Below are 72,089 nucleotides of genomic sequence, written 5' to 3'. Positions count from 1 at the left end.
CAAAGTTACTACGTTTATTTACTGCTGTAAATTGTACGTCAACTCTATTCCTTTGATCTGCCTTTCTATTTTGTAGCCAGTGCCAGATAATTTTGATAATTGCTGCCTTATAATATAGTTAAAATCTGGTACTGCTAAACTTCCTTCCTTTACATATTTTTTTCATTAGTTCCTTTGATATTCTTGAGTTTTTGGTCTACCAAACGAATTTTAATAATTTTTCTAATTCAGTTAAAACATTTTGGTAATTTGATTGAGATGGCATTGAATATCTAAATTCGTTATGTAAAATTGTCATTTTTATTATTTTGCCCCTGCCTACCCATGATCAATTAATATTTCTCCAATTATTTAAATCTAATTTTATTTGTAGAAAAAGGTTTATTTTAAATTTTGTTTATATATTTTTGGAGGTTTGTTTTGGCAGGTATACTCCTAGGTATTTTATCTCTTACTATCTTTTCTTGAAGGGTTGTATATAAGAATGCTGAAGATTTATGTGGATTTGCTTTATATTCTGCTACTTTGATACAATTAGGAATTGTTTCCACTAACTTTACATTTGAGTCTTTGAGACTACCCAATTGTATCATCATAATGTCTGCAAAAAGAGTAAACCTGAAAGTATAAATATAAACTACTATTAAGGGGAAATCTGATATGAAAAACCAAATATTCCAGTTAAGTGACATATTCACTCATATAGCACAAATTTATCTTACTTGGCATAGACTTTCAATTGGTTCATCATCCCACCTTTCCTTCTCACAGAATCATGCATCCAAGATTTTTGAAGAGGCATTAGAAGTCATCAATTTTAATTTATGTTTAGCCAAGAATATGCTCTATAATACAGTTAATATATAACCATTTCACCTCTGCCTAAATATCTGCAGAGAATGAAAACCTACTATTATCTGAGTCATACCATTTCTCTTTAGTACTGCTTTAATTGTTAGAAAGTTTTCCCTTACCTAAATTTAGCCCATTTTTCTGGTTTCTTGAGATCCTTTTGGATTTTGACTCTGTCATATAATGTTAGCAATCTTTCCCATATCTATATTATCTACAAATGTGACAAGTGATTATTCCAATTCATCAATAAAAATGTCAAAAAAGAGGGTCAATGATGGCTTCCTAGGGAGCACCAAAATACTTCTCTTGAGTAGGCATTAATCCACTAATTACTCGTTTTTGAATCTGGTCATTAAAGTAGTTCCTGAGTCTATCTAACTATACTATCTAGCCCACTTTTCTCCATCCTACCTACAAAGATATCATAAAGTAATTTCCTACCTGTTTTATTAAAATCTCATGATGCTTTAACCAGATTATAAAATCTCACACCATTAAAAAGTCATGTACATTTTATAACTATAGTTAGGGAAAATTCTTAACCAAACAAAAGGTAGAGGGGATTGCAAAGGATAACGTAGAGTTTTTTTTAACATGAAACTGCAAATTTATTGTTTTCAACTTGCTATTCCTTTTAAATGTATAAAAATATACAATTATATAAATATACAAAATAAATTAAAGAGCTTTTGCACGAGAAAATCAATGCAACTAGGATAACGGAAAAGTGTCTATTAAGAAACATCTCTGTAGCAAGTATATCAAATAAGGGGCTATTATTCAAGATAAGTTGGAAATTAAAACAAATATATAACACCAGGAGGCACTCCCTATTGAATGTAGTCAAAGGACATGTGCAAATGGTTCTCAAAAGATGAATGGAAAACTACTAATGTTATATTCCATTACCTCTCTATATCTATAATCCTATGATCACACGAAAGATTGGCATTTCTTTCAAAATCCTAGGGTATTGTTTGTCTAGACCAGTTACTTTAACCTATTTGTGTCGAAATCATATCTTATTCTCATCCCCTGACCCTCCCAAGTTAGTACAGTAAGTTTATAAGTAACTAGTATAAATTAATAACAGGAAGTAAGAGTGCAAAGGAAAACCTAGAAGTCACTTAAAACTGTCCTACTAATTAAGAGATCATAACATTAGCTTGAAAACTGTCTTATAAATTATAGGAGTATAAGAACCAGTGGGAACCATCCCATAAATTAAGGCCATAGCCTAATTGTTGTTGTTCAGTCATTTCAGTCCTGTCCAACTCTTTGTGACCATCTCTTGCGGTTTCCTTGGCAAAGATGCTGGAGTGGTTTGCCATTTCCTTCTCCAAGGTCACATAGGAAGGCAAACAGGGTTAAATGACTTGCCCAGGGTCACACAGCTAGAAAGTGTTTGATGTCGTATTTGAACTCAGGTCTTCCTGACTTCAGACTTCCGGAAGCCAGTTAGGCTGTAATGGAATGACCTTTTAGTCTTGCTAACTGCTCTTGATCTATAAACCTCAGATAGGTGCCAAGCATCTGCAGTACACCAGCAAAACATTTTCCTAATGAATTACCCTAAGATGTAACTGATAACTTTGAGAAGATGTGGATATGTTAACAAACTAAGCTTAAAGAGCTATTAATAAGAGTTACTCTGTCCCCCCAAAAAACCTATAAAAATTGACCTTAAAATCCTGCCCCAACCCCTCCCTCCCAGCACTCTTTCCCTACTATAGGTTCATGTTGCCCATGTGATCCCACTCAGATCCTCAGTAATATGTGACTCTCTATGTCCTTCCCCTTCGCCATTCCATTCCCCACCACTACCTCTGACCTTCCACCACACCATTTCCCATCCCCATGCTGTCTGCCTCTGTTTCTCCTCATACATTCCATTTACCTCTGTACTCAAGACCCCATTAAAGTGTTATTAAAACAGTGCTACCTGCTTACAGCTATTGTGCTATTTCCTAGTAAATACTGGGGAAAACAAAACAAACAATTGGATGCATTTGTCCCCCTTTCACCCAAAGTGATCCCTTAGCATTCCCATTCCCTTAGTCACAAACTGGGAGAACCAGTTACTCATAGCCACCTCTACCTCTGAATGAGGAGGTCACAATTAATTCATATGTAGAAATTGAGGGTGGGTAGTCAAACCTTGTGTCCCTTCCCAGGAGAATTTACTTTATTTGGATATCAAATCATTCAAATTGATTAGTTATAGAATTAATAATTCCATAAATTAGTTGGCAATTCATATTTATAGAAGCTAAGTATGTCTTAGTCTCCTCACTTATCTATCATTGTGTGATATGAGTTTTATATACATCTGTTTTCAACTTCCTATGTGACCGTGGATATATCATATATGTTCCTCATTTTCTATACCTATGAAATTATAGTCTTGGATGAAATATAATGATCCCTTCCTATTGTCCCCCCCAAAATGCTGCTATAAATATTTTGGTGCATATGAGACTTTCTTTTTGTCAATAATCTCCTTGGGTTATAAGACTAGTATTTGAATCTCTGTGTCAAAGCTTACGGACATTTTATTTACTTTATTTGAATAATTCCAACTTGCTTTTCAAAATTGTCATAACTGACCCAAAGTTCCATCATCAATGCACTAATGTGCCTATTTTCCTCACAGCTCTTCCAACACTATTCCCATTCTTTGTCATTTTTGCCAATTTGCACGTATAGAGGTGAAACTTTTCAGTTGTTTGGATTTGAATTTCTATTATTAGTGATTAGATCATTCTTTCATATTGCTGTTAATAGTTTTCAATTCTTCTTTTGAGAACTGTTTCTTCTAAGATCTTGCTTTGAGTTTATGATTCATTTCTCCCTCACCAGAAGGAAGAGGCTAATTAAAATAGAAATGAGCTATAATATTAAAAAAGGAAAAAAACAGGTATTAGAAGAAGGAGCATTATTCATGCTAAATTTTGCACATGTATGACTGTTCATGACTTAAAATTCCTGAAGTTATTAGGACCAAATTGGATGATCTATTTTGACAAAACAATAATTTGTTATACACATATAAAGTGAAAATAATAACCCTCAATATACCTTCTGTTTACCATACATAGCTAACCCTGTGTTTAATCATAGATCCAAGTCCCTATGCCATATGTGAGTGGGGAGAGCTGTTTTCTGAAAGGCCCAGACCATAGACATCTTTCTATAGAGAAGCATGAAAACTCGTACTTTTATAGCTCCTTAGGCTACAGCTATCAACACTAGCTAAGTAATATTAGATATACTTACTTTCTCTTGCTACTACTTTCCTTTTTTTCGTCTAACCCTGGAAATCATCTCCCGATTCCAGTTTCTCAAAGTGTTTTTTCTCTGTTTCCTTACTTTGTTTCTGTAGTCTTTTGAGGATAGACTGATAACCAATGGACTAGCCCAAAATAAGGTACTGGCCTTACCTCACAACCCAACAAATGAAAAGTAATCTTTTGTCCCAGTTCTGCCTTGGAAGAGTATGGTAAATGAGCAAGTCTCTGTCTCTTAGGAGCTATGAATAGACTGAGACAGGCAGGATTAGAAAATATTTGATCCTTATCTAACACCTTCTGACATTTTCCCACAAATTAACTGGGGCAAAGCACATCACCTTTCTTAATCTGTTACTCATAAAAAAAGGTTAGCCTGTCTTGTCTCTTTATTTGATTTCTTAGATTGGCTTCTTTATTAAGGAACAAGGAACAGCATCTAAGGTGGAAAATTTTCCTTGAATGGAGTAGAGGATCAGAGTTTTTGATAGCCCATCCTGTAACTTTCCTTTCTCTCATTATCCATGGGCAGTGCCTCTGACCACAGTGTGGTATCAGTTGGAGGCTTCCATCTCTAGCATCTCAGTGGATGCCATAGTGGAGACTACCACCCACAGCGTGTTGGGGAAAACCTTATAACTACTACTTCCTAGAGATTTCTACAGTGCCTGGCACATAGTAGGTACTTAATAAATGTTTATTGAAATCAACTCCTTTTGCCACCACCTGGATTAAGGGCAATATACTCAGTTACTTCAGGATTCCTTGAGGACTTTTTCGGGGAGGGGGCAGTTGGGGTAAGGTGGTATGGTGGAAAGAACAACAGACCTGGAATCAGGAAATCCTGAGTTCCGATCTGGTCTTAGGCACTTAGTAGCTGTGTCACCCTGGAGAAGTCACTTAACTTTTCTTAATCTGAGTTTCCACATCTGTAAAATGATGATGGTAATACCAAAACCTGTATCTCATAGTTAATGTAAGGATCAAATGACATAATAGTTGTAAAGCTCTTAGCACAATGCTTGGCACCTAGTAAGTGCTATATAAATGTTAAGCTATTATTCTTATCATCATCATCATCATTTTTTATTAAAGTCATGGTCACTTTATTGAATCATAGCTCTAGAGCTGAAAGAGAAGTTAGTGTTCATCTAGTCCAAACCTTGTCTTTGGAGTAAAAGAGAGCAAGGCTCAATTCATTATCTGCCCAAATACACATGGATAAAAAGGGGCAGCTTCAGAATTTGACCTCAGATCCCCTACCTACCAGTTAATTGTTCTGTCCACTACATCAGGACCTTCTCAGATGTTCAAACTAAAGGTATATTTTTGAAGAGAGAAGTTATATTCACTTAGTAAAGTGCGGTTAGTAATCATAGAGCAAGGAATTACAAGGAATGAACTATATAAGCAAGCCATGCTTGAATGGTTTAATTAATGAATTAACCAATTAATTAATTAATTGATGTCTTAGTTTAAATTACTTAATCTTACCCACAGGGTATATTTAAAATCCTAGAAATCACACTGCTAACTTCTTCTGGAAGTTTGAGATATAGGATAAGGACAAAATTAGAGCTCTAGGAGTGTAGATTGAAATGGGAGGATGAACTTAATTAGATACGATATGTTAAGCTGCAGGGAACTTTAACCAATAGTCCTGCTTTACTCCAAGGCCTTGGGCTTTTGGAGCTGAGGCTTTGCATATCAATAAAGTTCTGCCTTCTCCTCATTTTCACTGGGACCATTTATGAAGGATGAAGATAGCTAGATAAAAGAAAATAACAAAACCACTTTCTGGAGTGCAACTAGTGGTGACAAAGTCCAAGACACTTAAGGCTAGAGAGCCTTGGGGGAAACAGAGGCATGCCACTTCAATAATCACAATACTTTCAAGAATATTATGTTTACCTAGAGATCCTACTTCAAGAGTTTTGTGTTGTTGTTATTCTCTAATCCTTGGTATGCTCATGACTCGGAAAATGGGCTGACGTTTCTTTTCCTATTTCCTCAACTGTAAAGTACAGGAGCCAAGGAAAAAGGATTATTTGGAAGTATTAGAACACAGAGATGCATGCCCTAACTATCCTTGACTGCTCTTATATGCAGTGGGCTAAGGAAATAGCCTTGAAATGAAAATCAAATTTTAAGCTCATCCCTCAAGATAAGTAAGAGCAAAGAAAGAAAGATTACCACAGCCTTATGATTCATGTAAGTGAGTGGATGCCTTGGCCCAGGAGGCAGCAAAAAACATTTGATCCCTGAGGAATTTTTCTGACAGGTGCTTCTCATTCTCCAGTATTAGCAGCATCCTTCCTTATCATTACCTTCTCTAATATGTAGAATTCTACTGCTAAGGAATTCAATATATTTTATGAACCCTGAAGAAAATTTAATGTACATACTTATTAATTTACTTAAATCAAGAATAAAATATGAAATTTTGTCCTATATGTGGATTCATATTTTACTGTCTTGATTTTGACTTCAAAACAGAACAGAGTAGCACTTGTAAGTCTTTTTTATCTTAAGAAGTTGACTAATGACTTGCCTTAAAAAGTCAAACATAATTATTAATTTTCACTTAATTTGCAGGAAGAAAAATTATACAAATCTTCCTAAATGATTCACATGATGCTAATTCAGGTGAAGAAGGGACTGGGAGGATGGTAAAGGTTTCATGGAATCAACCACTATAGGCTGGTGTCTCTATAATGAAATGAAAGAACTTTTTTAAACATTTCTAACAAAACAATATCACTCTCATCATGAAAAACACTTACATAGTAAATGTGGCTAATTTATCTAATTGCATTACTTTTAGGGAGAAAAATCCTTTTGTTTAAAAATCTCTCTAGGAGGCTTTATTGTAAGGTTCTTTTCAAGACACTACAGTAATGCCATTCAAATTGTGTGCAATAATGAAAAGAAACACAAAATAGCTCACGTTAAAAAAAATAAAGAAGCAGAAATGTACCTCAGAGAGGTGAAGACAGATTTTCTTATTATTCTTTGTATTTCTTATAAAGGTGGTTCTCACCATTACGAAATCCTGTGGAAGAAATTGTTAAAGAGGAGGAAAAAAGGAAGAAAAAGAAGACTAGATGGGAAGCATGCATGTTGCAAGACAGCACTGTTATGTCTTAAAGGGTTTTACGTGTATTTCCTAAGGGAATGTGAATGTGAGTTTAATTTTTAGCTTAAAAATCATATCTAATAGATTCCCTTCATACATTTTAACATGCTTGGCAACTTACTAGAAGCTCACTGAAGCTTTATGTATACTTTAAACAATAAACATTGCCAAACAGTAATATGTCAAGATAATCAGTGACTTGATGACATCTTAAATATCAGTTTCTATTGGTGATGTTTTGTTCAATTAAATGGATATTAATTAGAAAGAAACAATTTTTTAAACTGAATTTTAACAAAAGCAAGGCCAATTTCTTCTTTGACCCAAAATCTCAGATTCCTTCACTTTTGCCTCCTTTCTTAGGAAATTCAAAGCTATCCACATGATCTGATGATATTCAAATCTTATCTTCATTTTCAATAAACTCAAATTATTATCTAAATTAAGCACTCATATATAATTTTTATTGCTTCAGTGAGTAGCAAAAGCAAATTTTAGCACAGAGGTTTTTACTTACCAGTAAACCAAGTCCTCTTTAAAGAAGCATCTAACCACCTGAATGATAGCTTCCCTCCTCTAAAAGGTATATTCTTGAAGAGATGAGCTGCAGGAAGTTGTTTGTGCTATTGATTTCCGTTTTTAAATTAGCCTGCTTGTGTTACTCAGAAATTAAGGCTGATAAAACATGTCAAAGCTGAATGAGACTGCTATCACAAGAAGAAAAAATACAGACTATTAGAACTGGAAGTGACCTTAGAACTCAGCTAGTTCAGTCTTCTTATCTTACAGATGGGGAAAATGATATTTTAGTTGACGTGCAAAACTAAGACTAGAGCTGAGAGGCCTAGAACTCTTTATTCTACTTCAGTACTCTTTAAACTAGTTCTACCAGCAATGCCAAAGTTCAATCTACTGACTAAGAAATTTATAATACATAATAAAATGGGATAGGAACAAGACCTCTGATTTTCTTTATATATAAGGAACTGTCAGGTCAGGAAACTTTCTCTACCAACACAGATCGTCATTTTCTCTGTAACTTATAGTCTTAGAAACTTGCCTAGAAAACTAAAGGGTTAAGTGACTAGCCCAGGGTATATCATACATATGTGTGTGTGTGTGTGTGTGTGTATATATATATATATATATATATATATATATATATATACACACACACACACACACACACATACATATATATATGTACACACACATATATACATATATATATACATGTGTATATATATATGTGTATGTATATGTAGTATATATCATGATATATACTATCCAGTATATATCAGAGATAAGCTATGAACCCAGGTCTTCTCAGCTTTGAGGCTAGCTCTTTATCAGCTACACCAGTCTCCTTCTAGAATTCCTTGGCTTCATTTAGTTGCTATTTTTATTTCAGTGATGCTAATGGCCTCTGGTTGGTTGCTATCATCTAGCTGCTACTAACAAAATATTGTTAATTCAAGACTAATTAAATAGATAATAATTCTTAATTCCACTACTTAATAGTGAAATATCCAAAGATTCTGATGGCAGATATTTCCCATAGATGACAGATGAGGTAGCATCAGCAGAATCTTTGCATCAGCACGGACCAAACTTTAATACAGCTCAATAAGCATTCATTAAGGGAAGGGGAAGGGAAAGGAATAAGCATTTGTATTGTACCTAGCATGTGCTAAGAGCTTTTACCAATATTATTTTATTTAGTCCTTAGAACAACCCTGCAAGGTAAGTGCTATTATATCCCCATTTTATAGTTGAAGAAACTGAGGAAATCAGAGTTTAAAAGAGTTGTTCTCCATGTTAAAGGAACAAGGGGCTTGGGATATGATATTTTGAAAGGCGATGTAGCTAGGAATACAACCAAGAATAACCTACTTACCAAAACTGAGTATGATTCTTCAGGGGGGGAAAGCATTTAATGAAATAGGGGGCTTTCAAGAATTGCTGATGAAAAGATAAAAGATGAATAGAAAATTCAACATGCAAACAAAAGACTCAATAAAAAGCATTAAAAGATAAACATGAAAGAGACATCATAAGGAATTCAATATGTTTAAACTTTGTATTCCTATATGGGAAGGTGAGACTTGTAACTCCTAAAAATTTAATCATTATTAGGATCAGCATAGATGGAGGGCACACACGTAAGTTGATTATGTTGGAATGATCTCCACCTAAAAAAAAACCAAGAGAGAGCAAGAAAGAGGAGTGTACTGGAAGAAAGGGGAGGGAAAGGGTAGAATGGGGAAACTTTTCTCACATAAAAGAAAAATGTAAGGAAGATCTTTTACAGTGAGGGTAAAATGTGGGGCTGCTGGTGATGGAGGCAGGACATGCTTGAACCTCACTTTCTTTGGAACTGCAAAGACAGAAGAATATATAGAACACTCGATTTGGTATATACATCTGCCTGACTCATGAAATAGAAGGAGAAAGTGATAAGAGATGGGCACAGGAATGATAAAAGGGAGTGCAGATTAAGGGAAGCAAGAGTCAGAAACAAAACAGACTTTTGAGGAAAGGTAGGATAAAAAGAGAGAAGGATAATCATTAAGAAAATAGAATGGAGGGAAATACACATTAATCACAACTGTGAATGTGAATGGGATAAGCTCACCAATAAAATGAAAGCAGAATCCAAGCAGTATGTTTTCTTTACAATAGACACATATGAAACAGAAAGACAAATGCATAATTCAAATAGAGAGCTAAAGGTGAATTTATCATTTTTCACCTGAAGTAAAAAAGGCAGCAGTAGTAATCATGATCTCAGACAAAGCGAAAGCAAAAATAGACCTAATTAAAAGAGATAATCAGGGAAGCTACAGTTTTTCCAAAATGAATGTAAGTATGAAATGAAATGAAGTAATATCAAAATGTTTTACATTAAGTTTCTCTGATAAAAACCTCATTTTTAAATATATAGGGAACTGAGTCAAATTTATAAAAATGAGTCATTCACCAATTGATAAGTAGTCTAAAGCTAAGCAGTTTTCAAAGAAGAAATCAAAGTTATCTCTGGTCATATGAAAAAAAGATTCTAAATCATTATTGAATAGAGAAATGCAAATTGACACATCTCTGAGGTACCACCTCACACTTATCAGACTGGCTAATATAACAGAAAAGAAAAATGACAAATGTTGCAGGGGATGTGGGAAAACTGGGACACTAATGTATGCTTGGTGGAGCTGTAAACTGACTCTGGAGAACCATTTTGGAGAGCAATTTGGAATTATGCCTAAACGGCTATAACACTATGCTTACCCTTCGACAAGGCAATACCTCTACTAGGTATGTATCCTGAAGAGATTTTTTTAAAAAGGCAAAGGACATATATGTACAAAAATATATTTAGCAACTTTGTGGTCATAAAGAATTGGAAACTGAGGGGATCCTCATCAGTTTGGGAATAGCTGAATGCTGTTGTCACATATAATTGTGATGGAGTACTATTGCACTATAAGAAATGATTAGGGGAATAGTTTCAGAAAAATTACGGGAAGACCTATAGGAACTGATGCAAAGGGGAGTGTGAAGAACCAGGGTATCATGGGACACAGTAACAGCAGTTAAAGGCTTGGCTATACTGATCAATACAATGATCCATGGCAATTCCAAAGGACTCATGATGAAAAAATGCTATCCAACTCCAGAAAGAGAACTGATGAACTCTGAGTACAAATTGAAGTATAACTTTATTTCTTTATTTTTTATCACTTTTTTGGCAATATGGCTAATACAAAAAATATGTTTTGCATGATTTTGCATGTAAAACTAATAAAATAAATAACTTGTCCAAAGTTGCAGGGCTAGTAAGTGAGGTCAGATTTGAGCACAAGTCTTCCTCATGTAGGTCCGGAACTCTATCCATTGTGCCACCATCTACCTTGTTTCAACAAGCATTTATTAAGCAGCTCTTATGTGTAAGCAATGCTGAACAGACCAAGAGAGAGAAGGGGAAGAAATAGTCTGACAGTTCTTTCCCTCAAGGAACTTATATTTTACTGCAAGGAATGCAAGATAAATACCCAGGTCTGGCAAGTTCTTAATTTGTGCTGTTCACTGGGAGCTTGTCTACATCTTATTAAAATCCTTTGCTCTAGCCAAATTAGTTTACTCACAGGCCCCAGCATAAATCTTGCATTTTCCTGGCTCCTTCCATTTCAGGAAATCATTTCATTTATCTGTAGTAGCAGCAATAGCTTCTGACCCTAACCCTTCTTCTCAACTTATTCAAATCCTACATATCTTTCAAAAATCACTTCATATCTTAGTTTTCTCCAAAAAAAGTTTTCCCTGATCATATGACTCTGAAGGATTCTCTTCTCTGAATCTTTTCTTGTATGGTTTGACAATTAATTATGCGGTAATATGTAACATCTGTTCCCTTATCTCAAAGTAGTCTTTAATTCTAGTGTTATTTAATGTGTATATGTTCTTTGAGGGAAGAGGTAGTCTTAGACTTTTGTCTTTCAACACCAATGCCTAGTAGAGTGCCTTACATGTAAGAGAGGCATAATAAATTTTATACACACACACACACACACACACACACACACACACACAATCTCAAATATCTTTTAATTCACACAATAACCTTTTGTGTAGGTAGATAATTATCCCTCTTTTATATACAAAGAAACTGAGTCTTAGAGAAGCTGTGTGACTTGCCCTTAACACATAGCTAATAAAATGTCTGAGGTAGAATTTGGATTCTGATCCTCCTGACACTAAGACCAGAACTCCATAAACTACAGGACTTGTGCCTTCCCTGTATAAGGATAACCTAACAGAAAAACTAACGCCTGGTGTCAGCTAGTGACCTGGATTTTTAGCTGAATATAACTGTTTCAATTCTTATTATCTTTAATACTTAGATCTCAAACATTAAATACATAAACTTAATATGTCAATTTGCATCAAACTTGCTAAATGACCATATATTTTCAGTATAGCTGAGCCAACACAACATGAAATACAACTATTAATTGTGTTCAAGATGATGGGAAGGGGAGAAAAAAACACATAGTTTTATATCCTGTGAGAAATACTTCAAATTTCCTGGAATGAGTACAGGAGCTGTAGTATCAGTTCCACATTAAGTTATTTTTGCAGTGTGCTGAACAGAGCACTAAATTTCTGTCTGAATTTTCAAGAAGAAATATAAAGTATTTCTTAAGATGAAAGACTGCAATGACTAATACTACTTAACTGGAAAAGAGGAAGAGGTATAAAGGAAATATAAAAATGACATTACTTCATATTTGAATGAAATCTTCAAGCCACTTTTCCAGATATTGACAAAAAATATCATGTGTCTTCATAAAATAGGTAGGGGGGAAATTACACGATTCACAAAAGCCACATAATGAGTGATTTGAGGAACACAACTCAGGACTTCCATTTCCTTTAATTTCACTTCAAAATTACAGACAGCCATTTTTTGAGTAATGGCTAAAAAAAACCCTGGTTTATGTTTAAGAGGAAGATGTGCATTAGGCAACATAGACATTGGTTAAATAAACCATTCTATTTAGAATTTGAGTATGCTATAATTCATCCATGTAGACAGAACCTCAGTGTTCAATTCTAACTTACTTGCCTGAACACCTATTATACACAGGTTTTCTTTCATGCTCATTGCCAGGAGGGGTTGGTAGGATCATAGATTTAGATTTGGAAGAGACATCAGAGATCCTCTAATCTACTTTTCCTCTTTTTGTTGATAACAACACAAAGGCTTTTGTCCAAAGTCAGCTAGGTGGTGGCAGGGCTTAGATTTGAAAACTAAATCCTTTAATTCAAAATCCAGTCCTTTTTTCCCTGCAGTCTCTTATTTGTTCTCTGATTTATTGTGTACATCTTAATGATGAACTAACTGCCTTGCCTGCTTACAGGTAAATTGTCAGGAATGGAACATGTTGCCAAATGGACACACCTCTCTGATTCTCAAACAGTCAAAATTTCCAGACAAATAAATAGCTTTTGTTTTCCAATTTTTCTTATTCCAGGTTTTCCATATATGTGATCTGTCTTTGTAGAGTAACTCCTAGTATGAAAACTTCCACCATGGATGCAGACCGGCAAGATTAAAATCTGTGACTCACCCAAGGCAATATAGCTAATGTGTGTCAGAGACAAGATCTCAAGTCAAATTCCTCTTAACTCCAAGTTTGGCCTTCTGTGCCATCTATCCTGTTAGTCTGCCTCTCTATTTGAGTTATGTATTTGAGCTTAAATTTCTTGGCAAGAAAAGAGTCCTGTCATTAAAGACCCTGGGCTCTCTGTTGACTCAATATAAATGTAATGATATTGAAGAAAATAAAACAAAAAATGGCCAATTTTTCAGAAATATATAGAGTTCCAAATAATTTAATTTTCCTCTTAATATATATTTTAAACCATGTCGGGGGTTTTGTTGGTTGGTTTGTTTGTTTTTAAGCTGAAATAGTTCAACCGACATAGTTAACAAAACGCCTCCACATAATTTGTACTTTTACAATAGGGGGAGCTGTGAGCCTAGAAAAGAACTATAAAGATTGGTTCCACATAAGGGATGAAAGACTAAATAAATGACTGCTCAAAAACCTTATTTTAACTGTACAAAATGCTTAATTATATGATTAAGCTAAGTGACACAGAACATAAGATACTAGACTTGGAATTTAAAAGAACTGAGATGGAAGCCTGCTTCAGACCTTATTATGACCCTGGACAAGTAGTTTAACATCTCTCAATGTTAGTTTTCTCATCTGTAAAATGTAATAATAGCACTAAATTCACAAGTTCATTATGGGAATCAAAAGAGATAATATATTTAAAGATACACCTAAATTTTGTTATTAAATACAGTTTTCCATGTAAAAGTTATAAAGGCCTTCCAGTAAAAATTATGAAAACTATGTAAGGCAGTTTGTGAGATAAATCCATTGATAAGGCAAAGTTCCATTGTTAAGGGATTTCAGTGCACCTGGGAACTGAATTAATTCTACCTAGAGCAGTTACAAGTGGATAAAAATGAAATATTTAGGAGGAAGGTGAACGCATTCACTTTGAAAAAGGGTAAGGTGACCAAGACCTCTGTTAAGTTCAGAAGAGATTTTTCGGTAGAAGACCTATTAAATGCAGAAGTATAGGTCCAATGGGAGCAGACCTTCAAAGCTGCCATGACCAGATAACTCACCTCTGTGAACTGACTCTAGTCTTATGCCTACATAACTTTAGCCTTTGAATATTGACTGATTATGTCTCTCTAATTCTAACTTTAGATGCACTGATAATGTGTCTGTCTCTGATTCTGATCTCATATGTTCTGAGTAATGCTTCTAAGTTTTTACAAATAACTCAAACTCCTTCCTTTCTAATTTGCCCTGCTTTGCTCAGCTGAAATACAGAATATTATAGTTGTAAGGTATTACAGAGTCATCTTAAATCAGCCAGTCCTTGAACAACATCCTTCTTCAACATCCCCTGCCTCCCATTCAATTGAGCAAAACTTCAACTAGCATTTATTAAGTACTTGCTATGTGCAAAGATAAGGGCATGACAGCTTACTTGTCTGGGGAATAAATCTGTTCAGAGTGTTAAAATAAAGTTACTCTAATTCCTAAGACAATCATTGCTCATTTTGAATGTAAAAAGCTATAGTATTACTTGAGCGATATGGATTCCAGAACTGTTTTATGATTTTGGGACAAAAGTAAATTATGTGATTATAGATCAAAGATGAGAATGTGGTTACCAACCAACCACAACACAAGTTGAGGTCCCTAAGGAGAGGACCTAGAATCTGAATCCTGAAAAATTAGATAGGAGAAGAGAAAGAGAGAGAGTGGGGGAGGGAAGAAGGTGTGGGGGGGGGGAGAGAGACAGAGACAGAGACAGAGAGAGAGAGAGACAGAGAAAGAGACAGAGACAGAGAGAGTGAGACAGAGAGAGAGGCAGAGAGACAGAGAAAGAGAGACAGAGAGAGCCAGAGACAGAGAGAGACAGAGACAGAGACTGAGACACAGAGAGTGACAGAGAGACAGATTTTAAAACCAAATAAGCTAGGCTTGAATCTGGAAATTATGGATCCTACAGTTGCTGTTAAAGAGTAAATTCAACTGAGCAGAGGAGCCATATGAAAGCAGACAATCAGAGAAGTCACTCAGAATGAGAGGTTCAGCTGAGATGTGTTATTCAAACACAGTGTGGATCACCTCAGCTTATCAGTGGAAATAATTGTTCAACGTGGAAAGTTCCTGAGAAATAGTAATGACACAAATATTTACAATTCCAACTTTGTGAATTACCCCAAGATATTTATTTTCCTTACTTACATGCCACTTTGAAAGGTTTCTATAAGTGTATTACAATTCTTACCAAAAGCTACTGAGCAAAATGCTGAAAGAGTGTGGCCCTGCTCTATGTGTAGATCGTGGTATATTTGTTTTAGGTGAATTTGCTTTCATATATGAATATCTGTGATATTTTTATTTCTATTTTCTTTTCTTGTTGTTAGGTAAATGATTATTTAAGAGCTAAAAGTAACATTATTGTGATTGGATGATTTCGTATAAACAAAGGCACAACGGTAGAGATTCAAGAACTAATGTAGTAAGTATATATCCCTTTTAACTGAGTTATTCCTTAGGACGTGAAGCACTTTAAGTGGAAACTTAGGGTGGTTATCCTACTCTGGGAAACCATATTTGTGTAAAAGCAGATTTGACTGGGCAAGCCAACTCAGAGAGTTAGTAAATGTCCACATGCCCTAAGTGGGAAGTGAGGCCCTACAGTCTGAGTGGCCACTGGATAAATACACAAAACACTGTGATGGATGTTATGGGTACAGAGTGAAAAAAAAGTTGTTGCTTTTTTTAATAGGCCCTGACCTCAAGGAATTCATATTTTATTGGGAGATATAACAATCACACAAAGAACAGAAGAGCCAGTTCTGCTATAACGTATGTTTTGAAAAAAGTGATTAATACATTAGGGAACATTTTGAGCATAACTTGAATTTCAGGTTTGCATTATGCATGATTTCTTCCATGAGAAACAGTGCAAATGCAGACAACTAAATCATTTCACAGTAGCTCAAAAGCTGCAAGCCTTCCAAGCAAATGTCAGGTCTTTGTCAAGGTAAAGTGTCATATTTATTGTATACCTTCTGGGGCAGTAGGAGCTATGAACAGTGATGAATCTGTCCTCACCATTGACATTCCTTTTCAACAAGGCCTGTGCCCCAGCAACTACCCATATTTCTTGCCTATTTAACATGCATAAAACTGTGCTACCATTTTTATCTAATTTCTATTTTACACATATGTAGACATATAAACATATATTAATGTTTATATGTGTATACACGTATACATATACATTATACATTCATGTGTATGTATGCACACATATATGTTGTTGTTAATGTTTCTGAGTATTGTTCCCCCAACATTGTTTTCCCCACAAGCTCTGGGATTTTTATTGCACTAGGTTTGCATAGCCTGGTACTTTGGGGGATGCCTACCTGTCTCTACAAGATTATTTGAGGATAAAGAGAACACTAAGTTATTTAGAAAGTTAAGGTATTCATAACTAAGCTATTATGGAAGGGCTTCTTTGGAGATAGCATTTGAGTTGAGCCATTACTCTCAAAATCAAATATAAAATGCCCTTTTCTACATTAAAAGCCTTTCACTTGGCCCCTTACATTTCCAGGCTTCTAAACTTTACTTCTATCTTCATCCCCTACAATCCAATGATTTCCTTGTACTTAACTTTGTCTTCTCACTGGCTGTCTCCTATGCTCAGAAGACTTTCTTTCCTCAGCTCTGTCTTCTGGCTTCCTTGACCTCTTTCAAGATCAAGGTCAAATATCCACTTTGTTAGTGGCCTTATCTGATTTCCCCTATTCCTACCACCTTCCTTCTGTGAGTTCCTCCAATTTATACTATTTATATCTTTAATATAAATTTTTTCTTCTTGTCTCCCTAATGTGAATTCCTTGAAGGCAGGGCTTTTTTTTTTATTTTTACCCAACGTTGCCTGATGCGTAACAAGTACGTAATAAAATCTTCTTGACTGATTGAGGACTGAAAAGTTTTGAGCAGAAAAGTGACATAGACTATGAAGCAAAAGATTATTCATTCCTTAAATATTTGATATGATTCACATGTAAATCCATCTGGATGAGGAATTATTTTCCCCTCATTTGAATTTCATTTATGGTTTACTCATTTTTTCTGAACTTTATATTTAAATTTTTATATTTTATACTTCTAATTTTTGATTCTGATTTACTCATCAATTTCATTTAAATTTTTCAGTTTTGTTGGCATATAACTGGGTATCACAGCTTCTGACAATTTTGTTTTCCATGTCTTTCTTTTGCTCTTTATTTCTAACACAGGCAATTTTCTTGAAAACTATTTTGGAATATGGCTTTCACCTTTATTTCAACAATTTTTGGGGGAGGGAGGTAGACAATAATTATTTTATCTAATGAAATATATCAATTACTTTGATTTGTAGAAACTTCAAATATTCTTTTGATCTACCTGTCTTGAATTTTTGCTATTGTTTTCCTTTTCTCTTTATTACAGTCTTCGCTATTTTGTTTAGACATTCCACAGTCTTTTCAAATTTGTTATGTTCTTATTTGCCTCCTTAAATTTTGCTTTAAAAGCTAAAGTTTCCTTCCCTATACCTTCTTTAATTATTTTTTTTTTAATTCTCCATCACTTTGAAGGTGATTGCATCATTCTAATTTCTAGGTCTTGAGTTTTTGCTGTTTTGTATTGTTCATTTCTCTAGAAGTTTTTCTCTTCAATTTTCTTTTATCTCACAGTATGTATTCATTACATTGGGGTATCTATTTTATTTCCTCATTTCTTCTTTTCTGCTGGTAGCAGTTTATTTGGAAGTTTTTTTATTGTAAAAATTACTTAATTACATTCTTTCCCCCACTCTTTTTTGTTTTGTTTTGTTTTTCAGCTTTGAGGTGATGAAGAAGAGCTGAGATTGGATATGACAACTAACAATATTGCTGAAGTCCTAGAAGTTAGCATTTTTTCTTAACATAAATCGTTGTTTAGCTATATCTATCCTATCTTGTTAGAGAATGGGAGAGGAGACAAAGAAACAGAGACAGAAAAAAGGAGGTAAGGGAGGAAGATGGACACATAGAAACTTTAGGCATCTTACACTAGTAGAAGAATATAGAAATGGTGGTGTTGACTTGTGATAATCATAAAACTTTGGCATAAGGCACAACCCTTCTTATTTTTCCAATCTATTATTTGGGCTGGCGTTGGAAAAGAGTACATCGAAATCACAATACTAGGTATCTTCTTACCCAAATAATTAGACAGTAAAGAGATTTTATTCACTTATGACAATTATGTCCATAGTGAAATGCAATGCAGCCTACTAACAGGCCTCAGACTGCATGTAAGAAATGAAAGAGAGTAAGACATCTATCAGGACTGACTTTGAGATTTCATTTTTGGGGGATAAAGGATGAAAGGTACTTTCAACTTAGGTGGGAAATTGAAGAAGGGAAGCCTATTGAAGCAAACACAAATACTTTTCCATGTTCTTTAGGAGACAAATATTGAAATAGATTTGTCTGCATTGTAATTAAAACACTCATGTGAAGCACATTTAATGCAACTATTTTAATGTTTGTCTGATAAAGCCCTATGTAAAAGCAATTATAATGAATCTATTTATAATTAAAAAATAAAATGTACTATTTAAGTTCTATCTCTTTTCATAAATTAAATTATATTGACTCTTTCTAAAATGCCCATAACAAACCTTAATAATATATTTTGTGTATATCTGCAGAGTAATACTAAGAATAAGAAAGTAATTATGCCATTAAACTTCAACTATATTGAATTAATTTCAAAATACTTTTTTAAACTTTAAAAATGCATCAAAATTTAAGTCTTATGCAAAAAAGTACATAAAACCCGCTTAAGGGTCCTGTCAATCATGGCGAAGTTCTCATGAAAATGATTGCAGTTGGGTTTGAAGAAAGCAAATGTGAATACCTAGCCATCTATCAATATTTGAAATTATAAACAATTTATTACTAATGACAAGCAATTACTATGTCATTTGGGACCTGAAATCTTAAAATGGAGATGGATGTCATTTTCTAATTAAAACAATATGCACACTCTTTCAACTTTACCTTAGAAATGGATCCACTACTTATTAGCCTTGATTTCCTCTTACTTTTCATTTCTCATACATTATTATATTGATTTATAATTCAATTGGATGTTCTTTCAAAACAGAAAAAAATAGGAAAATACTGATTGTATCTCATAAATTGTGTGTGTATCTTTATCATGGTATATTCTATCTGAGTACATGATTAGAAAATTTATTCATCATGGTATAATTGACTAAATGAGACGAGTATACTGGCAGTCAGAAGTCTTGGTGGCTAGTCTTATCTCAATGCATTCCCCTTTGCAGAAGAGAGTTTTCTAAGAGAAAAAAAAAAAAACTACTAGTGTGTCCTTGGACCTTAGTCATGTAACTTTTCTAAGTCATTAGTTCTCTCACTGATAAAATGAGAATAATCAATCAATTAATCAGTAAATAAACAATTTTTAAGTATATACTCTGTGCCAGCCACTGTGCCAAGCCCTTAGTATATAAAGAAAGATAAAAGAGAGTAACTACTCTCAAGAAGCTTAACCTAATGGGGAAAACAACGTCCAAATAACTATGAACAAATGGGCTATATTGAGGGTAAATTGAAACTAATCAACATAAAGAATGCACTTGAATTAAGGGGGATAGGAAAAGGCTTCAGTAGAAGGAATTTTAGTGAGGACTTGAAGGAAATGAGAGAGGCTAGGAGGCAAAGATGAAGAGAGACATTTCCAGCAGAGGAACCCCCAGCAAGATGCCCAGAGTCTAGAGATGGAGTGTCTCTTGGGAGAATCAGCAATGTCACTAGACTTCAGGATGTGTAGAGGGCATAAGGCATAAGAAGACCAAGAAAGTGACAGAATATGAAAGACTTTGAACCCCAAAATATGTATTATATTTGAACCTGGAGAAAATAAGGAGCTACTGGATTTTATTGAGTAAAGGGTCCTATGAGCATATCTGTGGTTTAGGAGGATCACTGGGAAGAGACTTGTGACAGAGAGACCAATCAATAGCCTTTTGAAATAATCTAAACATAAGGTGGTAAGAGACTGTACCAAAATAGTTGCAGTCTCAAAGGAAAGAAGGGAGCCTCTGAAAGAGATGTTACAACATCCCTTCGATTGGCAATAGATTGTATATGGAGAGTAAAAAAGAATAATCCAGGATGACAACTAGGTTGTGAGCCTGGATGACTTCCTATTCTGTATTACCATAGGGCAGTTAGGAAGAGGTTTCTGGGGAGGGAAAGAAAATGAGTTAACTTTTGGGTCTGTTGAGTTTAAGATACTATCTGATATCCATTTCCAGATATAAACAACAGGAACTTGGAAATGTGCCAGTAGAAAGATTAGGGCCAGATAAGTAGATGTGAAACTCATCAGCATAGACATCCTAATTGAATCTACAAGAGCATGGAAGGAGAAGAGAAGTAAGTCTAGGACAGAGTCCCAGGACATCCATGTGTAGCAAGGGTGACCTGGATGAAGATCCATCAAAGGAAGCTGAGAAGAAGGGGTCAGATGGATTGGTAGAGAACCAAAAAAATGGGTTAAAGAGTCAAGAGGAAGATTGTGATCAAAAGTATCAACTGCTGTTAAGAAATAAAAGGATGAGAATTGAGAAAAGGATAATAATAATTCCCTTACCTAACTCACACAGTTGTTATAAGGATCAAATTATTTTATATCAAAATGCTTTGAAAATTATGCTATATTTATGAATTTGAGGTGATGGGTTCCTGGTTTGAATAGAGGATTTGTATTTGTAGTAAATCCTGCCATTCTTTGCATTAGTATTCTGCAAACTCTCTCCCAGTTGAAACCATAAATTATTTCTATGATTTAATTATTTTAAAATTAGTAACCTCTAGCAGAAAACATCTTTTAGGATGCAAATTATGACTTTGCCCAGCTACCAAAAGCTATATTCCAGCTAAATCAAGAATGAAATCATGATTTTTGAAGAGATAAAAGCAAGTAGTGAAAAAAATGCCAAAGTCAATGGAGAAAGAAATCTGTGAATGTAGGCTTCTACAATAAGGGGGAAAATTAGAATCTCAAAAGAGAACTGCATACAGTATATTAGACAAAAATACACAACAGCATGATCCTGATCTACCCCCTTGGTCACTGAGGGCATGATTTCTTGCCTGGTGGGGAAAGCACGAGTTTCATTAAAGAGCTATTTGAGAATGCAGGGAAAACACCAATGATATGAGTCAGTAAAAATTCATCCTTTCCCCAACCTCCAAAGTCAGGAAAAAAAAATGATGCTAAAAGTAACCATTGCTCTTTGAGTTGCTAAAGACAACAAATGCCCCTAAAAGGGATTTTGAATTGAATTATGCATTGTGATAGCACTCCTAAGTGCCACTTTTTTTTCCTCTTCAGAGTCTTTGTTATTGGTAAATGTGCCCCATAGGTAAGGCACTTCACCAGCTAATTACTACTCCACCCTATTGTAGTTAAACACCTTTGGAAAAACAGACTGAAGGTTAAAAACAGTCAGTTGAGAGGATCAACTCCCCACTAAGGCTAGAGATGACAGAAATTTAAATCCTTTTGCATCCTGGTAATCCATATTAAAGCCAGTCACTAAACCAGAAAATCTCAACAAACTTGATTTGGGGGAAATATCCCTTCTTATCCAAGGTGTGCAGTTAGTTAGAAGCTAACCACCTACAACCTGTTACAGAGAAAAGGACATTTCTTTAGGGTCAAATGACCTGGGTTCAAGACCTAATTTCTTTATGCTTACTCTCTCTGTGACCTTGGGCAAGGTAAGTGCATGGTCTTCCTGGCTCAAAATTTCCACTTACGAAAAATGAGGAAGTTGGGCTACATGTCTTCAGTGGTCAATTATAATTCCAGAGCTAAAATCCTGGAAAATGTATCTAAAACAATTAACTTAAAAATGGAAATACATTTGTATCTATAACTCAAGGCAATCATTGAAGGAATTATTTTCTCATTAGGCACTCTAGTAATGTAAATTTATGTATGGTCACCTCAATTTTGAAATGAAATATATTTCCCTAAGGTAATGTCAACAAATTTTTGGGCCCAGAAAGGGCTTGGACTGGAAATTTGAACTTCATGTCGGATCAAACTAAATAGCAAAAATGTCAATGGAATGACATTATGGCCATCACAGACCAATCATATGCAGAAAACACTTTGTTGCATATGTTATATACTTTATTTGCATAATTATATAAAGTATAACATTCACCCAGAAGCTATTTTTTTTAAATCGTGTTTAAAAAAAAGACAGTTATAGCTATAGGTGTAAAGGACAGGGAACTGAAGGAACAGGCAGGGAACAGTCAGTTTGTGCCTGCTGGCATAGCTCCCTCCCGCGGGAGAATAGAAACAGTGTGAAGTTGGCTTAGTGCCTGGGCCATTGGGAAGTAATAATTGAGACAGAGCCATAGGTTAAAGATTCATAGAACTTCAGATCTGGAAGGGGTTGTAGCCTGTCTAACCCTGCTCTGGGGCTTTGAGTAAAGTTCAGGAGTCAGGGGCTTGGCACTCAGTTCTTACCAACATACTAACTCATTCTGTGACCTTGAGGAACTCATTTAACTTCTCTGCAGCTCAGTATTTTGAAAATAATACTTGTTAGCAAAGCATTTCAAAGTTCTTTATTGAAAACTGATATATAAATGCAAATAGTATTTTACGAGAATTATTACTATATTGGAATGAATAGAAGGCTAGGGTTCTTTTTTTCATTTTTGCACACGCTGAAAAAGCAATTCCTCATTTTCTGAGCTAAAAATTTATATTCATGGAAAATCTCTAGTAAATCATTTTATCCTTATGCCACTCTGAACCTTCTAAGGTCACAGGAAGTTGCTCCAAGACAGTTTATTGCATATGATTTTTTTTTTAAATTAAATGAATGCAATGCTTCTGATCACTCATCTTAGACAATGTCAGTATCACTAGATATCTAAGTCACAAAGTTTTTACTTAGTGGAACACCAGTGGATTGTCTCCCAGGTTATTTTCCCTGTATCCTGGGTTTAGAGAAATAGCAAGTAGAATCAGATAATCTACTGGATTTACAGTCAGAAAAACTATCACCCCTGGCTCTGACTTGCAGGGTACATATTGGCTAATCACATAACTATTCTAAACCTGCCTCAAAAAGTTGTGGTGAGGCTAAAATGGCTTATCTCTATAAAGCAGAAAAAGTCTTATTAAATAAGTTATTATTATGAAATTTGTTTTCTAGTTCATTAATATTTTTAAATCCTTTGTTTATTGCAGAAGAACAAATAGTTTCATTCAACCAACATGTTAAGCATGGAAACAAACTTTTAAATCTGTCAAAAAGCTTCTGTGTAGTCTGTCAAGTCAATCAACAAACATTTACTAAGTACTAACTAAGTGCCATACATTGTGCTAAGTTCTAGGGATACAAAGAATGATAAATAAATTGCTAGTGATTTCAGGCACTAATAAAATTTTAAATATCTACATTTTTAATGGCTGAGAAACATAAATTCTTTCCTCAAGCCAAACTATAATTACTTTCTTGGGATTTTTTCCAACATAGACTTTTCAGGATTTTTCTCGAGCGTATGAGTCAAGCCCAGGTCTTTCTTGCTCTCAGAAGAGGTCTTTATCCACTATTGCATGCGGCCTCTAACTCATATCAGTTACACATGTGTACAAAAAATGGAAAATTTTTTGTGCATTTAGATGAATAAATAAATCCACCAAATAAGATTGCTATAATACCAGGTAGATTGTAATGATTATATAAGGGGGGTACAAAGTACTAGGACAGTTCAGAAATTTAAAAAAAAATTCTTCTACAGGGAAACAGAAGCCACATAAGGGAAGGGACAATTTCAGCCAGACCTTGAAGGATACATTTTAGTAAAACGTGTGAAGGGAGAATACGAAGGATGGATTGGAAGACCGACTGGAGAAAGAGATCCAAAGAGAAGTCTAGAGTAAGGCTTTCTTCCCCTCCTTATCAACCAAAGCACTTATGCAATCATTTAGCATTTTTGAGTGCAGCTTTAAGGAGGACAACTAAGTGATTCATTTGGTAGAGTGTCAGGTCTGGAGTCAGGAAGACCTGAGTTCAAATCCTGTTTCAGACACTCACTAGCTTGTGACCCTGGCAAGTGTAATGGCAAGCAAAGTGGGATTTTTCACTGTTTTTTCTATTGGAGTGCTTCTTAGAACTAAGGCAACCAATTGCCTTTTTATTGAGCCTTGCCTTTGTTTGTAGGAAGGCCCACACACTTTTGCTAATCAGGTCACTGTATCAGTAATTAAGGTGGGACCTTTTTTACTGCTTTCTCTTTTGGAGCACTTATTTAATCAAGTGCCCTTGATGAGTCCGGCCTTTGTTTCTTTGATTAAATCAGGAGTCTTTAATGACCTGCTTGCCTCAAAGGAAAGCCTAGTTTACACGAGTTTGAGTCACATGTTTGTGACACCAGAAGCTTTTAGGTCACGTGGGTTTGAGTTGCATATTGTGATGCCCTTTGACCCTCAACAAGGTATATAAACTCAGAGGTTGGCATTTTTCCTTTGGGGCTTACTCATGGAAGGAGTGTTGGGACTCTGGGCAAACTACTGTAATTGCCCCGGCTTTGCTAACCCAGACCCATTGGTTCTTCTCTGGTAGCTGAATTGTGATTTGGTCTGTTTATATTGTCTTTGTTTGTAATTTGTTTGTATTTGTTCTGAAGTTCTAGGTACTGGCTTTTTCCCCTGAACTAAGTGAATAATATATGTATGTGTGATTAAAATGAGATTGTTAATCCCTTACAGTTACTTTCCTTTGTAAAGCAGATCAAAGAACCTGTGCTGGCAGCTCTTGTTGCTGGTCTTGTTGGGTCTTGTACCCAACAGTTGCTGCTGGCCCAATTGTTGCTATAAAATGGCATAGTTGGCAGGACCTGCAGATTAAAAGGAAAGTATGGAGTTTGGGGGTACTGAGATAGTGGTCGGATATGTCCCATTTATTAGGAAGAAGGAAGGAGATATTGTCTCCCAGAGCTCCTGGGAAACTGCTGCCATCACTGCCACCAACCTGTTTTCCCTCAGGCCTCTGGGACTCCACAGAACCATAGCCACCACAAGTACAAAGAGCAGCCCAATAAGAACAGCACAGGTTCTTTGATCTGCTTTTCTAAGGAAAGCAACTTTAAGGAGGTTAACAATCTCAGTTTAATACATACACACACACACACACACACACACACACACACACACACACACACACACATATAATACACATATCATTCACTTAATTCAGGGGAAAATACCAGCCCCCTGAACTTCAGCGCAAATAAAAACAGAAATTGCAAACATCAACAGACAAACTTTGTCTGATCAAATCACAATACATAGCTACCAGAGAAGAACCAATGGGTCTGGGTTAACAAAGCTGGGGGGCAATTACGATGGCTTGCCCAGAATCTCCACACTCCTTCCATGAGTGAGCTGCAAAAGTCAAACACCAACTTTGGATCTTATATAAGGGTCTTAGGGCCCTGGGACATTTGACTACCTCAGTGCTGAGAAGCATTCAAACAAAGAACAGTGAAAAATCCCATTTTGCTGGCCATTACATTTGAAAGGCAAGACTCATCAAAAATACTTAACTATCTCAGCATTCCAAAGGAGAAGACAACAAGAAGTCCTGCCCTGATTACCATTACATTGTCTTAGTGCTGAGAAAGTCCAAGACAAAAAGGTCCCATTTTACCTGCCCCACTCAAACAAAGGCCAGAATCATTAAAGGCACTTAAGAGAAGAACATCAATAAGTACCACCCTGATTACCACTACAGTAACAGAGTTATGAACTCCTCAAGAGGTGTTAAGCCCTCAGCCCTGAAAAAGTGTATATATACTCTGAGGGTTGCCATTAAGCTAGAACTCTCAGAACTGTGGGAGGAGAGGTTTTACTTTGGGGGCTCATTCATTGGAAGACTGTTCCTGTGATTTGGCCAGATGAGACTCTGGGTAGCTGTCAAGGAGCCCCCCAGCTTTGAAAACCCAGATGTTGGTGCTCTTCTCCCTGGTAACTATATATTGCTATAGTCAGACAGTTAGAAGCCTGTCTGTTGATTTGTGTTAGTTTTTCTGTTTGTAATTTCTGTTTGTATTTGCTGAAGCTCAGGGTGCTGACTTTTCCCCCTGAACTAAATGGATGATATATGCATATTTAATTAAAGAAAGATTGTTGACCCCTGAAACAGTTCTCTTTCCTTAGTAAAGCAGATAAAAAAAACCAAAAAAACAAAACCTGTGCTAGCCATCCTCCTGTGTGCTGGTGTTGCTGGTCTTGTTGTTTGTCTTACACTACCACAGCAGCTGCTAGCAGCATTATTGTTACAGCAAGTCATTGTTTGCCTCAGTTTCCTTAACTGTAAAATGAGGATAATAATAGCACATAACTCTCAAAGTTGTGAGGATCAAATGAGAAAATAATTGTAAAGTACTTATTCCAGAGCCTGGCACATAGGAAGTACTATATAAGTATTAGTTAATTATTATTAGTAGTAATAGCATTATCATTATAGTTATTATTATTATTTATTATACCAGGAATTCAACATATATGTTTCTTTCAAGGAACATAAAGTTTAAACACAGACAAGAAAGCAGGATAATAATTATACATATATGTACATATATACATATATACACATATGTATCTTTTGCAAAGTACTTTACATGTGTTATTTCACACTCAGAGCAAAGCTGTGAGAGAGGTGCTATCTCTATTTTACAAATGAGGAAACTAAGTCTGAGAAAGATTGCCACAATACAAATCTGTGATGGAGAAAAACTGAGGCACAAAATACCAAGTGTGATCATTTATTAGTAAGGCTAACAGTTGCCAAGAAGTGAGATCCCAAAGCCCCTCAGTGGCCAGGGATATACCTGACAGAGGTGCTTTTTATAGAATTGGTTACATAAGGTCTAGCGAGGCAAATCAAACTAAGACTATGACTGTTCTACGTCAGAAGTAAAAGTGAGCTTAGATTTGACATAATCATGCTGACTTGCAAAAAGTGGGAGTTCCAAAGTCCATGGTAAGAGGAAAACACAGAATTGGTCAACATCCTCTGGGAAGTCTGAAAAGGCCCTTGTCTGAGACCCCCATACCAGAGTGATAGGATATGAGGTTTATGTATGAACAGGCAAAATATCTTATGACTAAGTCTACTCATCCTCTTTCCTCTTTTCTGGGGTAAGATGGATTGAGTCCAGACAAATGGGGAAGTAAAACTCTTAGAAAGAAGTCAAACTATTTTATAGACTCTAATGTTAAGTCAAACTGTCCTTTTAAATCAAGCTAATTCCTAAGTACCAATCTAGTGATTAGATAAAATTCTCAAACAACAATTAATAAATAATACAGAATAAAGTGGGGTTTCAATTTTGAATTTCACATTCTCCTCTCTGATTTTATGGAGCCATGTCTCCACTGAATCACCTTCCATAGTCCAAGTCAATATAATTAGGCATGATCAGCATTCATTGGAATTAAACTAGTAATCAGGCTATGGGAAGCAATATCTATAAGGTTTAACATTTTATACAAGGCCAGGCAAGAGAGGTTTGATTATTACTTGTGCTAGTTCATTGTTACAAATGATCCAGAAAAAGGCCAAAATTCTCGGGGCAGCTAGGTGGTGCAGTCAGCAGAGCACCAGCCCTGGAGTCAGCAGCACCTGAGTTCAAATCCGGCCTCAGACACTTGACACATTTATTAGTTGTGAGACCTTGGGCAAGTCACTTAACCCCAATTGCCCTGCCTTCCCCCCTTGAAAAAAAAAGGTCAAAATTCTCTCATGCTTTGTGATAACTGAACAGATGGGAGTAGATTCCCATACTTGAGAGTGATTTGGTGCTACAGACTAAAGCCTTGCTACCTATGGTTGGTGCATTGATAAAACCCTCTGGGGGCAGGCTCCTTTGGTAAAATAGCCTTTCAGAGAAAATAGTACACGAAGGAGGTGGAATTTACATATATTCCAGGTAATACTGGGTGTTTGTAAAGTCTGTAATCCGTAGGCAAAAATGCATATTTTCAAGAAATGAAATGAATGAAATTTTCAACAACATTTCATTTAATTGGAATATTAACAAATAACATCTTCAATATGATTTCCATTATCCATGATGCAAAGGTTGATCAGCTTTGCAAGATTCACATGAACTAGATGCAATAACACCACATTGTGGTCAATTTTAGTACATTCACTCTTTATGAGTTCAATCAAGTGTGTTGCATCTGTGATTTTCATTGAGTACACCTTCTCCTTTAGCATACCCCGGAAAAGGAAGTCAAGGGGGCTAAGGTCTGTTAATTTTCCAATTAAATAAATAAAGTGTTGTTGAAAATTTTTCCTATGTGTCCAGACTTTAGGGACACCCTGGGCAATGATTGAGTGTCTTTGTACCCTAACAGCCCACTCCCAATGTCCATTTAATCTCCAGTTGAGTTTCTGATGTCTCAGGTGTTCATGTGATCTCTGGAAACAACTCCAAATGGTCTCATTCTGGAGTAGGTCACAGTTTATGGCAGCTCTGAAGGTAGGTCTTTATAGAAGGCTTATAGAAGGTCACTTACCTTGGTGTTTGTGCTGTAAATATTTACAAAAAAGATCTTAATACAATTTAATAACTTCTTGGTGTGGTGAACTACAGAACATCAAATTAGGAATCCACACCTGAAATTGCAGAGAATTTAAGTCCTATATATATATCTCTGACTATTTTTTATATTTATTAATCCTAAAAGAAATGTATGAGGGCCTGACTTGTAAAATGTGTCCTTCATATATTTCAGTCTTTATTTCAGAATTAAAACTCATGAAAGGAAAAACAAAATAAGCCTTTTAAACCCAGAAAATATGCCAACAGGGCACTCTATATTCCATGAAGGTAATTTGTATTAAAGAGCCAATGGCATCCATATACATATCTTGCTTTAATTTCAAACAAAAAGTTACATTAATCTTTACTGTATCTTTATATCCATTCCCCTTCAGGAGGATAGTATTTTCATGTTAACATAACAAAAGGATATTATAGTATAGATATCCTACAAACTAAGTTGTTTGTTAAGTCCTCATGATCTCCATTATTTATAATTGAAATGACAATTTAGAATGATTCCTCATTATACTAGCATATATTATTCAATATCAAGTCAGTAATAGGGTTTATCTCCTATGTTTAATACAACAAAAAAAATGAGGCATCGTTATACATTTGCCTTTACCAATGGAATCTTCCATGTGAGGGAAAAGTAAGGAGCATGGCAGTATCAACAGCATTCCTTAGTTATGTTTGATTTCTGGTAGGTATGAGTCATAGTCAACAGCCAGTCATACAGAAAGGTTCATCATGAGCTGCAGGATATCACAGCCAGGCTCCTTTACCTAGGTGGAGAGAAGTCTTGTTAACTGAGATGAGGAAACTAAGTCAATAGAATCCTACCTCTCCTTCACAAGGTCATTCTCTCAATTTTCCTAGAGACAAACATCCAACCAAAGCAGTCCTCAGACTGCAGGAGCTCATGGTATTTCCCTTGAATGGTGGACTAGTGGCCTTATGAGAGGTCAGATACTTATACCTGAAACCAAAACTTAGAATAACAGTGTCTTAAAGTCCCAAGAAACTTTTCCACAAACAGTAAAATTTAAGTAATTATACATTAGGGCTAGGTTATTGTTATTTTTGCATGTCTTAATAAGTATCAGGACATTCTGTTGATTTTTCATGTAAGAATAATTACATTCTGGACTTGTCTTTAAATATAGTAAGCATCACTTCACAAGACAGTGAATAGTTGGTCCAAAATATAGCTTCAATGCATAATAATTACTAACAGATATAATTTCATGAATTTCCAAATGATCTTAAATAAAACTCACCCTTTATTTTAAGTTAACTTGTAAAGTTTTCCACTTTGTCTGGGACAGGTCCTAGTTCCTCGAACCGCAGCACTAGTTTCACAAAAGGCTGGCAGAAAAGTTGGTGAGTTCTCATGATGGAGCCTGAAGTCCCAACGAACCTCACAAACAAGGACGTCTCATTTTGCTATTCTTTTATCCCAGGACCTCATTATTATTATTTTCTAGTTTAAAAAATATATACCCTTTTTAGCAACTAGAAGTTTTCAAACATATAATAATCATTTAAAAGAAACATTTATAATCTAATAGCATTCAGATCAAAAGGGAAAATAACTTGCCCTAACGAACTTTTCTCAGCTTTCATAATAAAGGCTAAAGTTTTACATACCGAATATCATATATGTAAAACACGAAATTTATTATTAATCACATGACAATGATTCAATGGAATGCATTTTTAAATTATCTTACAAAAATTCATCCTATGTCTTTTGGTAGTTTACTACACATATTCAGTGACATCTAAACCCCAGTGTAGAGCTATTCTTTATGGAGTAATTTAAGTCAATCAAAGAAGTAATGAGTTCATTTATATAATGCTAACCACATGCCAGGCTTTTTTCTACTTCTTGAAGATTAAAGAATTTCAGAGGTCTGTTTTCTGTAGTACTTAAGAATGTTTAGATTTTGATTTCTCAATTGCTAACTTGTATTACAATACAGCTATAAATAGTAAGACTGACATCTTTCCCTTTAGGAGGCTAGCTTAGAGGAAAATATAATCCACTGAATATGTAATAGTTTTTCAATAATCTTGCTACCTCTTAGCAGTCCAATTCATAGACACAAAACTTTTTTTTTCTTTTGCCAAACGACATCGATTTTGTTGGTTTCAAAGTACCTTTGCTTTTGTGGTAATTTTGCTTACTATTATTTTTTATCTTCAGTTTTAATATAGTGCCTGATACATAGTATGCATTTGATAAATGATTTTTCATTTATTCATTCATTCTTTTATCCTCAGAAAATTGTTAAAAGAAGATAATGGATAAAGACCCCAAAAGTTTAAAAGGCTTTGGAGAAGGCAATTGACTATATTAAACTGACTTTTTTATCCTCTACTGTTATGTGTGGTTTTCTAATTGTTTCCCATGTGAAAGGCTTTTTTTCTCCCTCCTCAACAATTTTTAAGTTTCTTGAAGGCAGGGAATGTGCCCTATGTACTTTTTTCTTAGCTTCCGGAATACTTGACATATTTCTAAACTGATAGTATATGCTCAGTAAACTTTTGTTTAGCTTATTCACTCAAATGAATGTGAAAACGTTTTGTTAATTTTAAAGCACTGTATATTTCAGTACTTCAGTGAGTCTGCAATCCCACCCATGCGATTAACCTCTTCATTGGAACAGTTTCCAGCCTATGAACATATTTTCAACTTGTGTAATTATTTTACATATTCATCCATGGATACTCAATAGAGGATATAATTAATGACTTCGAATCTTTTGTCTAGGATTTTTTTTCTATTCATGGGGTATCAATGGCATCTTTGAACCCCGTCTCTATGACCCTTCACTCTCGGTACAGAACTGGGCCACTTTTTTCAGCCATACAAATGTATGATTTCAACTTGAACTACAGGCTTGCTGTTACTAGCTCACATCGATGTTCTTGTTTGTCACCTTTCTCCATATTCTAATTTCTTACATTATAGTCACCTAGCCTTGTGTCTATTTCTCCTCTTAGTGTCCATTGATGTATTTTTTTTAGGTTTGTGCATAAATTGGATTTAAGTGAGGCAGAGTTACATGAATTCATTGGACTCATTCTCTCCTTCAGAGTTCTAACAGTCCAGCGGCAGGACTGAGTCAAAATGACTGACGATGGCTTAGGATGCAGTGGATGACCTTGGCATCTTCAGTGTCTAACCAATCTCTAAGGTGCTCCACGGCACCTGCTTCAGCTGCCTTCATGGTCATTGAAACAAATTTTTCTCACCCACATATTCTACCGGGAGAAGTCTTCACAAGCTTGAGGTAGCCATCCCCCCAAAACTCAGAGATGGTTTTGAGACCCCCCAGTTACCCTCAACCTGGGTTAGCACATCTGCTGAAATGGCTTAATGAGGTGTGGCCCCTGCACATGCTCCAGCAGTTTGGAGCCAGAGGTGAACGTTAGGTGGATCAGGTGGACACCAAAGGTGAAAATCAGTGTTCACGCCAGAGGTACTAGTCCTTCCTGAATACATGCTACACTCTGTCCATTGATATAATCTTCTCTAATCATCTGTCTTCCTCCAGTGGCTCCTCCTAGTTTGTGACTATCTGCAACCAGCTGGACATCAGTAATTGAAATATTCATTTCTTCTGAACTCAGCTGTCTATATATATATATATATAGGATTAAGTGTTTAGTAAACAATCAATAAATGTTTGTTGATTTCTTGAGTACACAAGCATCTGGACAGATTCTCTTGAAATTAAATATGATAATAGAAAAAGTAAACTATAAGACAAAGTTATAGTATATTTAATAATAATAATCATTTCTTATATATGTTAGATCTAATTTGATTACTTATTACGTCCTAAAAACATTTTAGTTATTTTCATTTCTATCTTATAGCACAAACTGGCCTGTTCACAAAATGTAGCAATTTTTGGCAGTGGGGGGAAAAATATACCAGGTATGTCCAGACGGGAAAATAGGGAAGGTAAGTAAGTCTTTACCTGATTTTCTACCCTACTGTTTCCTGAGCATTGTCACAATTCTTGTCCTGGATCCTCAGGGCCCAGATGTGGCTTTGCTTAGACTGCAGCAGTGAAGACAACTGTGTTGAAATCCAAAAGGAGCTGTACCATTAGACCACTCAGGTCTGAACTCCCAAAACCATGAATCCTAATCTTGACTATTTTCTGACCTGCCAACATATGTGTCCACTCCCTATCCCCTTCTATACACATACATTTTCATCTCAAATTAACATTTCCTTTGTCCTTGGAAAGACCATGTCAATGTACTTCTCTGTTGTTTTACTTACGTACCCAGTGACTTCCTAGACTAAATAAACAACCTTCCCTGGCTAACATTTCTCTGTTTGTTGTCCTCACGCCTACCTCCCCATTTGAAATCAGAACTCTTTGTTTAATATTTGTGTCCTTAGAACTTAGTACAGTACTTGGCATGTAGCAAGCCATTTAATCCATTGCTCTTTTATTCATTCATGATAAAGTGCACACACTGGGCCATTGGGCTTAGCCTTTAAAAGGAGCCCGCAAAGGCAGACACAGAAGAATACATAAACATACACATAGAAGGAGACTGAGAGTTGCAAAAAGAGACATAGAAACAGATAACACCAGGATGCATGTGGATCTGGGGAAAGGCTTAAACACTCATGTAACATCTATAAGGAATTGTGTCCTAAGACTCTAGCATCAGACAGAGACAAGAGAGGGATGAAGAAAACCTAGATAACATGACCTAACAGTAAAAAGAACTTATGAAACTAGCCACAGTCATTGTTGGGGTAGCCCTGTAAATTACATAATATGGAAGCCCAAACAATAAAATTGATCAGCATAGCAGGGAAATATACACCAAGGAACAACTCGTGCATATTTTAAAATTCATAACGCCAACCATATAGACCATATAAGTTCAGATGGAAAGCAGAACTGACCAAAGGGGAGAGGTGATTTCTTTTTCAGAAAGAAGACAGTTTGGTTGATACTGTTGTTTCTGACTCTTAGCTTCTGCATTTCTTTGTCAGGTGAATTAAAACTTGTCTTTTATTTTATGTCCTTGCTAGCCTGCAGGGAAGAAAAAAACCTACAAATAAGACACAGCAAATATTTTCTGTTTCTAGTGGCAACCTAGCATAGGAAAAAAAAATGATTCAACTAGACCTTTAGTGAGAGAGTACCCCAAGTCAAATCCAATCTACTTTGTCAGAAAAAGGTTCTAGGGCCCAATTAATATAAATGAATATGATTGCATAACATATGGATAACTTGATACTACCAATTCGTGCAAAATTTAATCTAGCATTAAAATCAATTTGACATTTGATTCATGGGACTTTAAAAATGAAAATACCAGAGAAATCCATTATTTTTAATTCTTATTTTACTAAATATTTAATCTTTTTAAAGGAAGAATATTTAGGGAGTGAAAAGTTAAATTAATTGCTTTAGCTCATTTAATACTTTCTTGACAGAAAAAAAAATAAAACTTCTCCACTTTTCTCTTTTACCAAATCGAAACAGTGACATTAATCAGACCAAAAATAAAGACATCTGAGTTGATCATTTTCCCTCCAGTTTTGACCTAATCAGAGAATTATATTTTTAGTAGACATCTAATCTCTAAATCCAGTTCCTTTCATCACATATTCACAAGGCACACAACCATTACACTGCAGGATAAGATTTTTGGTTGTTCAAGAATGTAGCATCAGGATCAATGAAATGTGAGTGATTTGAGAGCAACGACTTTTTCTGAACCAGTGCACCAAAGACCAATTTCAATGGATCCAGGGCAGCCATCTTTTGTGTCAAGTGGCTGCACTTTCCTTATTTTGCTTCAAAATTGGCCTATAACATATTTCTTAGAATTGACCTTGGTTCAGTAGTTATTTAGTGGAAACTCCAGTGTCTCAGAGAGGACATTCATTAACTTGGTAAAGATTTTCTACATTTCATTCTGATCATTACATCCTGAGATAAACTTTTTCTTTCATGCAGACCTCATAATTCAATTGTCTAGTCTTGACTTGTTTTGATCAATAAAACACTTACACGTGCATGCACTCTCTCTCTCTCTCACACACACACACACACACACACACACACACACACAGAAACACACACTCCCTCTCATTCTATTTCTCTCTCTCTCTCTGTCTGTCTCTGTCTCTGTCTCTCTCTTCTTCGTTGCCACAAGAGAGTATTCCCAATTTAAGCTCCACTGAGCCCCATTACTGCTAGTATTCTAAAGTTTGTTTTGTGCCTTTGTGTCAGTAACTCCCAAAGAACTGATGGCTTTCATAGGATGTTCCTGGGGGACATGCTTTCATTTCAAATTTCAACTATACAAATGATCTTCCTGGGTTTCCCTGTCAGCTGATGTGATACATCATTGTTAGCTATAACTATAAATTATCAGGGAATACACACATATCAAATTTAAATATATGTATGCATATATATATGTATATGTGTGTACATCTTTTATGTGTGTATGTTTATGTGTATATATATATGTCTATACATATATGTGTATGCGTATCTATCTCTATATATAGATATCTCTCTAGACTTCTGGTCATTCGTATTTTGCAAAAAAAAAAATGAATCAGAACACACATATGCTTTGTGTTTTTTCCCTCTGTTTCTTCATCCTCATTTTTTTTTCACTGGTATCAACGGAGGTCAAATTGTAGGCAATATTTCAATAAATTTATTCCAATTAAACAATTTGTTTTAAGTGACTAATTTATACTTAGCATTCTGCAAGGTAATAGAGAGGGATATATAGTTTAGCTAAGTCATGGGGTCAGCCTTTGTTTAAAGAACTTTGATCATCAAATAGACTAAATAAATCTCTATCATGCTCGATCCACATCAAGACTTTCTTGGTATTGAGGAAAACCATGTCATTGCTTCTCCTCCAACACCTTCTACAAAGAATTTTTCACATTGGGGCTTGTCAAAACCTGATGATATAGTTCGATTTTCCTAGGTCAGAAAGTGGGTAATAAATAGTAATTTCAGAAAAATAATACTTCATCTAATATACCATTTTTCTCTCTCCCTCATGAGAATGTGAGTTTCTTGAGACCTGCCTTTTTTTCTATTTTTTTCACCATCAATGAAACCGTCAACCTCCCAATATCCCCAGTTTGAAAATGTCAACTCTGATGGATAAGGAGTTTGTGATGAGTATTGTTCAATCTTCAATATCTCCTATATTTATAACTTTCTTTTCTCTTTCCCCAGGCACCATTCTCATATACAGTCAATCCTCAACATTTATGGGGACAATGTTCCCAGAAAACTGCATGGAAGCCAAAAGTGTGAAGATTGATTGATACCTTGAACCTATGGGAAATGGTAGCTTAGGTTCCCATGACCAACAAAAATTGTAAACTTTCCCTAGAGGTTAATGAAAATACACTTTTCTGCCTACAACTCTTTATAACAAAACATTGCTTCTGATAATATGCACTTTTCCTAACACAATAACCATGAAATAACCCATGAAATACAGTACACAAAATAAAATTGGTAACATGTAAAACATTGTTTTTTTTCTCTAGTAATTCCCTAGAATTCTGTGACCTTTTGTGCTAACCTCTCAATTAAAAAAAAATTCAGACAATATGCACTTTCATAACACATGACATTTATAGTACCATAAATATTTCCCATTTTTTGTGGATATAATGAATTGTCAGTTTGTTAACACCAAACTCCTGTTGACAATGGCTGCAGATACTCCAGCCTAAAGTTTATTTAACACTTTCATTTTCTCACTAAGCTATATCACTGACTTTAGAGCCCAAAAAACTTGCACTACACTTTGGGAGCATAATTATAACACACACACACACACACACACACACACACACACACACACACAAAATGAGTTTTAAAGGCAATGAAAATATGAAACAAAGGCATGGGGAGCTCTATTTTACAACAGTAGGGTGAACAAGACCAGTGAAGTGCCTGATGAGATACCAGTGACTCCACAAAGTTAGACACATCAAGCCTCTCACTTTTTTTCCTCTACTGTGCATATCCTTGAATGTGTGTGGTTGCCAACACAAAAGCAAAAATGAGGTTACTAATAAAACCTTGTGAATGCTTGAAATTGTGAAGGTAAAACCACTGAATGTTAAAGATTGACACTAATTATATTTTTCCCTTTTCAAAAACTTATAATGCTTCTCTTCTGTCTACTTTATTGCTCAAAGTCATCCTACAGCTATCATCTTTCTTTCACTGCTTCCAACCTTATTTATCATCACTTACTCAAACCTTCTGCTCTGATAAATTTGCTTATCTGTTCAACATAATTCCCTTATGTTTTCCTTGTTGCCATTATATTTACCATTCTTTTATGAGTTGGCCCCCATATTCATACCACTCTGTGTCACTCATCTTCAAAATCTGCCTTACAGTCATATTTCCTTCAGGAAACCTTTCATGAATGAAATCAACCATATACTCCTCCACTCAAATTGAACTATGGTTTGAAACCTCGCATACAAATGAATTTATTTTCTTATATATCTTCATTCTTTCAAGAAATCCTGAAATTAACTACATATACATATATATGTAGGATAATATGTGTATATATATATATATATATATACATATATATATATGTATAATGTGCATGTATGTGGGGTGTTTAGGGTGTTTGTGGAGGAATACCTCCTCTGGTGTGAGGTCTTGCTGAGCCCTTTTCAGGGCTGCTCATCCACCTTTGGGGTCCACCTGTTACTCAACTGTAACCTGTGACTCCAAGAACTTGTGGCATGTGCAGTGCCCCCACCCAGGTACGACTGTATCCTCAGTGCCAAAGACCTTTGTAGCAAGAACTTTCATTTCTGATAATAATAATAATGATAACAAAGAGCAATTGTTTGTTTAGTGCTTTATAATGCTTTACATACCTTACATCATTTGATCCTCACAACAACATTGTGAGGTAAGTGCTATTATTAGTACCACTTTACAGATGAGTCAACTGAGGATGGGAGGTTATATATATATATTTTTTTCTCATTTGATCCACAATACAAAATAAGTTACAAGCTAATTTGGGAGGTGATATTTGGAAAGAGATTTAAATAGATGAAGGCGCTGGGAAAAGCATTATATGGGAGGTAGCCTTTGAGCTGTGTTTTGAAAGAAGCTAGGATCCTACAAAGTGGATATGAAGAGGGAAGACATTTAGCGTTTAAGACCTATGAAAAAAAGGCATGGGGAAAGGAGATAAATTGCATTGTATGAGGAAAAGCTGGCACACAAGTTTGGCTAACACAGACAAAATGGAGACTACTATGTAATGATAGTGGATTCAGAAAGTGAGGCAGTAGTGAGCCCCAAGCAGGAGTTAGTATTTTATCCTCAAAACAGCTTTTCTACAACTTTGGGGTTTAAAGAGTTTCTTGAAGAACTGAGATGTAAAGTGACTTTCTCTGAGTCACATAACTGTTATATTTCAGTGTCAGGAATTGAACCCAGGTCTTTCTGGCTTGAATATAGCTCTCTATATAGTACAATTAGGTGGCACAGTGCATAGAGAGCTGCCTGGAATCAGGAAGACCCCAGTTCAAATTTGGCCTCAGATACCAGTTCTGTGAACCTGAGCAAGTCATTTAACGCTCTTTGCCTCAGTTTCCTCATCTGTAAAATGAGCTGGAGAAAGAAATGGCAAACTACTCTGGTGTCTTTGCCAAGAAAACCACAAATGGAGTCACAGAACAATAACAGCAGCTATGTAATATGCCAGCTATCCTCAAACATTTATGGTCTCAGGATCTTTTTAGAATCTTAAAAATAATTGAGGACTTTCCTCCTCCAAAGAGATTTCTTTATCTCTGTAAAAATTTACATATTAGAAATTAAAATATCTTCATATTATTATGAAAAGAAGTTTTAATCTCACAGACCCCAAAGGGTTTTGCAAATGCCTAAAGTTCCCCAATCCACACTTTGAGAACTATTATACAAAACCATGCTGGCTCTCATATACTACGCAAATTAATTTGCTTTTTAAAATATGCTGCTTTAGAAAATCTTCTTTTATTCCTTTTTAAGAAATTACTGCCCCCCACCACGTTTTCTATTAGATTATAAATTCCTTGGAGGCTGAGACTTTCTCTTATTTTTATATTCAGTACTAAATATCCATAGTGGCTACTTAGAAGATAATTTTGATTAATTAATATATGAAAACTTAAGAGGTGACTTCCTAAGTGGCTTCTACTAGGCTTGAAGTAATATAACTTTCAAAGGTGGTTAGTCTAGAGGGAAAGGAAGATACTTCCTTTCGAATAATCAGACTTATTTTCCAGATTGTATTAAAGAGAGTGATTAGACCAAAAGGCAAGATCTGGGACCCGTACGAGCATCAATAATGTTACTCCTAAATTACACACACGCACACACGTTTGTGTGCGTGTGTGTGTGTGTGTGTGTGTGTGTGTGTGTGTGTGTGTGTAGACCTGAGATTTCATTCAAGCATGAGTAAACCCCTTTCTACCACTGGAGATTTTCAACTTTTCTGCAATTCATGGCTATGGAGAGTTACTTGAAGTCTTATTAGAGACACACCCAGAGTCATACAATAAGTGTGTTTCAGAGGCAGACTTTGAACAGAATTATTCCTAACTCTAAGGATGGTTTTCTATCAACAACACCATAAAAACAAACAAACACAAATTACCTTTTTCTCACAGTTTAATAAATAGTATCCTATAACAGAGCAGGATGACATGGTGGGGAATGCTCCAAATTGCACCTGGAGATCTCTGAGAGGCAGTGAGATACAGCAGGTAGAAATCTGGAGATGGAGACAGGAACACCTTACATTCAGGTCTTCCTGGCTCTGAGGCCAGGTTCCTATCCACTATATCATGATGTCTCTCAAAAAGGGAATGAGGTAATAGACTATCCACCTTATTATTCTTAAATAATTTTTTGAACTACAAACATCTGCCATCTCCCTCCCATTGTGTGTGTGTGTGGGGGTGTGGGTGTGGGTGTGTGTGGGTGTGTGTGTCCTTGATACTGCAGACTTTCATAATTAATCCTGTGGAATCATGGTTCATCATTACACTTTTAAGGGTTCTAAGCCTTTAGAATTATTTGGTCCATATCTACTTTACAACATATGATCCTATGTGCTCTTCTATGAAGAATTAGGAAAATTAGTAAGAATTAGTAAATATTATCAATAATTTTAGGCTCATCTGGTCCTGCCCATAGGTATGTTAGTAATAATGAAATAGGAAATGACTGAGGGAATCTGCATGCTAGAAAACCAAGCACTTTTATTTTATTTATTTATTACAGAGAGTTGACAATATGTATTTGTGGATATATTATCCACATTAGATTTGGGGCAGAGTTGATGATGTTTCTCCTCATAATATCCCTAGCACAGAACCTTGCACGTAATAGACACTAATAAATATTTGTTGGACTGAATTACATTGTTTTCAATGGCCAATGCTGTTTTCTTTATGATGTTATTTTGAGATGTTTGATTCTATAGTAATTTGTTGGGGGGGGAGTTTTTTGCTGGAATCTCTAACATAAAGGTTATCATTTACACTAACTTTTATAATGCAATATCTGCATTTCAGTTTCTTCAATTTAATATTGGTTGCATTTGATTGTCATAGAATTTGATGGTTTGCAAATTATTTTCCTCACAACTCTGTGATATAGACAGTTCAAATACTACTTCTCCCTGCCTCACATTTCTCCCACTTGAATCCATTGTCCATTTATCAGGCAAAGTGATTTTTTTTCCCTTTGTAAATATATTTTTCTTTATTTCATTAACTATTTCCCAATTGCATTTAAATTTTTAACTTAGTTTTTTATTGTTTTCAAGGAAATTGGTGTTAAATGACTTGCCCAGGGTCACAAAACTAGTAAGTATCATGTCTTAGGCTGGATTTGAAGACAAGTCCTCCTGAATCTATGGTTGGTGCTCTATTCACTACACCACCAAGCTGTCTCTGTTTTTTTTTTTTTATTTTTTTTTAATTTGAGTTCCAAATTCTCTCCCTCCCTCTATCTTTCCCCCTGACCTTGAGAAGGCAAGCAATGTAATGTTGATCATCTACATTAAGTCATGCAAAACATTTCCATATCAGCCCTGTTGAAAAAGGAAACACATAAAAAACAAGAAAAATTAAAAGTAAAAAAGTACATTTTCATCTGCACTTAGAGTTCATTAGTTCTCTCTCAGGAGATGGATATCATTTTTCATCATGGTAACTAAGTACTTACAAAAGTTTAGTGTCTTGCTTTTTTTTTTCTTTTTTGGCAAAGTGATACCTTTCTCTTTTTGTATATGGAGTCTGTCTACTCTCTTCTTCCCCCAACCCTCAGGATGGAATCTTCATTGGCTACTACTTTAAGTTTAATTAAATGCCTGTTATAAGACACCATGGAGAAAACAATTGTAATTATTCATTATACTTTAAAAAAAACCTTTTTCCAAGTACTTCTTGTAATATCCAGACAGTTCATCATACTTTTATACTACTCTACACATTTAATTGAAAATTTGGAGCCAGTAATTTGTAGTAGTCCAGATTGTGAGCTGTTATCTGCACAGTATAGAATGACATAGCAATTCTCAAATAACCCTTTTGTCAGCAGCTTTTGTCAGACTTTCTTTTTTATTATTCGTTCAGATTTTCATCATATTTTAACAAGCACAAAAATTGAAATTCTCTATTTTTCTTTCAGCGGTCAATGAGGCATGTTGTTTCTGCAGAAACTAAGCGAAGTTTTCCCACTGTCCACTATGTACATAAAATCACATCAGAATAAGACTAATTCTCAAATATCCTCATTAATACTTAAAGCTTTCATACAACTCACCATTTTCTTTTTTTCTTTTTCTACCTTTGTCTTGGTTTATAAAGCATTTCCTCATAACAGCCCAGTGAGATTGGTAGCATAAGTATTTTACAGTGGATGAAACAGAAACTGAGAGAGATTAAATAACTTCCCTAAGAACAACTCAAACTCAACTCTCCTGACTTCAGTTCTATTACTTTCTCCCCATGATGCCTCACTCTCTTTCGTGTGTCTGTTTCACTAATAGAGGTGAGATGCCATAAAACGAGGTTTTTAAAATAAAAAAAAATCTGAGATATTGCTTAGAGTTAATTTTTTAGCAGAATAATGTTTTATGTTTAAAGGAATTAAAGGATTTTCAATGATTATACTAAAGACACCCAAGTTTCATTACTATGCACATTTTCTCAGAAGTAGCACAAAATGGAATTTTTATCTTATATTTTATATACATCAGAACAAAGTAATCTCTTGCTATCCATATTAACAATTTTCCCTAACACAAATTATGCAAATATTTCTTTATTGGAAGGGAAGAGGAGGGGTGATAGGAAAAGGCTTTTTTTAAGTTATTAGTATCAATATAAAAGAATGTTAGCTTTATTCTACCTCTATTAGGTAGGTTTACCCAGATTTAGCTCTAAATATAATTAAATTAGTAACTATGTTTAACTTTTAGTGATCTCATCATTAGTGAAATGGAAGAATACAAGACAATTCAATTCAGTTTAATTCAGTGTAATACAATGCAATGCAATGAAATGCAAGATAAGATAAGGGAAGGCAAGTTGATGCCATGCCATGCAATACCATACCATGCCATACCGTACCATATTGTGCCACGCTATGCCATGCCAGCCATGTCATACCATGCCACTCCAAAAAACCAAAATTCAATGCTATACAATACTATAACCATAGAGGGAAATTAAGTCCTGGGGAGAAAACTTTCTTATATTAAGTAGTACCTCCTACAAGGCTACCTTCTTAACTCACACTCACTAGTGCATTGCATCCCCAGGGATGACCGCTATATCCAGCTTAAAAGTTCTCTGTGTTTACAAGCCTCCACTGGTATGCTTATTTTTAAGAGTCACCCAGTAAACACAATTAGCATGATGCAAAAAGCAAACGCATTATGGGTTAGTAGGCACAGCAGCAACAAAAAAAAAATTAAACCTTAAAATCCTGTATTTCACTCTACCTCAAATACATAAAGTGTCACCAGGAAAAGTGGGTAATTATAAAACATACACTTATAGTGAACTACATCCAGAAATCACTTGACTTTGGTAATTCAGCCCTCTAGCACTTCTGGGTTTCAAAATCTTTTTTTTTTAATTTCTTGTGGTGTCCTCAGATGTTATTCCCTCTTAGGTTCAGTGTCTCTTATGTGTAGGTCATTCATCTGGCCTCCCCAGTCTGCTCCTTTTCTCAGTTCTACACTTAACTGCCAGGGCTAACATTATTCTTCTAAAATTAGCTCCTTCTTCTGTTTTCATAGAAGTCATATTCCTTAACATTATCTTGACTATTGACTGCCAGGGTTAATTCTCCCTTGAATCCATAGCCAGTTTACTTCTCCATTTCCGAAGGTCTAATTTTTCAAACCATCTTCTGCCTTAACTATCTTTTTGGCATATTTCTCCATGTTGGGTATATTGTTTCCTAATAAGCAAATAAGTACAATGCAAAGTTCTTAGGCCAATTGTGAGGAGAGGAAAGAGCCATCCCCTCTTACCTACTGCCCTATACTAGAAGCTTAAAGGGAAAGACAGAGAAGGATTCTTTGTAAAGAATTAGGGTCTCTCTTCTTTTCTGCAATAAGTCACACAACTCAGGACTCCATATTTACTCCCTTCTGTACTAGTGTTCAGTTGTTTCAGCAGTATCTGACACTTTGTGATGTTATTTGGAATTTTCTTGGCAAAGACACTAGAGTGGTTTGCCATTTCCTTTACAAGCTCATTTTACATATGAGGAAACTGAGGCAAAAAGTGTTAAGTGACTTGCTCAGGGTTACAAAGCTAGTAAGTGTCTGAGGCCAGATTTGAACTCACAATGAAGAATCTTCCTGACTCCTGGCCTGACACTCCATCAACTGTGCCACCTAGTTGCCATTAACACTAATAAACTTGCAATTAAGAGCTCAGAAGGGGCATGATAGATCCTCAGTCTGCCAATATGATGTGTTCTATTTCCAAATCAGTTTGATCCATAGAATTTCTAAACTACTTGTAAAGGTATATAAAAAAAAACAACATAAACCTTTCCTTTTTAAAAATTTATTTATTTAATTTTTAAATATTTTTAGTTTTTAGCATTGATTTTCTCAAGAGGTCAATATACAAATTTTTACCCCATTTCTACCCACCCCCCCAATCCAAAATGGCAAATAATCTGGTTGTCCCACTCCCCAGTCAGAACTCCCTTCTGTCACCCCACTCCCCCCCATCCCCTTTTCCTTTACTTTCTTGTAGGGCAAGATAAATTTCTATGTCCCATTGCCTGTATATCTTATTTCCTAGTTACATGCAAAAACTTTTTTTTGAACATCCGCTTTTAAAACTTTGAGTTCCAAATTCTCTCCCCTCTTCCCTCCCCACCCACCCTCCCTAAGAATGCAAGCAATTCAACATAGGCCACATGCATATCATCATGGAAAACCCTTCCAAGTACTCATGTTGTGAAAGACTATATTTTGCTCCTTCCTGTCCTATCCCACTTTATTCAATTTTCTTCCTTGACCCTGTCCCTTTTCAAAAGTGTTTGTTTTTGATTACCTCCTCCTGCTATCTGCCCTCTCTTCTATCATCCCCCCTTTTTATCTTCTTCCTCCTTCTTTCCTGTGGGGTAAGATACCCAATTGAGTGTGTATGTTATTCCTTCCTCAGGTCAAATCCGATGAGAGCAAGATTCACTCATTCCCCCTCACTTGCCCCCTCTTCCCTTCCTGCAGAACTGCTTTTTCTTGCCACTTTTATGCAAGATAATTTACCCCATTCTATCTCTCCCTTTCTCCTTCTCTCAATATATTCCTCTCTCATCCCTTAATTTGATTTTTTTTTTAGATATCATCCCTTCATATTCAACTCACCCTGTGCCCTCTGTGTACATATGTGTGTGTGTGTGTGTGAGTATGTGAGTGTGTGTGTATGTATATGTATGTATATTCCCTTCAGCTACTCTAATACTGAGGTCTCATGAATTATACACATCATCTTTCCATGTAGGAATGTAAACAAAACAGTTCAACTTTAGTAAGTCCCTTATGATTTCTCTTTCTTGTTTACCTTTTCATGCTTCTCTTGATTCTTGTGTTTGAAACTCAAGTTTCTATTTAGCTCTGGTCTTTTCATTTAGAAAGCTTGAAAGTCCTCTATTTTATTGGAAATACATATTTTGCCTTGGAACGGGATACTCAGTTTTGCTGGGTAGGTGATTCTTGGTTTTAATCCTAGCTCCATTGACCTCCGGAACATCATATTCCAACTCCTTCTATCCCTTAATGTAGAAAATGCTAGATCTTGTGTTATCCTGATTGTGTTTCCACAATACTCAAATTGGTTTTTTTCTGGCTACTTGCTGTATTTTCTCCCTCATCTGGGAGCTCTGGAATTTGGCGACAATATTCCTAGGAGTTTTCTTTTTGGGATCTTTTTGAGGAGGCGATCTGTGGATTCATTCAATTTCTATTTTACCCTCTGGCTCTAGAATATCAAGGCAGTTCTCCTTGATAATTTTTTGAAAGATGATATTTAGGCTTTTTTTTGCTCATGGCTTTCAGGTAGTCCAATAATTTTTAAATTATCTCTCCTGGATCTATTTTCCAGGTCAGTGGTTTTTCCAATGAGATATTTCACGTTGTCTTCCACTTTTTCATTCCTTTGGTTCTGTTTTATAATATTGATTTCTCATAAACTCACTAGCCTCCACTTGGTCCAATCTCATTTTTATGTTAGTATTTTCTTCAGTGGTCTTTTGGACCTCCTTTTCTATTTGGTTAATTCTGCCTTTCAAGCCATTCTTCTCCTCATTGGCTTTTTGGAGCTCTTTTGCCATTTGAGTTGGTCTATTCTTTAAGGTGTTATTTTCTTCAGTATTTTTTGGGTGTCCCTTAACATGTCATTGACTTGACTTGTTTTTCGTGGTTTTCTTGCATCATTCTCATTTCTCTTCCAATTTTTCCTCTACTTCTCTAACTTGTTTTTCCAAATCATTTTTGAGCTCTTCCATGGACTGAGACCAGTTCATTTTTTTTCTTGGAGACTTTCGATGTAGGCTCTTTGACTTTGTTGACTTCTTCTGGCTGTATGTTTTGGTCCTTTTGTCACCAAAGAAAGATTCCAAAGTGTGAGTCTGAATCTGAGTCTGTTTTTGCTGCCTGGCCATGTTCCCAGCCAACTTACTTGACCCTTGAATTTTTTGTCAGGATATGACTGCTTGTAGAGTAGAGAGGACTTTGTTACAAGCTTGAGGGGCTGAGGTATTGTTTTCAGAGCTATTTCTATACAGCCAGGTCTGCCACACCAGCACTCCTCCTCCCCCAAGAATCCCCAACCCAGACCGGACTCAAATCTAAGGTGGCTCTGTACTACCCCTTAGATCTACCACTTAATTCCTCCCACCAGGTGGCCCTGGGGCTGGAAGAAACTGCAGCTGTAGCTCTGTAAGCAGCCTCAGAGCTGCATCACCTCTGCTGCCCCGGGTAGTGGCTGAACTGCAAACGTCTTTCACTCTGTCCCAGCAGTTTTTCCCACTAACCTTCTCTGTTGTCTTTGGTGTTTGTGGGTTGAGAAGTCTGGTAACTGCCACAGCTCAGTGATTCAGGGTGCTAGGGCCTTGTTCCACCTGGCTCCTGGTCTGGTTGGTCCAGGCATGGCTCACACTGGGCTCTGCTCCATTCTGCTCCCAGTTCGGTGCAATACACCTTGCCCTGCGACCATCCAGGCTGTCCTCGGCTGGAGCCCTGCTTCCATCTGCTATTTTTGTGGATTCTGCAGTTCTAGAATTTGTTCAGAACCATTTTTATAGGTGTTTGGAGGGACCTGGGGGGAAGTTCATGCAAGTCCCTGTTTTCCAGCCAGCATCTTGGCTCTGCCCCACCTAAACCTTTCCTTATATCCTATCTAAAACTTTAGCACATTCTGTGTTAGCTGCCCCTTTACATTCTGTGATTACATAAAGTCTGGGAGAAAATAAGTTGACTGATGCTGTTCCGATCAATTCCCTACCTCTCCTACTAGAAAAGTTTCCATGTAAGATAACAGCAGCACTGAAATATCTTCCTTTTAACTAAAATTTTGCAAGACACCTGCCATATGAATTGTGAAAGTTACAAATACATATGCAAACTGTATTCTCAGTTTTAATCCACTATAACAACAATGCTGCTAGCGGCTATTGTGGCTGTGCAAGGCCAATAACACCAGCACACAAGGGGGCTTCTAGTACAGGTTGTTTGATCTGATTTTCTAAGGAAAGCTACTTTAAGGGGTTAACAATCCCACTTTAATTAGACATATGTGTCACTCATTTATTTCAGGAGGAAAAACCAGGACCCTGAATTTCAGAGAGAATACAAACAAAAATTACAAGCATTCATTATTTAAACAAAGCAAATAAACACAAGTAGTAGACAGGCTTCTAACTGTCTAACTATAGCAATACATACAGTTACCAGAGAGAGAAGTATCTACATTGGGTTTTCAAATCACATGACACTCTTCCAGCGAGTGAGAGCCCCAAAACAAAATGTCAACCTCAAATCTTATATACCCTTCTCAGTGTCAGAGGGCATCACAACCAAGTGACTCAAACCCTTGTGAACTAGGCTTTCTTCTTTCTTAAGCAGGTCATCAAAGCCTCTTGATTCAATCAAAGAAACAAAGGCAAGGCTCATCAAAGGCACTTTATTACCTCATTGCTGAGAAGGACTCAAACAAAACACAGCAAAAAGTCCCACTTTACTTGCCATTACATTTGAAAGGCAAGACTCAAAGGTACTTGATTGCCTTAGCATTCCAAAAGAGAAAACAATAAAAAAGTCCTACCCTTCTTACCATTACATCCACCAAGGATCGATATAGTTATTTTGTAAGTAATAATTTTGGTGTGAATCCTACCTAAAAGCAGCAGATCACATGATCATAAATTGAGATCTATAAGGTACCTCAAATTCTATCTACTTCAAATCATTCGCTTTGTAGATAAAGAAACTGAGAACCACAGAAATTAAGTGATTTGCCCAAAGGCATATACCTAATGTGTCCTAAGTGTCATCTAAACCTACATCTTGTCTCCAAGGCTAAGTTTATCAAGAGTTGGAATTGTTTCATTTTTTTTTAAATTTGTATTTATAGCCGGTGTCTGGTATTTAATAGATGCTTAATGAATACTTGTTGACTGATTTAGTGAATGAGGAATCTTTCTGCTATGCCACATTGATATGTACTAGCTAGTTTATTCAGTACCATCTGAAATTATGACAGGGAGCAGGGGCATATCAAGACAGAGAGGAAGAGTGACTAAAAATATGATTTTTGTAATAGACTGAATTATATTTAAATATATATAATATACATATATGTTTATGTTGACAGATATTCTATTGTTAAGAGTTGGGCAGGCCTACATAATAAACATCAACTGAATATCATTGATTTCTATTATATTAGTCTATCATTGGAAATAAAATGTATTCATTTCTACAGGAAATTTTAAGACTTATTAGAGAACCTGTTGTTATTTTCAGTTGTGTTTCTTTGTTTTTCAGGACCTACATGTACTATTGTACTACATGTATTAAACAAATGTTGCTTCTTCCTGTTTGAATGTCTTTAAGTTCCTGTACAACTGTGCCTTGCTTCAAAAATGCTCAATATGTGAAAATCCGGAATTATACAATAAGGCAAAAGAATGATTGTTCATTCCTTGATTCCTCAAATAAATAGTATTTTCTGCTACATATTCTAAATCAGTTCATAAAATCCTAGATTTAATGTTAGAAGGGGCGTAAGAAGCCAATGAGTCTAAACTCTCTACTTTCATAGATAAGAAAACTGAGAACGATTTGACTTATAAAAAATTAATTTGCACAAAACTTTTAGGCATCTTCAGTTATATAAACTGAGTTCCAAGTATGCATTATTTGATATCTGAAACCACATTGTGGTAAGATTTCCACCGACAAATAATCTAATCCATTCTGGCAAAAAAAAAATTAATTTAATCTGGTTAAGGACTAAATTATCTCCTTTGTTTTTAGAGACTTTGGTTTCAACTTGTCTATCTATAGTTAGTGATTCCCTTATCATGGTGGCATCTCTAAAATCATAAATTAAAGGTAATTCAGGTCCAAAAATCTACCAATATAACCATGATAAGGACGGTAATGTTGAAATGATGACTACATCTCTCCCTAGGGAGCAAAACAAATTCAGACCAACATAAGAGTACGTAAGTTTGTTGGCAAATTCCTTTTGTGAACCAATGAAATAGACATTAAATATGACACTATGATAGCAGAGTTGTTTCAAAATGTTGGCCATTACAGTCAAGTAATTGTAATTAATGGTACTTAATTGTAATGACCTGTCTTGCTCCTGGAGAAAACATGATGAAGCATACCTTACTCCTAATGATGGAGAGGTGTGAGATTACAGATAGACAATATTGCAATATGTTGTCAGAAACAGTTGCTATATAGACTTATCTTTAACTGTTTGTCTCTAATAGAAAAGAGGATTCAGCTGAGGGAAAGGGAATATCAGAGAATAAATACACTATAGAAGTAAACAATATCAATAAAACTTACAATGAGTATGTAAATATGATTCCTAAAATCAGTTATCTAAATGGCTTAGAGAAAACTGAAGTTTAATGGATATTTGATTAATCTGTAGCTATGCCTATACATTACATAATATATACATATATATATATATATACACCTAAATATCTCCATTCCTATGTCTATGCCAATCTATACCTATAGCAACATCATCTATCCCTATTTGTGTGTATACACACATATATATATATATATACATATATATGTGTATATGTATACACATATATACATATAAATCTGCTACATAAATAAATCTATCAATATTTATCCATATATCTACAAAGGCTGAATAACAGCATTAAATTTCATTTTGTTCCATTTAGAAAGGATCATCAAAATTGAGATCAGTATAAGAATTGCCCTTTTTTTCCTGTTTCTATAAAGAAAGTTTGAACTGATCCTGTTTGAACTAATTACATGAAGAAAATAGTTTGAATCAACACAGGAACATTCTGTGCTTATGTGTGAATGAATTCTTTGCTTTGAATATCAACAAAAAAGAACATTGTATATTTTTGGGACACTGGATAAGTAACCTAGCATTTGGCAAAAATGAAAGTAGAGAATATTGAAGGTGTGAAGGACTGCAATCTGGAGCTCTCTGTAAACCTTTTAGAGACTTTTCTGTTACCTCCTTTCTTTTCAGAACATTTGTTGGCATCAGACAGTTTATTTTATGTATTATGTTTCATTAGCTAACTATTTCACAGTGTTATCATGATATACATGAATGACTGATGTTCTTTAACAACTCTGCTGACATTTTCTCTATTGAATTCTATCATTTTTTCTCCCTGAAAACAGAAAATAGTCCTTAACTCTAATTGATTTTAAATCCCTAATATGCCATCAATCTTACTTTGCCTTTTTCCCCCATACCAATTGCTTTATTACAGCTTGAATGTGCTTATCTTTTTTTTCTTTAAATTTATTATTTATTTCAAGATACTTTTTTACATTTTGAGTTTCAAATTCTCTCCCTCCCTCTCACACTCTTTTCCACTCACTGAGAAGGTAAACAATATATCAATTATACATGTGAAATCAAGCCAAACATATTTTTATACTCACTGTATTTCAAAAAATGAGAAAATCATACTTCAATTCACACTCAGAATTGCTCAGTTCTCTCTCTGGAAGTGGATGGCATCTTTTTCATCTCGAGTTCTTTGGAACTGTAGTGCTCAGAATAGACAAGTCTTTCACAGCTTATCATCATTACAACATTGCTGTCATTGTGCACAATAATCTCCTGGTTCTTCTCACTTCACTTTGTATCAGTTCATGTAGGTATTGCCATGTTTTTCTGAAACCAGCTCCCTCATCATTTCTTATAGCACAGTAATATTCCATCACAATTATATATCACAACTAGTTCAGCCATTGCCCAACTAATTAAGATCCCCTCAATTCCCAATTCTTCGCCACCGCAAAATGAACTGCTATAAATATTGTTGTACTTTGTCTTTTAATTTAAGATCATTGTAAATATTACCATTTGCATTAGAAATGTATGCCTTGGAGATATATGGCAGTATGCATGGCATAATTCCATAATTAAATTTTAATTTTAAAATGCAAAGGTTAGTGTTGTGAAGAAGATGCAATGAAATTGTTTACATTTCCAATTAAATTGCATAAAATTTATAGCTATTTAAAAATAAAATTATAGATAACAGGGAATATTTTCTTCACCACAGAATACAGTGTGCTTTAAAATGTCAGTGTGAATTCTCTCACCTCAAGATATCCACTGGACACCAAAAGCCTTCAGAGTTTTCTTGCAAGCCTTTCATTATGGGCCAGAACACCTATTAAACTATCATTGTGACACTAAAGTCTCAGCAGAAAAATGTCAAAAACATTTTCAAAGTCAATGGCATTAGAAGATATATTCATGTTATGGATAAATAAGAGAGTTTGTAACAGTCCATCACACTGGAATGCATGCCAGAATTAATTGTGCTACATGGGTAGAGAAGGTCAGAGACAAGCTGGTCACATTTGTCTGCAATTTATAGACACTGGGAATTTTACCCCCACTGAAATTACTGACAAATATCTGGTTGGAATATTCATGACTTTATACCCAATGACACATGTAACAAATGTACTCATGTATGCTGTCCAGTATTTATTATATCATCTACACTTAAAAGGGCAGGCAAGTGACACTGGATCTAGAGTGCAGGACCAAGAGTCAGACAGATTCATCTTTGTGAGTTCAAATCTGGCCTCCCTCCGACACTTACTAGTTGTGTGACCCTGGGCATGTGTCAATGCTGTTTGTCTCAGTTTCTTTATCAGTAAAATGAACTGGAGAAAAAAATGGCAAACCACCTCAGTATCTTTGCCAAGAGAACTCCAAATGCGGTAACACAGGTTTGGACATAACTGAAAAATGACTTAACAAGAACATACACAAAGGGGAGAAAAATCTCTGCTTTTTGCAATCAGTGAACAATGAGTCCTGATTAATATCTCTTGCATTTTCAGGAGCATGAGTTCTTTCTCCCTAGACTTCAGTTACTCTTTACAAAGCTAGGTAAGTGTCTTACTAGATGTACTGTCTTTCTTTTCATAAGGCCTATGAACAAATGTTTTGAAATATTTTGAAAAAAATAGTTTCCTCTTTTCAAATAGGCAACAGCTATCTCACCTCCAAGGCCCTGTGAGAAAGTGGATGTAAAAAACCAATAGGTGGAGACAGCAAGTTTAACCCTACAACTTACTGCGGAAGAAAAGTGAGGGTCACAGACTGCTGCAGGCCTATGGCACCACTTCAGTAACTGCTAAATGTACTTTCCACAGTATTTTCTCAGGAGGATTGTTGCCAAAATTGTTGAGGCTATAATGTATTTTTCAAGATGACAGCAATGACCCTGTTGATATTACTGGCAGCTGTGTTCTGAAGGTACCTATAAGTCTCCTTCAAGGAGAATGTTCTAGAGGCAGTACAAAAGCCTCTTTAAAAGAAATTGATTTTTACTAGTAGAAATTGGTATTGATATCATCAGAACAGCCTGATCAATCAATTTACTAGAAGTGAGCCCACACATTGTGGGGGGTGGGGGGGAAACAAATACAAAATACCAGGAGATTTAGGCCAACCATATCAACCAATCAGACATACATGGGGCGAGATACAAGGAATTCCATGAGATTGATATAAATTCTGTGGAGCATGTAGGCAACAGAATAACATATTGTCTGCTCAAGGGTTGTTCAAATATAGCTGCTTTTCAAACTCTCCTAAGACACCTAAGGCTCACAAACCTGAATGATGATAGATGATTGACTGTACGGTTGAAGCAGCATTATTGATTCTGAGCTATTGAAAACCTTGGACAAAGTCAAATTGTACTGGCCTCCTCCCACAAAATTAGCAGGGAGTTGTTCAATTGCAGGTCCTAGGCATATTTACCACTTAAGGTATATTAACGCGGTACTGGGAGCCTCCTCAACGTCTCACCTAACCATTAGACTTCAGTTCCAGAACAAATGTTATGCCATTGGGAACACATATAACTAGTTCAAGGCACCTTTGGTTGATTGAATTACTGAGCTCTTCTAAAGTCTCCTTCCCAACCTAAGCCCCTAAAACATTTAATTATCACATACATTGGTAAAATGGTTGTGGTGATGGTAAAATGTTAAGATGGAATGAAACCAATTCCTTTTTGGAAATTCAAATTCCCCTAGAGAATATTTTGATTTGTATAAAATTTGTTTAATTTTATGTCACTAAATTGTCCATTTTATCTTCTTCATCTTCTCTACTTTGTGTTTGGTCATGGCCTCTTCCCCCTATCCATAAATATGAGAGGTGGTTTCCTCCTTATATTCTCATTTATTTATAATGTTCACCTTTTATATGTGTTTTTAATTCATGGATTCCTTTGAAGCTTATTTTAGTATATGATGTGAGAGACAGAACAAGACTTGATCCATCAGACCTAACTTCAAGACTGTTTTCTAATTTTCCCAGAAGCATTTTGTTAAATGGTAAGCATTACACCAGTTCCTGGGATCCTCAGAGTCATTAAACACTGTGCTATTGTGTTCATATGCTACTACATGCTGTGTATACATAATCTTTATCATTGATTGATTTCACTATTTTGTAAACAGCACCATATAGTTTTGATGATTTTTGTTCATTGTTTCAGTCACGTCTGACATGTTTGGGGTTTTCTTGGCAAAGATCCTGGAATGGTTTGCCATTTCCTTTTCCAGCTCATTTTATAGATGACAAGTCTAAGACAAACAGGGTTAAGTGACTTGCCCAAGGTCACATAGCTAGTAAATGTCTGAGGCCAGATATGAATTCATGAAGATGAGTTTTCCCGACTTCAGGTCCAGCATTCTATTTCCCATGCCACCTAGCTGATGATTACTACATTGTCGTATACTTTAAGATATAACACTTCTAGGCCCCTTTGTTTTTTATCCTTTTCTAGACACACTTGATCTTTTGTTTCACCAGAGGAAATTTGTTATTATTTGAAATCTGTTAAATAACCCCTTGGTAGTTTGATTAGTCAGTTTTATTATATTGGCAGAGCGTACCCATGAGCACTTAATATTGTTCCAAAAACAAAGATGTATGTGTGTGTATACACACACATGTAATTATAGTATACACCCATATGCACACACATATATATGCTCAAGTATGCATATATACTGAAATATATAGTGTATTTGTATTTATGTGTATATACATGGTTATACATACACACATATACATATATATGTCTATATATATATATATATATATATATATATATAGTTCATAGTATTTATTCTTCAAGAATCAGTTATTTCATTCCTGTGCACATTTGATTCACTGACACTAATTATAACTTATCAGTAGTTTACTTAAAAGGTAGTCTTCAAGGATTGCTATGGCTAAAAATTTCATGGCGTTGTGACCATCCTGACTAATTGTTACCAATGAAGAGCATCTCTGAGATTAGCAAGGCTAGTTTTTAAACTGGAAGTTTTTGTCTGTCAAAGGTCATCATGCTCCACTTACATAGCCCTTGAAAACCCAAGGGCACATTTCCAGGCCAAGAAGAAGTGTTAGAAGACTATCTATCTATCTATCTATCTATCTATCCATCTACCCATCTATCTACCTATCTATCCATCTACCTACCTATCTGACATGTAGGATATTTTCTTTATATGAGATTTACATTCTTAAAACTAAAATGTTCATATATACAAAACAAGTCACAAGGTTTTTAAAATGGGGATGAACTTCTAGTGCCCCAAAAGGAAAGTCCTATAACAACAAACATTTAGGGATTTTGTATATTTTAAAGATTTTGAAGCAGGTATACACATTTCTACAAGGTTGGGATCATATTACTTTTAAGGTTCTAATGAAAGTCTTTCACAGATCTTACAGTACAACATTTAGTGCTTTACAAATCCTAGAGGACAAAGTTCTATGTGATTGAGCCTTATAGGATTATTTTACAATGCTTTTAGGAATCCTTTTAATCTATTAGACTATCCTGCCAGATTGTTTTTATAAAGACAAAAGAAGGACATATCTCAACAACCCCTTCTCCAGTTATGGCAGGTATGTCCCAGAGGATAAAGACAGCAGTTACTTTAGTTACTAAGAGCCTTGGTGGCATCTCCCACTTTGGTTTGCTATACCGCCTTGGCTCTCATCATTGAGAACCAAAGATTTGTAAACTTAATGGCTGTGAATTAAAAGCAATTTACTGTTGCAAATGTGGGCTGTGTGTATAATTGGCCTACACATGTCTTAAAAGACTTGAAGTGGTTGCAATGAAAGGCATTTGGGGAAAAAAAAGCATTTAGTGCACCATTTCACCCTGTTCATTTGGTAGGAGTTACAAATGCATACTATGAGATCATACCATGTAAAATGCAATGTACCAACCTGCCTCAGGGGAACTCTATATGGAATATAAAAATATCATAATTTCCATGGAACTAAATGCCTTCAATTTTGAATTCAGCTATCTAGGAAGAATACCATATAATGATGCACTCACAAACGAAGAGCACACACGTGTGTACATGGGTACTCTCACACAGAGAAATAGATCAGGAACGTTAGTCTGTACTTGAGGAGTGTGACTCCAGGCTTTTGGATAAATAACTAAAGATCTATAATATCATAAAGTCTCAAATTTGGAAGGACCTCGGATTCCACATGTTTTCTCTTGTACTTTACCCTACATAAATAACCTCTACAGCATCCCCAACAAGTAGATAACCAGGTTTTGCTTGAAGGTCTTTGGTGAGAGAGACCTGACTACCTCCTGAAGCATGCAAGTCTTACTTATGAGTGGAATGAATGAAACTCTCTCATTTAAGGAAAAGGATACTTAATATTTTAGCTTCCACAACACCTGAACTATATCTTTAAGTTTAAGAATTAAACCCCGCCCCTTCCCCCACTTAAACCTGCACATACACCACATATATCCACATCCTGCATGCACACAGGGTGAGCATGCCTATAATGGCTGTCTGTTAGTTTGAGGTTAAGGTGTTAGATTAAGAATCTTTCCTTGTTTCAAGAATGTGAGGACAAAAACCCCCATGGATAGGGAAAGACGTCCAGGGGGGTTTTGGGGGCTTCTTACAATTGTTTTTGTAAGGGGGATTTTGGGGCTTCTTAGAATTGTTGTTGTAAGGGGGATGGGGGGGCCTTTATAGGGTATATAAACTGACTGTCTGCCTTCTGAAACTTGCTTCCCTACCCCAGACCACTCTGGAGTGGGCGATGCCCAATTCTCGCGTGAGACTTGCAAATAAAGTCTCTGTCTTTACCTTGAGAAACCTCTGACTGTTATTTCATTTTGGGGGAATTATTGTCCCACACACTTATATCAAAGCTAAGTTTGTCTCTGAGATTTCTACCTGCTGATTGCTTCTTGTTCTATACCCTTGGGCCAAACAAAACTAGTTCAATCCAACTTTCACTTGACAACCTTACAAATAATTGCTTTCAACCTCCCCCCTCCCCATTTCTGCTTAAAGATTTTTTCATACTATCTCACTTATTGATGACTAGGAACACTTCACCCAGTATAGATATCACATTTATATAATTATACATTAACTTCCTTGTGGTTAAAGTCACAAATTATCTATAGTTATACAGTATGCATAATATATATACATACAAATATATGCGTATGCTACATGTAACTTATAGAAATAGAGATATCATTAACTACTTTTAGAGAGTCAGATCTATATCTGTATCTATCCATGAGATAATTGTAACTAGAATTATATAGTGCATTAAAATTCAAAAAGGGTCACTATGTAGGTAAGTCAAGGGAATTTCCTTTATTAACAAGATGAGCATGTAGTGTGTTGAACCATTATTTAGAATATTTGGTTGCATTTCCCAATAGAGGTTGTAGATATAATTGCTTGGTACCTTCTGAAGATTGTGATTCATTGATTGAGGCTACCCATTGTAAATTGATTATCTTTGACTCAGAAAGATTTTTTTTTTAATAAGCGGAGCCCTCCTTTGAGACTGGCCTATAAAAAGAGTCTTCATCAAAGACTCTGATTTCTTTTCATCATTTTCCTTTCTGTATTTCTTTTGGAGACATCCTGAGAGTGCAGCAGATAGTGGTGGTAAAACGTTCCCCCAAACCAGGGGCCATTAATGGTTGTCTTATGGCAGAGGCAGACATATGGTCAGTTATGTGGCCTAGATAATGTCAATTCTTGAACTCCAGATTTCTGGGAAAGTTTCTGAGTATTTCCTTTTTCATACTCCCATGGTTGAGTCACAAAATCAATTCTTCTTTGAACCAAGGGGTGAATTCCTGGATCAGATATTCCTAACCAGTACCTTTAAACCTTAGGTAATCCTAGAATCTAGACTAGCCAGAAGATAAATTCTTTAGGCAGGAAGGAATTGGGAATTGAATCATTAAAAACAACCAAGTTGAGATTTCAGGAATCTGAATTGCATGGAGAAGGATTATATAATGAGAAGGCAAGTTTTTGGACAGTATGTTTCTTGGATAAAGAAAAGAATGATCTATGTCTATACACATGGAGGAACTAAATAATGAGAAACTAAATTCTCAATACAGGAGAACAAAAACTCTGGATTTTTCTCTACATTTATTACCATTGGCTATTTAGACTGCAGGTCATTTGGGTGGGGAGTTCAATGTCTGGTAGACCAAAAGTAGGTTTCCCTTCTGAAAGTGTCTTAGTACTCATTGTATCTCTGGTGGATGAGAAAAACTCATTATAATTTTGGCATGTTGTTTATCTGGAAACTCTAAAACATGTTTCATATCCAAGGGAAACTGAACACAAGATGCCATTAAAAGTCAGTCCATGGCACTGGGTAAGTGTGATGAGTGGGCTGTATTTCCCTGTGAGATACTGGTACCCACTGGAAAAGGAGAATTTTGTGAATCCTTTACGAGCTACTGTGAATATCCTGATGTATTTTCTATATTTGTTTACAGGCTTCAGTGAGTATTTTACATTTTATGCATTTTCTGTGTAATGAAATAAAGGTTGTACCTTAAAAATGCATTTCTTACTTTAAGGGCTTATACATGCTCAAAGCTGAACTTTTTCAGGGTGCTTGGGGGTACTTCTTGATGGTGTCAATTTAACCTAAAGTATAAGTAATATTTGAAGATCAGTTCTCAAGACTGGGCTTGTTCTATATAAGCCTAGACATGAGGAAATACTGGACTGTGAGTTACATATAAATTATTTAATTTGAGGTTCACAACAACCCTGTCCTACCTGTCCTGGTAGATACAAAATTTATTATTACCCCCATCATAGATGAGGTAAATAGACTGGAAAAAAATGGCATGCCCATAGTGATGAAAAAAAAGATTTTTCTGACCAGTACTTCGAAACCTTAAGTGGCGTCTTTTCAGTCTCTTGCTTCTACAGTCCGTCCGTCTGTCTGTCTGTCTCTCTTTCTTCTCTCTCTCTCTCTCTCTCTCTCTCTCTCTCTCTCTCCATATATATGTATATATATATATATGTGTGTGTGTGTGTGTATGTATATATATACATATATATATAATGTAATATAAATATACACATACATGTAATACAAACACATTAGAAACTGCAATATCTATTTCTTTATATATAAGCTTAATACAGAACAGCCACTTAATATTTCCTTTAACTTGAGCTAATTTCAATTCAACAAATATGTATTAATCACTGTAGCACTGTTATGTACAAGGCTGAGCTCTGGACCAACGAAACAATTCATATCCTTAAGGATGGGGGGTGGCTGGTGCTGTTGGAGGCCATCAGTGTCCGGCAGCTTATTTGGTACTGAGCCTGGGTTCCAGTGATGGTGTCTAGAGGGCATTAGGGCATTTCTGTGTTTCCCTAGGGCTATACTGAATAATGTGGCAGTCTGGCCACTGGATATTGCCTGTTTTACAGGCTGAAGCACCTGGCTGTTCTTGGAGCTGGACTCTGCTGGTTCCTCTGGCTATGCTGACGCACATGGAGGGGTCACAGTGTTGGCATTTGCCTGTTCCACCAGATTAGGGCTCAGGATTTTCTGCTGCTTTGCTGATTTGTGGCTTGCTGGAAGGCTTCTTGTCCTCCCCTTTAACCCAAGGGAGACAGATCTTTTTTTGCTGATCTTCCCAAGTTTCTTGTGCTAAAAGAGTATTTCACCCCCTCTTTTTGCCAGTTCTGCCATCCCAGGATTTTTTCTGGGGTGCTATTTTACTGTATGGAGTTGAGTTTGGGAGAGTTATGGTGATTTATTGCTTATTCTGCCATCTTGAATTTATGCCTTTCTTAATGTAGTCTAAAATTGCATTATGTTTCTTGACTCTCATGAAAGGAAGAGTAAAGGAGAGTAATTAGTACACTCCACTTGTCAGAAGAAATCTGTATGGGGATAAAGTTCTCCATAATTTCTTCTCTTATACTTCTCCTGTGATCCCCTTCCATGCTACCTTGACTGTTTCTCTGTCATCATAATTTTCTGTCATTGTTCAGCAATCTTTAAGAATTTAGGAAGAACTGGAATCACCCTTCCTTTACCCACTGAGCACAGCAACTCCCTGTTGCTAACCCAATTCATTCACACACTATAGCTTGCTTGAACTATTAAAGTAATCTTTTAGCAGATTATCTTCCTAAATCTAATCTCTTCCTTTACAAACTACCCTAAGCCCAGACTGATCTTTCTGTAGCACATATTTTTTAGTATAACTTCCCAACTTAAAACTTTTTTTTGAGGCAATTGGGATTAAGTGACTTGCCCAGGGTCACACAGCTGGTGAGTGTCTAAGGCTATCTACTTAAAATTTTGAAGGCTTCTACTGCCTAGAGAGCAGAGTTCAGCTCTCTTGGTGTAATGGCAAGCAAAGTAGGATCTTTTGCTGTTTTTTTTTCTCTTTTGGAGTTAAGGTTTTATAACACATTAAGTACTTAATGTAATGTTAATGGAATAGGACCTGCTTTGAGCTCTGGTCCAGCTCAAAGCTGTGGTGCATGCTGGGTCACATGGAACCTGAGCCACGTGGAGCCCATTGAAGGAGGAGTTTGCCCAAAGGAAAAAAAGAGGAGGAAATGAGAATGAGGCAGAGCTTAGAGAGAAAAGCTAGCATGAGTGGGCAGAGGGAGGAACTTTCCTGGGAGAACTTGCTTGTGGGGAGCCCTAACAGAAAGAGTGTTTGTGATGTTGGCATGCCCTCTGTTGATGTGTGTTAATTTCTCAGACAGAAGCCCTGTCTGTTGGTCTTTATGAATGAATTGATCTGAAGTTTGGAGACCTGCCCAAGGGAAGGAGGCTTAGCTTAAGTCCCTTTTAAGAGCTATTAAAGTGAATTGAGATGATGGTGCTGGTAATGTGTGTAAATATTGTTATAGCCCTGTTAAGCTTTATTTTCCCAGAAACAGAAGCTTTGGGCTGGAGCCCCTAGAGCCTGCAGTCAGGCAGGAGCAGAAAGAGCTTGGAGTGGAGCAGTCCCTGTGAGCCGAGATGAGAAGCAGGAGCAGAGAGGTGCCTGCATGTGAACCCAGGCAAGAGCTGGGAGTGGTGTGCCCACAGTGGAAGAGCCATGGGACATGGAAGTCAACCCTGAATTAAGATAAAAGAGGACTTTACTTGAACACTCTGTATTGACTGAAGAGATTGTAACTTACTGTAACCTAGGGGTGGATGGTGTTTGTATTTTCTGATACCCCTTAAGGAGGATATATTGTACTAGGGAAGACCTTGGCCTGGGACCCCCCACTTGGATAAAAAAGTGTTTTGGGGATGCAAGGATATATGCTGTGTGAGTATTCTGAGGAATGCTACAAGATATACTGAGTGATACATTTTTTAAGACTATGTGGTCAACTTAGTAATAAGTTGTTACGTCGCTATGAATGTTATTCTTTAGTTTATTGAATAATGTTTAGTTCTGAATAGAGAGTTCATTATACTGTGTGATTAGATCCTTAAAATTATTCACAGCAGCATTTCTCATGTGTGCTGCTATGATTGGTGTTATACTTGGTAGTCAAGAGGCTCTACCATATGACCCCTTACTATCCTCTACACCAGGGCTGTCCAAAATGCGGCCCACAGCCGTGTGTGGCCCACAATGCAATTTGTGCGGCCCACTTACAAACACAGAAATTTACATAAATGCTTAAGAAATGAAGCCAAGCTACCACAGAGTTCTCACTAAAACAGCAAATCAAAACATATTGTCTATTTTTTCAGTAAAAAGCTAAGTTTGGACAGCCCTGCTGTACAAAAATGATACATGCATTCTTCCCCAGATAATACCAGGTATGTTCACTCAAGCCATCTCCACTGAATGGAATATCTTTCCTTATACTCTTTCCATACCTAAATCCCATCTTTAAGATCCAGCTCATTTTGCTGCCTTTTCTGTTATGCCTTACTCAATGTCTCATGTTTTGAATTATTATAGAACAGTAACAAAATGATAATATTCATTTTGCAATTAGAATATTCTACATTTCATTGTTAGACTTTTTTATATATCCATCCCATCCTTTCACCCCTAATTCACCTCATGGAAGTATAGGGGCATGTCCTATCTATAGATTTTAGGAAAGTAATCTGCAGTTACCAGGTGATCAAGAAAAATTTGATGGTTTCTTTTTCATGTTTTCTTTTCCTCTGTTTGCTTATATTATTCTAAGTTTGTCACATCTGTAAAGTCAGTAACTTTAAAATATAATCCCCTAGGGGGCAGGAATTTGATCCTATTTAATTTACTATTAGTTATGCATACAAAATCCCATTTTGATTCTGATCTTTCCTTTGAATTAGATATCTGACTTAGATACTCAATTGAATATCTCTATGTTCTTCCAAATCAAAGCCTGTATCCAAATAGTTTAAGGCTCAGTCATTCTAGATAAACTCAAAAGGTATTAGAAACCACAGGGTACAGTATTCATGTGGGTCTTTAACTACCCAGACATCTGTTGGGTAATAAATACAGTCATAAATGGATCATCAAACTGATTCATAGGTTAGATAGAGGACAACTTTATGACCCAGAAAGTTAAGTATCCAACCAGCATAGATGGCACCCTGCAACTATATCTCATCAATAGGCAGAACTGAGCAAAAATATGAAAATAATAGGAGAGCTTGATATGAAGCAAATGTGAGCTACTTACAATCAACATAGTTGGGGGTAGTTTCACTCTAAACTATATTTGGAACACAGTGGAGTTCAAGATGAGAAAATCTGGGAAATTAAGTTATATAACAAATGGAATGTGTTGTTATAGATTCTTCTACCTATTATTAAAACTCTTGAAGACTTTCCATTCACTGTTACTATTAAGGTAATTAACTTTTGTGAGTAATTCTTCACTGGGAGGGAAAGAGGAGATATGAAAAGGTCAATGGTAATTCATTTTTCAAGAAGAAAAAAGCAATCAAGTATTTCATCAAAGATCAGATAGGTCATAAATACACCTAAGAGATTATTATGTGTAATATCCAAATGTGTAAAGTGAGGGAAAAAATGTAACTCAGAACAGAGTGTATTATAATGTAAAGATTACTGGATGTAGAGGTAGAGGACCTGGATTCAAATTTGATCTCAGACACTTACTAGCTGTGCGACCCTGGGCAATTAACTTAACCTCCGTTTAATAGCATCTACCTCCCTGAGGTGCTGTGAGGGTCAAATGGGATATAAATTGTAAGGTGCTTAGCATAGTGTCTGGCATACAGTGCCACAGAAATGTTTATTATTGTTCTTATTACTAATGCCATCTCACTGTCAATAATCTCCATTTTATTTTGTATGTAGCTTGTTTTTACATACTTATTTGCATGTTGTGTCCTCTATTAGATGGTGATCTTCTTGAAAACAAAGTCCGATTTTTGATTTTGCATTTTTTTATCCCTAGTGCTTAGCAGTGTCTAGCATTTAGTAGGTGCCTAATGCAAGACTGTTGACTTGACTTCAGAACAACTGCATTACCACTGAAAAATTTAGCCTGTTTTCTTATGCAATTGCATACATTTATTTTATCCATATTCCAATGCAATAAAGGGATACTATTTTAGCTAAATTTTGTGATATTAACTAGTTATGTGATTTTGGGCAGCCTGGAGGCAAACTGAGGCTTATAGGTGGTACACTTGTTATTGTGTGAGAAAGATCCTGCCTTACATACTGTGTAACCCTGAGCAAGCTGTTTGGTTTCTTTCAGCCTCAGTTTCCTCATCTATAAAAATAGCAATAATTAACATCAGCTACCTCTTAGGATTTATGGAGATCAAATGAGAAAACATATGCAAAGTTCTTTGTGAACCTTAAAGCGCTATATCAATGTTTGCTATTATTAATGTTATTATTAAGCTCATAGGCCTGACTCAGGAGATTTCTCAGGTACTGTCCAAACTAATACTCTATCAGTTTACCCTGCAGGTGCTTTATGTTCGTTCTCAAAGGAATTGATGAATCCTGTGATTTACTCTTCCATATTCTTCATTCGTGAAAGAGAGAATGAGGGGGCAGCTAGGTGGCGCAGTGAGTAGAGCACCGGCCCTGGAGTCAGGAGGACCTGAGTTCAAATGTGACCTCAGACACTTGGCACACTTACTAGCTGTGTGACCTTGGGTAACTCACTTAACCACAAATGCCCTGCGTGCCCCCACTCCAAAAAACAAATAGAATTAAATACTGACCTGTCTTCCAAGAATGCTATGGATGCATTGTATAATGGGAAAAATATATAAAATTCTTCAGGAAAAAATATAAAATAATAAAATTTGAAAGTTTGATTCAATGGAACTTGGAAGCTTTAAAGATCTACTTTCATATCCCATGATAAAAATCAAACATTTGTTAAACAAGGGAATGGGCTACTAAAGGAAAGACTATATGATCTCTGCCTCTGGAGAGTTTTAAAAATAGGCTCAATGCCCACTACATTTGTAGCTATACAATGGAGTGAAGAATTGAGGTAATTCGAGCAAGAAAATATATCACTATTAATGTAATTATCATAAAATATCACATGAAAGCACTATTTGATCAGTATTTTCTGGGTAGTGACTAAACTATGAAGGCAGTACAGTGAGAGAGAACATTGTCTCTAGAGTCAGAATCAGTTTTAAACCTCAGCTCTGATATGTCCTACTTATGTGATTTTGGACAAGGCACTTAATCTCTTTCTGCCTTATAGCTATAATGAGGGGGTTCTACTAGGTGAGCTTTGAGGTTCCTTTCAGTTCTAGATTTAGGCTAATGTGATCCAACTTTAACTGTAGATTTATCACCTTAACCGCCATAACTGTAAATCCAAATGGTACCAAAATATCCTATTATCCTCTGGCCCACACTTGAATCAATGGCAAGGACTGAGAAATTCTATGTCCGTAGAAATTCTACATTCTTTTATACTCTGTTTTATTTAATTCCTTCAATCTTTCAAATAGGCTTAAAATCAGTCTGAATATGCCTTGAAACACCCTACAAGTGCCAAAAAAAATGACAAGTATGAGGATCAACAGCCTGAAAACATATAGTGCTAAAACTGTGGACCATTGTTTTCAATTTTTAGTAATACTATGCCCATAGCCTGATTTCTTGTGCTAATTAGCTTGGACTCTGGGCCATGCAAATTAAATGGTTGGACTAATGGGCCTCAAAGGGACCTTGAGAGATGCTTGAATACACCCCCCCACACACAAGCATCTCCTACTCTGCTTTTAGGTGGGAATACACATACTTTGGCCCAGACAAATGGGAGTTGAACCTATTTTCAAAACTCTCCAGAGGCAGAGATCATATAGTCTTTCCTTTAGTAGCCTATTCCTGTATTTAACAATCTTCATTGTCTACAAGCTCTGCTTTTTATTCAGACTAAATGGCTCACAGTTAAATTGAGACATTCTTCACTATTCTATCTTCAAACAAAGAGAGAGAGAGAGAGAGAGAGAGAGAGAGAGAGAGAGAGAGAGAGAGAACACAAACCTCTTGTCACCATTCCTCAGGAAGTATATGTATCATGACACGGGAGGCAACTTTATTCATTGCCAAACCTAAGAGAGATTTTAATAATAATGAAATTTGGATTCTTTAAAAACTCACTTCAGAGGTCAGATAATGTCATTCATATGTTCTACAAGATCATATTAAACAATGTTTGCTTTTCTGATCATTTTTTAAGCCCACAGCCCAGGAGACTTCCTCAATAAGCTCTTCCACTCATCAATATGGTATGCTGCATGTGCATATGCTCTCATTGAAGCAGATGTAAATAAATGACAAGAATTAATCATACCTTGCTACTATCTTTAAAAACCATATTGATTATTAGCAGAGACCAGTGTGGATTTATTATTTTTAACTTTTGAAAATAATATTGCCCATAGCTAATAAGTAGTTATGATGTTTCCTTCATGGAAAATTAAGCTGGAGTTTTTATTCCTATTAGCATTTCAATTGAAATCATTTCCACTCATTTCCTTCTTAATGGAGGTTTATAAATAGCAATAGGCTTTAACTACTGATTTTTTTTAGTTAAAAAAATGCCCCATTAACAATTTTAATAAAACTTCAAGAAAGTAGTGAATAATAGAGTGAGAGAGTGCATAACTTTAAAGGATCAAATATGTGAATAGATAGCAGATATGTGCTTGTGAACATATGTAGATAACTAAATTGGCAAAATCTTTTATTAATAATAGAATAGTATTAAGCCATTTCTATTTTCAGTTAAAGCCATTTTAGTTCAAACCTATAATCTGATGGTTTAATGACAGTATCTATCTTAAGACAAATTTAAGCAAAGACAGCCCTATGAATAGCTTTCAATCCTAACAAAGGGATTATGAGTCAATGAAATATATGAACTTCATATGGTACAATCTGACAGTAACAAAAGAAAATAGGACAGAGATATTACCTGTTGCAATATAATGCCGTTAACTTCAACGAAACTAGAGCTATCTAAAATAATTTCACAGTGAAAAAAGATTCAATAAGATTATATATAATCATGGGTAGAAATGAGGATTTAATAGGAAAAAATGTTTTCTAGCTACGACTTTTATTTTGGCACCATCTGCATGCCCATTAAATATAAGGAAAGGTTAAAGGGATCATTCATGCTGAAGAAGAGAAAAAAGGAGAAAAGATAAAATTAAGGGGCAATTTTAATATATCCTTCAAGGATATGAAGATATTTTACTTTAAATAGAGCCAAAAGAATATGATTTTCAGCTACTAGTGTTATTGCCTTTTTTAAGGATTAATTACTTTTTTATTTGGTTACAGTCAGGAGATTGAATGTATAATAGGTATGAAGGCTGGCGTTGGAGTCAGGAAGACTTTGGTTCAAATTCTACCTATGATACATCCTGATCATATGACTGTAGGTGTGTCATACAACCTCTCAGTGCCTTCTAGACAATACAATAGACTATAATGTATAGCTAAATTGCCAGTGTGCTCTAGTGGAGAGAGTTGTCCCATGAGGGAGTTCCCAACTCAAACAAAATCACAAATTGGCAAAAACAATCACAGTAGCACATTTAAATGTTTTCCTCCATATCAGCCCATCAATATGAGGACCAAAAGTTATATTAAAAATTTCTTAATTCTGTATGAGTTTTGAGTTCTACCACTCCACCATTGTCACTGAAGATAGAAAAAAGAAGCATCATAGATCCTAGGACCACTTTGTATTGTTATCCTTTCATGGGCCCCCATGGCCAAAAGAATTAATCATCAATAGTTGATGAAATTCTCATACCTACTTTGGTTGCTCCTCAAACAGTCAGCAATCTGTTGCACTTGAAGACTTCCTAGTTTGTAATAGAAACTGCCAGAGCTTTGGGAACACCTTTTGGGAATGCCTTCAGAAATCCAGAATACATCTCTAAATTTCTGATAGTTCAACCAAGTTAGCAACCTTTTGAGCATGAGCTCAGAGATGAGCTTTATGGCCTCAGACTGAATACCAGCCTAAGTTCATAGAAGTGAATCCTTAGTTGAGGGACAGCAAGGCAGCACAGTAGATATGCTGGGACTGAAGTCAGGAAAACTCATCTTCCTGAATTCAAATCTGGCCTCAGATATTTATTATCTATGTGATCTTGGGTAGGTCACTTAACCCTGTTTGCCTCTGTTTCTTCATCTGTAAAACGATCGGGAGAAGGAAATGACAAACCTTTACTCCAGTATCTTTGCCAAGAAAATTCCAAATGGAAAATGACTCAAGAACAAGAACAAATCCTTACTGTAGCTATAAGTTGATGGAGTTTTATATGCAAAAACTTGTCAAGGCTTTGCTATGACAGACTTAGATCTGTGTGGGTAGATAGAAAAATCACAAATGCTAACAAATTATTCATAGTTTCATAGTTTTAAAAATTAACCCTCTAATGGAGGGTTGTACCTTTTTTGAATTTAGTTTGTGCCATAAAAAATGAAATAGGAGGTCAATGATCAATAAATCTTAATTGATAATTCTCTTAATGATATTATTAGATATTGACAATCATTTAATATCAATTTAGTAACTTCAATAAGGGCCAGAACCTGAACTAATCAACCAGAGGAAAAGTTTGGACCTAACAACTTCTTTGTTCTCCCTCAGAGAATACCTTAGAATCAGAATACTTAGGTCAACAAGCCCAGATGGGGCTGACTTAAGAACATTCTTTCCTTTGTTCATGGCCATTCAGGAAGACCCCTTAACCCAAAACAATATCTTGAATAATGGGACTTTTTCTTATCTTAATATTTTATAGACATACACTATATTATGGTATGTTAATGATACAGGAAATACATATATCCTGGATCGTAATTTCAATGGACATTCTGTCAACTCTCTTATCTTACTGTATTTACAACTATCCAATTAAGAAATTCTTTTCTTATACCATGATCAAACATACATGGAGATCATAAATTTTGAGTGACACAGACATGTTGAGTTGGGGCTGTCCTACAATGCATTCAAGCCTTCTCATTCTTTTGTTCAGACAGTGAGATTTCATCTGGCTACATACATGTATGTATCTGCTAGATTTAAGGGAGATAAACAATATGAATTTACATACCACCTAGCTTGTTGCCTCCTTTAACCAAACTTTCAGGTTGACAATATCAATCTCCACTAAAGGGTGTTTATGCTTCTTATTCAACAATGAGTATCACTGCTAATTGAGTTTATTTTTGTAACAACCATGTTGCTAGCACATACCTGGCTGTGTAAGACCAATAACAGGAGCACACAGGAAGAGCTGTCAGCACAGGTTCTTTGATCTGCTTTTCTAAGGAAAGCAACTTTAAGGTGCTAACAATCTCAGTTTAATCAAACAAACATATACCATTCACTTAGTTCCGGGGGAAAAGATCAGCCCTATGAACTTCAGAGCAAATACAAACAGAAATTACAAGCATACAGCATAGACTGAACAAATAACACAAACCAGTCTATCCAAAGCAATACATAGTTACCAGAGAAGCACCAATCATCTGTCTGGGTTATCAAAGTGGGGGAGGAGGGGCTATTTCAACAGCTTGCCCAGAGTCTTGTCACTCTTTTAATGAGTGTATGCCCAAAAGTCAAACAGGAACCCCAGATCTTATATACTGCTCTTAGGACCCTGGGGCACTTGATTGCCTCAGTGCTGAGGGTATTGGGGATCCTTGAAGAGTTTGGCCTTTGTTTCCTTTGATCAATTCAGTGTCTTTGATTGAGTCTTACTAGCTCTAGGCCTAAACCCCTATTAAGTGCTAAGCCTATGTGGGTGTGAATTGGTAAGTAAGGTGGGGCCCCAGGTGGGGCCAATGAAGGGAGGTGCTAACACCAGAGCCAACAGAAGGAACCTAAGTTCTGGTCTTTCAGATGACATTTGATGACGTCTGAAACCGTATAAAAGGAAAAGACAGAACTATATGCTCAAGGCTCTCACTCTTGGCAGCTCGCTGATGAGGAGATTCTGGGCAACTGTAGCTAAGAGCCCTCCAGCTCATAACTTTGTTGGGACTTTGTTCAACTCTGGTAACTATGTATTGGGATTTGAATCAGAAAAGGTCTATCTGTCGATGTTTGTAATTTGTTTGTATTTGCTCTGAAGTTCAGGGTGCTGGCTTTTTCCCCTGAGCTAAGTGAATGATATTTGTATGCTGGATTAAAGTAAGCTTGGCAACCCCTTAACATTGCTTTCCTTAGTAAAGCAGATCAAAAGAACCTGGGCTTGCAGTGTTCTGTGAGCTGGTTGTTGTTGGTTTTACACCCCCACAGCAGCTGCTAGCCAGATGGTTGAAACACTGAGAAGCCCTCAAACAAAGAACAGTGAAAGGTCCCATTTTGCTTGCCATTTCATTTGAAAGGCAAGACTCATCAAAGGTACTTACTTGATTACCTCAGCATTCCAAAAGAGAATACAACAAAAAAAGTCCTGCCCTTATTACCATTAGAATTCTCTAGTTTCACCTTAAATTATAATTTTGTTTTTCCTTAACTGTGCAAGAGATGGGTTTGTTCTTCTACCTGCTGTTGGCTTACTTAAAAGTATCAATAATACATTATGCTCTGCAAATAAGTGTAGGCAACCCATGCTGCACTACAATTCTATATTCATTTGGTCTTTTCTCCCTTTTCCCCCTTCCTGCATTATTACTGGTCAAAGACTCTTAGGGAAAAAAATCAACCTCACTAATTGAAAAAAGTATATTTTCAAGTCAAATAATGGATGCATACCAACCTATGACACTTATAGAAATCAGATAACATCTTTTAAGGCAGATATTTCAGTAGGCCAAGAATCAGCCTTCAAATTATAAATGCTAGGCAGTAAACATTCAGAATAAACAAGTAAACAACAATTGGTTTTGTTAGCAACATTTCTTGACAATTTAAATACTGAATTGACTTTAAACTCTGATTTTACTCCTTTAATTATTATGACTATTCTCAGTGCACCTAGATTTGTACACTTCATGAATTATTTCAAAATAAAGTCTCAGGTGACTAATAGCAAAGTGTCTGAACAAATAGTCACACATAGACATAGTGCCTTCATCACAAGAAAAAAGTAAAAAGTAAGCTAAGGATAATAATAATAAACATCAGGCTAAAATAAGATAGCAGTGATGAAAACTGGGAAAGGAAAGCCATCAGAAGAAGAAATATCACTCTCTCCATCTGTGAAAAATCAACAGAGAGACTAAGGAAGACACTAAAAGAAAAATGGAATAGAGGATCAGGCCTCAGAACCAGGACATCCTGAGATCAGTTTCAACCTCTCATACAAACCATTTGTGTGGCCCTGGGCAGTCACTTAACCTTTCAATGTCTCAGGTAACTGACTTAGATTTTTAAGTTCCAACAGACCTTCTGACATCCTTACATAGAGGGAGTTCCCTCTACCAAAGAAATCACTCACTGGTATCTGCTCTGGACAATGGGATCTGCCCATTAGTTGGAATCCTCCACCCTCCCCAAAATAAAAGGAGGAATTACAGCAATTTGGTGAATGGAGCATGGGCCTTAGTCCAAAGATTACTAGCTCTATGCAGTCCCTTTCAGCCTTTCTTCTGAAGCAATTTGCATGGACACTAGCAAAAAGAAAAAAGGGGTAAAAGGCGTCTTTTCTACTCAGTTCTACCAGCTCTTTCTGGTTCGAGCTAAGTGGAAGTTTCCAGATGATAAGCAGGTACCCATGGGGAATATATGCAACTATATATATGATGAATTAAAAGGCAACTTCTGACCCTCCTCAAATGCGAGTTTAAGCTAAAGGAATAAACATCTGCACAGAAGTTTGGTTCAGAAGAGACACAGCCTAAGAATGTCTCTACCTAAATGACTAGTTGTGGCTAGCTGAAGTCTGGAATAACTAAAAAGGCATAACAGCTCTGGTGTTATTAGTTTAAGTAACTGAAATACTGTTCTTGTTTAGTCACATTTCAGTCATGTAGGACACTTTCTGACCACATTCGGAGTTTTTTTGGCAAAGATAACAGAGTAGTTTGCCATTTCCTTCTTCTACTTGTTTTACAGATGAGGAAACAGGAAAACAGGGTTAAGTGACGTTTCTATGTTGTGTCTGAGGCTGGACTTGAACTCATCAACGTGATTCTTATTCCAAGCTCAGCACTCTATCCACTGCAAGACCTGAGATCTTGGGACCTATCTAAAACTACAGTTAAGTGGAGATACCAGCAGGTGGCAGCAGAGCGCTTGAGAGGAATTATGGTAGGTTCTGGAGAGCAGTGCAGGAGCACCAGGGGTACCCAACTTAGGGCAAACAAATCACTTACGTGCTGATAGCATCAACAGAATACCTTAGTAGTTCTATAAGGAAGTAGGTGGAAAGCAGGGTTATCACAGAAATGCTGCCTTAGGAGACAGAGTTAATTTGGCTAGTTTAGGTGGTTTAGTGAATAGTGCCCTAGATCAGGTGTCAGGAAGAGCTGAGTTCAAATGCAGCCTCAGACATTTACTAACCATGTGACCCTGGGGAAACCACTTAAGCTGTGTCTGCTTCACTTTCCTCATTTGGAAAATAGCCATTGTGCTTTGTTGCAAGGATAAGATGAGATAATTGTTAATAACTTTGCAAACCTTAAAGCATTATACAAATACTAGCTTTTATTACTATTGGTGTGTAGACTGGTTACAACTTTTCTTTATATATGTTCTTTTCCCATGGGTTGGGCCATCATCTGCATGAAAACGTTCAATTGTATTTATAGGA

Source organism: Trichosurus vulpecula, chromosome 4 (assembly GCF_011100635.1).
Source record: "Trichosurus vulpecula isolate mTriVul1 chromosome 4, mTriVul1.pri, whole genome shotgun sequence".
Lineage (NCBI taxonomy): Eukaryota > Metazoa > Chordata > Mammalia > Diprotodontia > Phalangeridae > Trichosurus > Trichosurus vulpecula.
Note: the sequence above shows the minus strand (reverse complement) of the source record.